Raw genomic sequence first — 72,089 nt, forward strand, 5'->3', positions numbered from 1 at the left:
AATATGCTGAAATCAAACTCTCAATCAATACTCTTCTTTTTTTGCCTACATTTAAATTATTGTCCATGAAAATATTTTTCATTGGTTTCAGTGTATATGATGAAACTGAGGTTTACCAATATTTACTGACAAAACTCTAATCCTTCCAAGCCTAATTAAAATATAATCTCCTAGTTTAGTGTTCAAGTAACAGACACAGTTTTGTCAATAAAATCTTCTCATGTTTATTTTGTTAGTATAAGTAAAATCAAGCTTTGAATGTCAAATAATCTATTTTATGTCATAAATCAACATGGAAAATATTATCATCAACTAAGAAATAATTATGTCCCACAAAAATTATGTCTTAACATTTCAAAATATTGCCCTTTTCAGTCTTCTCTAACTGGAATTTTCATACTGCCAGATTTCAAAGGCCAGTTTTAGTCCAGTTGTGCAATTTACATTTATACCTAAACACAGCTCTGATTTTAATTGTTATCAACTTCCAATACTGGGTAGGGTGTCTTAAATATTTTGTGTCCCAACAGACTATTCACTTTGCCAAGTGTGGACACAATTTCAAGAGTTACGCTTCTCCAAAGGAGGATATATACAATAAAACATAATGTATTCTGTGTTTGTGGATGGTAATATCATCACAGAATGCCGGGATGTTTCACAGCTGATAATTGTATCCCTATCACAGTCAGTACTGTGTTGCTTGACTCTAACTGTAGGAATAGGTTTTTAATGGAACTAAAATATCAAATCCATTCAACTTTATGTCCCAAGGCTCAGATATTACTAAAGATAAGACCTATATATCAGGCTCAGCACTATGCTAATAATGACACAGTCTTTTTGTCCATTTTAATTATTTAAACTATAACCATTCTTGTGGTGGGCATCACTCTGTTATAGAAAAGAACAAGAAGTCCTGTGGCACCTTATAGACTATTTTGGAGCATAGGCTTTCGGGGGTTTTTGCTCCAAAATATCTGCTAGTCTTTAAGGTGTCACAGGCCTTCTTGTTGTTTTTGAAGATACAGACTACCTCACTGATACTCTGTTATAGTACAGGAATAACTCATTGCTTCCATGATTAAAGTAGAGTTTTGGTGGTTTTTTTTTTTTAAATAAAAGTTTTTAGAATGCAATGCATCTGGGCCTGCATCTGTTCCTGCTCTGCCTGCAGCCACTCCTGGTCCACTTTACTTCGTAAGTGTTTGACAATGGCATACAACCTATATTTCACCCCTTTGTGCACAAGCTTCAGTGTTCCCTGTAAGCTGAGCACCTAGGCAGCCACTCAGGAGAGAATCAGGTACCGCTCAACTAATTAGCAGAGTGCTCACAGATGGAAGCCTTTGTTGCTACTGGTGGTACACATCCACACATGCCTTAGTGCTCACAACAAAATTTATTCTTCACATGGATGGAAAAAAATTAGAGGGAACATTGGTGGGAGGAGACTTCTGGGTGCTGGTCTCCCCTCCTTCCTCAGTGCAAACAGTGCGAGGCAGAGCAGGAAACATACTCTGCGGAACAATATTTCGCTGGCTGAGGAAAGGAGTAGATGTGACCCAAAACTCTAATTTCATGTGCTAGATTGTGTTGTTTGCATAGAGCTTTGTGCAGATGACAGACTGTTGGGACATTTCTAACTGAACACCCTGGACTCTACTACAGAATCATCCACTGCGCTGTATTTCCACTCAGCTACTATTTGCCTCCACTGGTTGATGGAAGTATTTGCTATGATTTTCACACAACAGCTGACTTTGCATATCTAGAAACCAGAGATTTGGTCAAGGCAGTAAATTTGTACAAACTATCTTCTTACACACTACACAGTGGAGCTGACCTCTGGCTTTTGATGGAGGCAAACTTCCAAATGACTTCTTTGGGAGCTTTCTTTCTGATGAAAGCATTTAAGTCAAGCCTAGAAAGGCAAATATTGAACATGAAAATGGATACAATACAAGAAAATAAGGATGCAAGAGAATGGGACAGAACAAATGCAGAATCTGTAAATAACCTGCTTTGAAGCCAAGCAGGCAAGACTGAACAGAAAAAAAAAGGAGAGAAAAAAGGGGGAGGAAAAAAAAAAGAATTGAGCAAGATATTGTTGTAAACTTGAGATCACAAGCAGAAAGCAGGAGAAATGGGGACATGTTAAGGTCTGATTCAGAATACACAATCATTTGCTTAACACTCACCACTTGTTAAGTGCCTTGAGAGCAAACTTAGGCAAGTATTTAAGTTCTTTGCCTCAACTTGGTAGTTGATAAAGACCCCCCCAGGTAGGAGGGCCCAGCTCTTGTAAAAATGTCATAAAGGTACTTCCAGAAGAGCCACAGCTTTCAGAATATAAATGTAGACTGATAATATTAAGTGTTAAAGGTGTCACAATCCAGTTATTGTTCTTCTTTCTATTAATTCAGTGACTTCAATTGCACAGCAGCTATGCAGTCTAAGAGAACTTTTATGAGATAAGAAAATGAAATAATTACTTTATATTAATATTTATCCTTCGTTATTTTCCTTTTTACCTTTAGTATGAATGGCAAATTATGTGTTAATATTCTGTTCAGTTGCTGGTGCTTTTATGTTGAAATTTACAGTGTAGAGTTAATATTTTAAGAATTAAAACATCAAAATATTAACATATTATTACACTAATATCACCTACTGTGCATATGAAGGGTGTAAACATGCAAAGAAGCTAATGGAATTACAGTTTTCAGATAATCTATTCTAAAATTGCTGACTTGGAAACTGTTTGTGAGATTAATAGCATTGAAAACATCTAGAGGTAATAGGATTACAATTTAATATTAACTAAGTACTTCTTGGGGGTTTGCTTTAGCAGCATCTCATTTCTGGGAGCTACTGGAGTAATTAGGCTGTAGTGGCATATAGTGGTGATGCATAAAAACTGCAGCTTTACCATGCTATAATTAGGCTTTTCAGTTTTCAGTGAGCTGTTATTTATTTTTAATGCCTGACAGATATAAAGCAGAGTGCAATCTGTGTGGTGCTCATCCACAGGGGCTGCTCAGGGATGGACTGTAATTCCCTAAAATACAACGCCTCCCTCAGCTCCATGTGGGAGGACCCACACTGACCCCTACTTGGGTCTGCACTGAAATGCCACAATTTGATCCACAGAGCCAGGTACATAAACTCGTGGGCTTGTTATGGATTTTGCATCTCTGACATCTGTGATTCTCTGATGCTAGGAAATGTTACAGAAGAGTGTGTGTGCTTGGGTAAAGTGTTCAACATATTTAGGTTAAATAATGTTTAACTCTTTTACCTGTCACTTGTTTCCCTAGTTTTTCCTGCCAGTGTTGCTAATTGAATATGTTCAAGTTACAAAGGATCCACTTCTTCCAAGATTATCCAGTGTTGGATCATATAAGGTGATTTAGTTCACTGTCTACTACACAACTGATGCAAGTTTTAGTTTGCCTGATGGATCTGTGGAAACATTATCTCTGGGCTGTACCTGACTGAGCTGAGTCTCAAGTATTACTCTGAACTAGTCCAGGGCAGTAATGAAGGCCAGACTGAGGGAATACTTGGAAGAGCTCTTATTGTTGATCGCTTCCTGGTAGAAATCTTGCTTGTTTGATGTGGGATGAGTGGGAACATCAGCAAAAGATGGGGTGTACTCGTACAAACCCCATTCAGTTAAAATCAGTGCAGTTCAGAAAGAGAAGCAAAGGCTGCTGGTGGCATGAAAAGACAACTAGACCATTCCGTGTGGCAGAGGGACTTGCTATGGGGAACACTGTTGGATAGTTAGAGATACGGTGACCACATTGCCCTACGGCAAATATGGGACACTGGCCTCTGGGGATCAGGGGCTGCTGTCTCTAGTCAAGGCTCCTCGGCGATGGGGGAGCTACTGCACCACAGTGAGGCACTTCCTGATGAGGGGGAGCAGAGGGTGGGGGCTCCTAGTTGGGAAAGGAAGGTGCTGAGAATAGGGGCTCCACAGCCTCCCGGGGGGGGGAGGGAAAATGGCAGCTGTCCCATGGAAGGGTTGTCATAAATGGGTGTAGGGTATTCAACTAATCTTGCAAAAAAGTTCAGGCTTTTAAATGGAAGTATGTTTGAGGAATTTGATTTAAATCGCAAGCATTCCAGAACACCAGGCAGCGAATGGATGAGCCATGGCTAGTAGCCACCCTCCTTTTTCACGAAGGTCCTGAACAAACAAGCACCACCCACAATAAGTGTCCAAAACACAAAACAAAAAAGGACAATATATATTAGTGTTGTATAGAGAAGATTCTATTTGCTAATGAGTGGGCGCAAGCACCCAGAGTGAGCTAATCTGAGGGAGTTTGCACAGTTCAACAGAAAATATGTACAAACGGTCAATACTGCTGCCACCTGATGCACACAAGTGGAATATTAATCAACAACTGAGTGGTTCTTTTGTTCATACCACAGATCTTGCCAGGAGGATGTGACAGCACTGTTAGCAAAAAGGAAATAGCTAGTCGAAATGGAAAACACTTAATTGTTACAGCATCGGCACAGAGCTCAGATTAGGTTGAATGAGGGGAAGCTGCTGCAGTCTGATAATATGTACTATAATAATTTACTATTTCTACTGAGGCAGTACTGGGGGTTCCCAAGCCCCTCATGCTACACATTGTGAAAAAGACTAGATACCATGGACATTTGCACGGCTTCAGAATTTATGCCATTTTTATATGGAATGTCACAAGTAAGTCTTCAAATCAGTGGGCAATATTTCTCTACTGATTTACAGTTTGATTTCTTACATCTATGCTTTTCATGATTTGTTTTAGAACACATCCTCTGAAATCTTAACCACAATGTATACAATAAATGTACATAATTAATATGATTTCATTTCACCCAATGCATGCAATCCTCAGGAGATTTATTCCTTTTGTTTGTTAACCCTACCAGTCTTTCCCTACGGTCCCTGGTGTGATGGAACTGTAAGACAATGGCTGCCCACAAAAGCCTTCCAGCCGGAAGCTTTTTTTAATCCTTTATCCAAAAAGGCCATGTGGGCTCATTTGTTTCCAAACTGCTTCTCAAGGATTATAATATGAGCATAATAATGGCCTACCAGATCAGAGCAAAGGTCCATCTAGCCCAATTTCCTGTCTTCCACCAGTGGCCAATGCCAGAAGCCCCAGAGGGAGTGAACAGAACACGTAATCAAAGTGATCCCTCTCCTGTCATCCATTTCCAGCCTCTGACAAACAGAGGCTAGGTACACAATTCCTACCCATCCTGGCTAATAGCCATTGATGTACCTATCCTCCAGGAACTTTTCTACTAATAATACAGTATTATTGTAGAGCCCTGCACAGATAAAAAAATTGCATCTGCATCCACATCTGAGCCATGAATATCCACATCCACATCTGTGGATGCAGACATCGCTGGATATAAAGCAGACATCTGCAGATTTGCAGGGCTCTAATTATGTGCCACCAGATGGGAGCATCTTGGGGACACTGAAGCTGCCCAGAAAGTAAAAAAGGAAATAGGTCGGGATAAAGGGGCTTGAGGACACGAAAGAAGTCCAAGTTACCCTGGCACTTCTCAGGTAGGAAAATAAAACTAGTTTCCTCCTGCAGTAGAAAGCAAGATATTGGCAGAGATTTCTCAATAATGGATTAGCAATTGAGCAAAGCAATATGGATGCTGAGCAGTGGAGTAAGGTGAGTTGGGACAGCCCTTTTTATGCCACCAATAGGTTGAAAGATGGTGCAGATATATCACAATGACTGAGCAGATGGTGAAATCTGAGGGCAGGTGGGAGTGAAGTAAGGATAATCTAGAAAGAGACACTTCTGGATATTCCATGATGTGCCCACAATACTTGCATCTCCTGCTTTGCAAAAATAAGGAGAACATCATTAAGTACCCAGCATTTTGTTGGGTGAAGTTATTAAATCATGGCAGGGACAAGGGAACCTAGAAGGTTTGGGAGAGAAGTACATTGGAATTGTAGAACACTATAATGAGAAGTTAGGGGGTATTGAATGGTGGAGTGAAAGAAGAGAAGTCAAGTAGTGATAAAGTAAAATGTCATGGATGAACAAAAGGAAAACACACCTTATGTGACAGAGATATAGTGAAGAAAGAACAATGGAGTTTCTAGACAGCCAATATAGAGGACATATTTGCCTCTCCAGGGATCTTCGTAAAGTACAGGTTGAACCTTTCTCATCCAGCACTCTTGGGACCTGACTGGTGCCAGACGAGAGAATTTGTTGGACCATGGGGTGTTTTGTCACAGAGCTTAGGCATGTTAATTAGTCTATCTGGGCCTCAGTTCTCCACAGCTACATCTACTCTAGAGGGTTTTGTTGATACGGAGCATCCACACTAAAAATGTACTCTGCCAACATAATGTTGACAGAACTTGGCACTTTTGCCGACAGCCTTCTGCCTCCCCCCCCATGTGAGGAAGTACCTATGGAGGGTACTTTCTTCTAAGTACCCTGCATGGATATATTTCTGTGTCCCTCATTTTGAGCCTTTGTCACACATAACATCCTCGCAGACAAATCTTGGTAAATTGAAAGGTATGGAGAGAAACCAATCAAGAAATTACAGAATACTAGAAGAGTGGGAATGCAATACCAGGAAAATCCACAAAAATGTACAGTAAAACATTTCAACCATGAATAACCCATTGACTAAAGGTAAAGTTAGGTTCATGTCCCTAAGGAAAAAGATAATAAAGATGGCAATTCTGGACTAAGGAAGAGATCTCTCATATCCAGGATAGCCATTGATTTCTCTAGTGAAGAAAAGAAGGATTGATGAATTATTAATCATCTTTAATGACTTGATTTTGGACCTCCAAACTGTTTTTCTACCATTGCAACTATTTTGTTTAGGGAAGTGACATTTCTTCTTCTTCTTCTTCTTCTTCTTCTTCTTCCTCCTCTTCTTTTTTTAAATCCTGTTACAATCCCTTAATTTAGCTGCAATTAAATTATTTCCTTTCCCATAAGCAATTTTAGACCACTGTGGCTATGTCTACAATACAGAGTCTGTGCTGGCATGTATACCCACCTCATGTAAGCACAGTGTGCACTGACGGAAGGCAGAGTTCCATCAGTGTAGGAGCACCACCTTCCTGTGCAACTTGAGCTACACTGACAATTTTTTTTGTCTTCATAAATCCCCCTACCCTGGGGATACTGTCAGCAAACCCTTGCTGCTGAGGTGTGTGTGTGTTTTTTTTTCCCACGTAAACATAGCTGCACCAGTGTGAGTTTTAGGTGTGCACCAGAGCCCAGACTTGGATGTTTCTAGGTGGATGGCAGTACTTTATATCAGTCCAGGCTGAAGCCCTCTAGTCTGGCACACCCTAATCCAGCAACATGTGCAATCCTGCATAGTTGTAGCTCGCTGGAAGTCCATTTATCATGAGTGTGGCCCAAGTTTCCCACAGTCCCATAAAGTTTGTTTCCAGCCACCAGTCCTGGCTCCCAGTGTTCTGTGCAGTTACTTAGCTATAATTCACCCCAAAATGTCTTCTAAAAGCCCAGTAAGCAGTGGAAGTTTTGGTAATGTGCTAGACAATAGTGACCTCCCATGGTTCAGCAAAGTTTCTCATTCAGCACCAGCCGAGTCCCAAGGGTGCCAGAGGTTCATCCTGTATAGTTAAAGCACCCTTCCCCCATTGATTTAGAAGGGAGCAGAATTAGACCAGCACAAAGATCTGTCAAAAATCTCACCCTAAACAGCCTAATTATAGTTTTACAAACCGTGGTCTGTATCCAAACATACAGTTTTAAAGCAGGATTGCTAGTAAAAATGTGAACTTTTGTTTCAATGTGTGCCTGGTGGATTTAAAATGTTCTACTGTACTCTCCTGGTAGAAGGGTTTGTTTTGCTTTAACAATATATGAAATTGTGCTTCCAACACTTTCTTTGTTTAGCAAAAAGCTCTCCTCGTGAAAACCCAGTAGACTACAAAACTAGTCAGGGACTTTTATCCAGGATGTCTGACCCATTGCCTGACAATAATTAGTTCAGGTTAATTACAGCAAATCTGTAGATTTGCAGCCTGATATAATCTCATCCCCTAAGCTGAACCCTCCAGAGATTTCTTTTATGAGCTCTGCATCCTAAGGGTGGACTTAAAGTAATGAATTTGCCTCTAATAAGATTCATAGATTTGCTCCCTAAGCAATGGTGTCAATTATGGAATCTAACACTGATGGCTTATTTTGCTGGAAAATGGAGAAAATGAGAGTTTTTAAATGAGATGCCATAGGATTTTAAACCTTTATTTAACTCTTTCCATTGCTAAAAATGACAAGATTTCATCTAATTGTGTTTTTATATCATTTTCTACCTAATTCTAGATAGGCCTGGCTAATTTCCTTCTGCTCTATAAAGGAAAAGGTTAATGTAATGACTCTGTGGTTTCATTTGGAAATGTTCCAGAAGAGTGTTTGAGTATTTGTCGTGCTAAATGGCAGGAAGTAATAAGCGGTTACATATTGGCAAAAATGTTCCATGCACCGAGAAGATTAATACTGGAGAAAGGCACTGGGGATGTCAAGTTGAGCTGGAAGCACAATAGAATATCTCCATACTTAATATTTGCCCTTTTGTGGATAATCCCTAATCATTAACAAAGCAGACATTCAGTCTTCTGGGGAGATGGTATGGGGAGAAGAGAAGGAACTCATCATGCAATTCTCTAGTAGCCTGCAACTAAGTAGTCACCTCCCACTGGAGACAGTGGCTCAGAAACTATGGTAATGTATGTCAATATATTACTCCATATAGACAGGTAACTATGAGAAATTCTGCCACTGTTTTAACTCTGTAATGAGTGTTTTGGCTTTTCCCTTCATTTTTCAGACAAGAAGTAGGAGTCACCAGATGAAATTAATACGCAGCTGTTTTACAACAAACAAAAGGAAAAGGAAATATTTCTTCACACACCACACAATCAATTTGTGGAGCTCCTTGCCAGGGGATATTGTGACGTCCAAGACTATAACAGTGTTCAGAAAGAACTAGGTTAGGTCCAACAATGGCTATTAGCCAGGATGGACAGGGATGGTGTCACCAATCTGTTTGTCAGAAGCTGGGAATAGGCAACACGGGGTGGATCACTTGATGATTATCTGTTCTGTTCATTCTGTCTGGGCCACCTGGCATTGGCCACTGTCAGAAGACAAGACACTTGACGAGATGGACCTTTGGTCTGAGCCAATACGGCCAACCTTATGCATCTGGTTATTGTGTTTCAGATTTCTGGAAAAAGGATCACAGTCTTAGGGATGTGCAATGTATTTAATAGTACCCTTTATCTTCATGAACCACAGCAGTGAATCTAGACTCCCTTGTGAAGCAACTCTAAGGCTGTGGCAACACTAGCCCATCCTTTCAGAGGGGCTATGGTAATGTGGCACTATGGTCATGTGGCATGAATACGCAGCACCTCATCAGCATAATGGTGGCCACATGTGCTTCAAAACTGCCGGTTCCAAAATGCATACCACTCGTGTAGCTGGGGGCCTTTTGAAACGACCCCCTGATTTCGAAAGCCCCTTATTCCCATCTGGTTTTGGGAATAAGGGGCTTTTGAAATCAGGAGTCCGTTTCGAAAGGTCCCAGGCTACATGGGCAGCGTGCGTTTTGAAACTGGCCGTTTCGACGTGTGCGCAGCGCCATTATACTAATGAGGCACTGTATATTCATGGCAATGCCTCATTAGCATATCCTGATGTGCCACATTACCACAGCCCTGCCCAAAGGGCAGGCTAGTGTGGCCACAGCCTCAGCCTTCACTGCCCAGAAGATCAGCTCAGTCAGGGTTGATCTTCTGGGGTTTGATTTTACACATCTGGTGGGGACAGGCAAAAGTTGAACTCTCAGGGCTCAACAGTTGACCCCTGTACTCCTTGATCTCATGAGGAATAAGAGGTCGATGGGAGAAACTTTCCCATTGGCCTCCCACAGTGAGGATGGCCAGGTAAATTGACTGTAGATAAGTCACTTTCAGCTATGTAATTGCCATAGCTGGAATCGCATATCTACAATTGACTTTAATGTCCAGTGTAGACCTGTCCTCAATTAAAACCGGAAATCACTTATGCATAGCTATTATCTGCATGGAACATTCCTCTTTAACGTTAATATCTCTGAATGGAATTCTTTCTACTCAGAAAAATATATCATGTGAGGAATACATCTGGAATGCAGGTGAACATTTTCTACTGAAAGGTGTCACAGATCCTGCCAAGCAACCCCCTTGGCCATTCACCAGAGCACTATAAAAGGGTTCAACCACTGGACCCCATGTTTTTTTTTAACACTCTGAATCCTGAACAAAATCCTGGCAATATCCCAGTTATAGGGACCTTGGGCGCACTCTTGGTGTGGATCCTTTATCTGATACCTCTCCTGAGACCTGCTAACAGTGTGACCACCTCAGGCTCCACATTAACTCACCCACACCATCTCCCAAAACTCTAGCCATGTGGGTGTCCTGGGCCCACAAGTTTACTTTTTCAATGGGCTTGTGGTGGATATAGCTCCTACTGCACGCATTTAGTTTGCTCAGGGTTCTAAAAATACCATTGATATTTACTTAAACAGAAGAAATACAGAGATAATACAGACTGTATAATATATAGTGGGCATCCTGAATGCAATACCCTTCATTCTAGCTCCCTGTTCCCTTTGGAGTCCTTGGGGGACCCTCTGAATTCAGGCACATGAGAGTCCTGCAACCTCAAACTGCTGTAGTAGCTTCTTGTTGCTTAAGCTGGTTAAATTGGCCATGCACTCCAAATAGAGCTGTTACTGCCTTTTTATAACTTTGCAGTCCCTCTGTTGCATGACTCCCACATCAATCTCCTCAGGTAGACCCTGACCAGATGACTTTATTGCCAGGTAAAATCTCATGACAAATTCTTTTATATGGGCGCCAGTATCTTGTCTGGGATGTTTGTATTTGAAGAGAGGACCACTCCAATTTAACCACTCTCTTTTATGAGCACCTGGCATTTTTGTCCCACAGGGAAGTAAAAAGACAAAAAATATGACAAGAGACTGACCCCAGTTGCAGTGCAACTAAGAAACAGACAGAGTTCAGAATCTCATAGGGTACATCTACACAAGGAACTAAGTTCAAAGTTAACTTTGAAGTTAGGCACACCTTCTAAGTAGCCAGCAGAGAGTCTACACACATTTTTCCCTTACTTCAAAGTTAACTTCCAAGACCTTACTCCACTCCTGGGAATGGAGTAGTGCCCTACTTCGAAGTTTAGCTTCGAAGTAGGGAGCATGTAGACGCTGAACTTCAGTCTCTTACTTCGAAGTAAGCAACTTCAAAGTTATTTTTGCAGTGTAGACACAGCCATACTGAATTAATGCATCGGGCAGACAAATTTCCCCACTCACTACAAAGGATGAAAATCTTTCACTGACTAATGTCTTTGACTCTGCAATCCCTCCTCACCCTAGTTCATTAAAATTAATACTTAAATTCCTAGGCTAGAACCCTTTAAATTATTTATGTCTTCCTTTCCCAAAAATTCTTCCTCTCATCCCTGGAAATCTGCCAATTTCTATGGAACTAAGGTTTACCTTTACTTCGCCTGTGTTTTACATGTAGAAATCATCCATGACAATATCACCTCTCAATTCAAGTAGTATAATTCCTTTTCTTATGGTCTTTCGAAGAGCCAACTCTTTGAACTCTAGGAGATCTTGAATGCTGCAGCCAAAATATTGTCACTCCAGGAGGCGGGAACACACCAGTCCATCCTCCATTATTTTCCTAACAAGAAAATGACACCTTAAAATTGCTCTTCTGGTTTTTAAAATGGCCTACTTTTTGAAAGTACCGTATGGATGGTCGTATCATGACTCCTAATCTTCAATAACACCACATTTCTTAAACCATTATGGAGCTATTATTGAACTTAAAACATAGCTATTTACTGATTTTGTCTCCCATAGGAAATAATTATTCTACATTTTCAACAATAAGAGCTCAAGCCGTGTATAGCATTTCTAGAGGGACACCTCCCTAATGAAAGATTTTATGATTCTAGCATCAGAAGCTGGGATTTCTGATGGCAGCCATCAGAAGAATACTGTTTTATGAATCCATAACAGCAACCAGTGCTGAGAAATTCCATATACTTTTTTGGTTATTAATTTAGATTTTTATTGCCAGGATCATAGTCTTGATACTGAATCCTGTGAAAGTACAATATCCAAAATAAAAATTGAACTCTCCCATCCACCAGATTCAGCACAGGCATTTGCAGAGCAAGCTTCCTCTCATAACCTTATTCACTTGAATCAACTGTAACCTGTATGGAGCCCTTTTGCAGGTGAGAGAGTGGTTAAAAATCCATGAACTTAGTTCCTGGCTGCACTTCTTTGCATACTAATGACAGTGCTAACTGTGGAGTATGGGTGACAAGAATATATGCTGGTTCAATATTGGACCACCAACTAGTTTCATATAAGTCAGACAGCTATCAAATGGTAATAATTGCCATTCTCACTATGGTTCTGGATTAGATTTGAAACCAGGATAAAAAGCTATATATCAATCGGTTCTCCAAATTCTCCCCTCTTAATTATAGTTATCTTACAAAACCTTGCTGCATCAGAAGGCCATTCATCTAATACACGCTCTTTTAAGTGCTACGTTTTAAACAATAGGGTCTTCTATCATGGAAATTGGTGTTTCTGAAAGAAAAAAAAAACTCCTGTGCAAACTGGAAAGTTAGTCTCAGCAAGGCCAAAGCGAAAACCCTTTTCAGAATTTTCTCAGGATGGTATGTGACAGGTGAATATTGTTCACAATTACTGAGAGCTCAGGCTACAATCTCTCCAGAACCATCTCCTTTCACAAAGTTATCATCAGTGGTTTGGATATCTGAAGAGAACATTGGACTCAGTAACATTAACTCTCTTAACTCAATGTCTAACATATATTGTCACATAGCAACTGCTCTCTGCAGAAAGGCGATTGAAAGATTCGGGTATACAGCATACCCTCTTTAAATCCTGTATTTTTAATCAGAATCCTCACCAGTTAGAATCTGTAACCTGTTAATTGCCTGAGCCTCATTTATATGATAAGTGGTTCATTTCCTTTATTGTGATTGAATCCCCTCCCCGTATTCCAGGAAAAGTGGAGCTGCAGAGAGTGGTTGATTGGATTTCATTGCTGTAGGCCATTTCTTAAACAGGTTACAGGTTGACAAACATAGAAGATGGATCAATAGCCATCCTTTGCCTCATTGACAAGCTAATCTTTTCAGTAAACATTTCATCAGTAACTGCCATTTGTACACATACCTGCCACATGAGGGCTGGAGAAAGCACTGCTATATAAGGTTGAGGCAACTAATAAATGAAAAGCCAATACAAATGGAGCAAATCACCACACTAGCATTTTTCTCTAATTATCCTTCTGGTGTCTGCAGAATATATATATACCCAGGCACATTTTAAACAATTCTTAATGTTAATTGGGGGGATTAGGCTCCAAGCCTGTGCAGAGGTCTATTTCTGTAACTTAATCAAAAAGGCCTAGCTTCTCTGCCTAAAAACTGGAACCATGTTACAAACAACTTTGAAAAATCACTGTTAAATTTCACAAATTTTGACAAATTTGGATGATGAAACAGTAGACTGTGAACTTCCCTTTTAAATGTACAGGACATCTCCCTGCTCTCCCTCACACTTTCCTTGGTATACCTGAGAAATAATCACAGTAATCAATTATTTTTTTTGTGAAGATGGCAGTGAAACCAGACCTACCTCCTGTGTGAGACACATGAGCTACATCTACACTAGCCCCTTCCTTTCGGAAAGGGCATAGTAATGAGGGAATTCGGAAGATGCTAAGGAGTTGCTGTCATGAATATGCAGTGACTCATTAGCATAATGGCAGCTGTGTGCAATCTGAAAGTGCTATGTTCGAATCGCACGCTGCCCATGTAGATGGGGGCCTTTTGAAAAGTCCCCCCAGACTTTGAAAGCCCCTTCTTCCTATTTGGTTTTCAGGAAGAAGGGGCTTTTGAAATCCAGAGAGGTCCTTTCGAAAGGCCATATTTATACGAGCGGCAAAAGTTCTAAAAGCGGCACTTTTGGATCACGCGTGGCTGCCATTATGTTAGTAAGGCAGTGCATATTCATGGCAGTGCCTCACTAGCATCTTCCAGAATTACTCATTACCATACCCCTTCCAAAAGAAAGGGGCTAGCATAGACGTAGTTCTGGCGGCTACATCTACAATACAGAGATCTTTCGAAGAAGCTCTTCCGGAAGAGCTTCTTTATAAAGAGTGCGTCCACGCACAAAAAAGCGGATCAAAAGACTGATCTGCTCTTTCGAAAGAGGAGCGTCCACACGGCCTCTGCTCTTTTGAAAGAACAGGCCAGGGATCGAAAAATCTGGTCCCATGAGGACTACTGTTTTTTTTTTTTTTTGGTAAAAGGTTGTGCAGAGTCTACACATGTTTTCATTCAAAAGAATCTTTTGAAAGGGGGCCCTCTACCTGCAATGGTAAAGGAAGAGCAATTTTGAAAGGAGCACCACATTCTTTTGCTTTACTTTTGAAAGAGCACTTTTTGTGTGTGGACGCCCCATGGGATCTTTAAAAAAAAACCCTTATTTCAAAAATATCTTTCAAAAGAACTTGATAGTGTAGATGCAGCCAGAGTGTTTAAAGAAGGATTAAGTTTTGACAGTCTCAGGTGTTCAAAAATCATGAGTCAGCCTTCAAAAAGCAATGACATTAAAATGAAATCTGATTTTTTAAAAGCCAAACTAACACATTTCAGATTATTGTTATTTCTGAGCCTTTAGATAACAGAGGTCATGTTTGCCAGCTTTTTGCCACAAGTTTATGGAATAGAAACTGTCTTTTATGTAATGAGACAGGTCAAATTTTTACATTATCAAAAGATTCCCGCAGCCAGGTCTTTAATAAAAACACCAATGAGTGTGAAACAAAGGATAAGATTTTTTCAGGTGGTAATGCTGGGTGGCAATCCAGCCTGACTGGAGAACATGAATAAACTTATTTTGGAGTCTGATGCAAGAGAGAATAGGGATATGGAATTGCATCTTTGGGAGCCCATGGAAGCTTGCTATGGCTAGTTTTATTGTTGATACTATAGTATAGGTTGAACTTCACTAGTCTGGCACGCTTGAGATCTGACCAGTGCTGAAAAAATTTGCCCAACCACGGGGAGTCAAGATTGTCGGGCAGCATTACCAACACTTCCACTGCTTACCGGGCTCTTAGAAGAACTTTAGGGGGTAAATTACAGCTAAACAACAGCATGGAACACTGAGACCCAGGATGGGCAGCTGTAAACAATCTTTATGGAACCACAGGAAACTTGGCCACACCTGTGGTAAGGGGTTGTCTGGCTAACAAAATCATACCCAGGATTATGGATGTTGCTGGATAAGAGAGTGCTGGACTAGAGAGGTTCAACTGGTAATATATTTGTGACCGTCCTCCTATTTCTTATGTTAGATAGGAATTACTAATGCAAACAGGCCCCCAAAGCATGACAGATAATCAATGTCTTTTGCAATGCATTCCCTCTAGATCCAAGATCCAAGATAAATGCTGGTTGCATATGCACTACAGAAATGCACCATTTCTTCTGGAGCTGGTGGGAATCTGCCATGAGAAGCTGCAATGAGTCAAAACCTTGCACCCGCGGGCCTCTGCTAATTCTTTAAGGCTATCTCCCAGCACAACTCCAGCAATAGTGCAGTATCACTAATGGAAGCAGTGGTGGCAGCACTACTCTACACTGGCCAACAGTGCTTATGCTGTTGAGACCCTCTCTGATCAGGCTTACGTCACAGGGTGGTAAAATCTCTTAGGCCAGGTCTACACTAGACATTGAAGTTGACTGTAGATACATCAATTCTAGCTGCACAATTGCTGTAGCTAGAACTGAGTTTCTACAATCAATTTATGTGGCTGTCTGCAGGGAGGTCAAGGGGAGAATTTGTCCCCTTGACCTCCTTTACTACTCGCAATATTGAGGAGTACAGGGCTTGACTGCTGACCCCAGATAGTTCAATTTCACGCACCTCCACTAGGCACGTGAAATTGAACCCCAGACCCAGAAGATCGACCCTGGATGGGTCAATCTTCCACTTACAGAAGACATACTCCTAGGGTCTGTTTTCACTGCAGTTAGACAACTGTGGCTAGCTCCTGCCAAGCAACATGGGTTGTGAGGCTGTTTAACTGCAATGTAGATGTTTTGGCTCAGCCTGCAGCCAGAGCTCTGGGACCTTCCCACCACACAGGGTCCTAAAGCCCAGGCTCCAACCTGAGTCCTGACATCTCAACAGCAATTAAATAGCTCTGTAGCTTGAGCCCCAGGAATCTAGGCTGGCATGGACCAACTGCATGTTTTTAATTGCAGTGTAGATGGACTCTTGCAGTCTAAGCTGAGCTAGAGGAGAGCTTTCACCATCACTAGCAGCAGGGTGGAACTTCACCAATGCGATGGACAATTTTTCTGAAAACCTCAGTTGTAGAAATAGCCGGGAGGGGCCAGTTTTTCAGCAACTGAAAAATTGCATTAGTGCACCCAGTAGTGTATGCCCTGGCATAGAATGAGCTCAGGCTTTTCCACCACCACTTAAGCTAGCTCTGCTGCAGACCCCTGAAGTCAGAAAAATCCTGTGCAAAATTTTGTGGGCCTAACAAATAGATGGTCCTTTTCTCACTTTTACTTTCCTCTTCTTAACATGAGGCATAAGCGTGTCCTCGCTGATTGCACACTTACACTTCTTTGTTACAACCTCACTATAGAAAATTTCCAGCAGGTCTTCACTACCCAGAAGATAGACCTGCTTAGAGTCAATCTTCCAGGGTTTGATTTTGTGCACATAGTGGGGGCATTGTAATCTTGTCAGGAGTAAGGGAGATTGGTGGGACAGTTTCTTCCATCGACCTCCCTCAGTGAGGATGGCCAGATAAGTTGATTCCAGCTATGCAATTGCCGTAGCTGGAACTGAGTAGCTACAATTGACTTTAAAGTCTAGTGTAGACCTCCCCTCAGACATATAGCAGACCTGTCATTGGGTGATTGCCCTCACTCTGGCCAAAATTGGCTAAAGCAGGCTGGAGAGAGCCGGTACAGAAACCAGGCCAACAAGAGGGCAGATTGCTGGGGGAACCCTGTATTTAAGCAGCTGCTCAGCAGAACAGAGGCATTTGGGGCCTGAGAAGGTGCAGAACCAGTTCCCAGCAAAAAAGCAAGCACCTTTGACAGAGTGGTGCTGGGCAGACTAAGGGGAGCTAGGGAGAGGCTCTAGCCTGTCATTTGCCAGGTTGCAGGCCTTGACAGGAGGACCAGGAGAGTGCTAGGGTCACAGGGAAAGTGGCCCAGGGAATAGGAGGCAGTAGGGGAAAGGAGGAGGGCAGGACAAGGCTGCTGTCAGAAATAGTGGCTGTGTTGTGTAGATGCTAGGATATGTAGCTACTCTTAGGCCACGTCTACACTAGCAAGTTCTTTCAGAAGACACACAAAATGCATTATTCAATCCAAAATCAAAAGAATGTGGCTCTTCTTTTGAAACCCTCTTCTGCTCCCGGATCAGGAAGAGCACCTCCTTTCAAAAGCTTCGGTTGAAAAAAAATCATGTGTAGACGCTCCACAGGTGCTGTGTGGTCACACTCTGTCAAAACAGCAGATAGATCTATCGAGCTACATTTTTGTGTGTGGATCCGTGCTTTTGAAAGATCTTCCAGAAGATCTCTTCTGGAAGTTCATCTCTTAAAAGATCCCTGTAGCGTAGACACGGTCTTAGAGAAAACTGATGTAATCTTACCTCTGTTTGTCTTGGAAACAATAATATGGAAAACATGGGATGCTGTAGCAGTTGGAGAAGCTCCTAAACCTTCCCTGGTTTTCCCATAGGGATTTTGAATGATTTATAAAAATGTAAAAGCACAAAACACACACCCAGTTGTATTTTCTGTAACCTGAATATCTTAAAAAGGAGCAGGTAGGAAGTCAGACCCAGCAAAAGATTTAGACACACACTGAGCATCTCGGGGGGAGGGGGAAATCACATGAATGACATTGTGAGCCCCAAAGCCTGAGTAAGGTGTCTTGGCCTTCCTCTATGATGAGCTGGGAGAGAGAGGTGTCCTAAACATGGTACACAAGGACAGCTTTCTAGGGGCAGCTCCCTATGTAGGCTAGTGAACAGGAAATGATGAACGGAGGGGTGTGTGCTAAATTCCTCATGGAAACAGGCATCTAAACCTAGCTGCAGGGAGGTGCCTGGCCCTGCTTGTGATCTACGAACCAGTGGAAGAGACAGTCAGACCCCTAGATTGGGGAGGGGGAGCCTGATTTTGTAGTTGCACTCAGAGATCACCTAACCCCACCAAAGAGCTGGGGGGAGGGAAGGGAGGGCCTCCCTTATGATCTCTAGCCCCGTGAATACGGTACTTATCCAGGATATAGGACCTATCCCATCAAATCCCCCCACAGAGGGAGAAGAGGGATTTACCATCTCTCAGGAGAGCAACCCAACCACCAGGTTACAGCCTCATTCCAGCTTTATCACAGCCCCAGTCATATTTAACCATCCAGTTACTTATCTAAAGTGAAACAACTTCAGTAGGAGAGCTAGAAGAAGCACAATATCAGAGATGCCAGGTCTCAGTTCGGATCCTTCCCCCTACATCCCCCCCCGGCCCCACAGGCAAGTACCTAACCACAAGGTAAGAGGTTATCAGGGAGGTTGTCTCTGCAAGCTGTTGTGTGACCTCACCAGAGGGGCCTGATCTAGTAGGCAGTCTCTGAGTGCTCCTTCCAGACTGAGCCCTGACATGCAATTTAAGCAGCCAAATACCTGTTTTCCCCAGTTTGTGAATCCCTGTGGGGCTTAGGTGGGCACCTGGAAGCTTAGACCAAGGCAGTAGTGCGCATGCTTGGAAGGTTCCAAGTGAGTTTAGGCACCTATAGAATCCAGCAGTGGCTGAGAGGGAGTGCTGATAGATCACAATGGTGCCTTAGCCGATAGGTACCTTCCTGGACAGCACTCGAAGAGCTCAGTTCATATATCTCTGTCAGGAGAAGGATTTAATAAGAAACCTTTTCATCTTAAAAGGTCATCAATTAGGTATTAAGTAGTTCATGTAGGTATGAGAACTTCATTTTATGACCTTTCCAATTAACAGAAGCTTTGTTTGCTTATAACTTTCATTGAGAATAATTGGGTGAGCAGATTAGGATAGTGCATTCACGGGAAGAAATAGTTACCATAACTGTAGGTTAATTACTAGTAAATGTTGCTCATGCAGCCTGAGTTATGTTGATTAATGGTCTCGCTGAACAGCTGAAAAGTCGCTACAGCTGTTGGAAAGATCATTAGCAGTTTAACTCTTTAGCCATTGTGATGGGTGTAGGGAAAACAATTAGCAAGATTTCTAATGTGTCTCAATGGCAAAAGAGGTCAGAGCAGGAGTGATGCTGTCACCCTTAGCCTTTAGCATGCAGCCTAGTTCACTAGTACAGCTATAGCTTGCCAATCATCTGTATCCCACTTTGAAATAGAATTTCCAGACACATAGCGCTATTTCAAAATAATGTGATTGGAACCCATTATAGCTTACTTCAAAATAGCACTATTCTGTCTTAATAGCACCTTAACCTTTCCACCTACCAACTCAGCCCAGCAGAGGAGTCTCTCTTATCCTGGGGTCTTTCCTTCTACCCTACTTCCTCCACAAACTTAGTGTGGTGACCTTGAAGGCTTCTTTTGTTGCCTCCACCTAAAGGATTTTTTCCAGCACACCAATGAACAACAGTCTGACTCTCTCGACAACCCCACCAACAACAAAAGAAGAAGAACTCTATGGCTACGTCTACACGTGCCCCAAACTTCGAAATGGCCACTCAAATGGCCATTTCGAAGTTTACTAATGAAGCGCTGAAATGCATATTCAGCGCTTCATTAGCATGCGGGTGGCCGCGGAGATTAGAAATTGACGCGGCTAGCCGCCACGCGTCTCGTCCAGACGGGGCTCCTTTTCGAAAGGACCCCGCCTACTTCGAAGTCCCCTTATTCCCATCAGCTCATGGGAATAAGGGGACTTCGAAGTAGGCGGGGTCCTTTCGAAAAGGAGCCCCGTCTGGATGAGACGCGCGGCGGCAAGCTGCGTCAATTTCGAAGCGCTGCAGCCGCCCGCATGCTAATGAAGCGCTGAATATGCATCTCAGCGCTTCATTAGTAAACTTCAAAATGGCCATTTGCGTGGCCATTTCGAAGTTTGGGGCACGTGTAGACACAGCCTACGTGGACTCCCCCTGAGGGTCGTAGTGAAAGTCTGGATTTCTACGTACAATGCTTCCGCAACCATGCTCAGGCTGACATTATACACAAACAATGCCAAATGAGACACAATCTCATCTACGCTGAACGCCATGCTGTCCACAGTCTCAAAAATAACCCAGACATCATAATCAAATCAGCTGACAAAGGGGGTGCTGTTGTCATCATGAATAAGTCAGACTATGAACAGGAGGCAGCCAGACAACTCTCCAACACCACATTTTACAAACCTCTCTCCTCTGATCCCACTTTGGAATTCCAAAGGATATTACAACTACTTAAGGGACTCCCTGCTGCTACTCAGGACCTTGTTCACTCAGACACACCATATGAGCCCCATCCTGGATTATTCTATTTACTTCCTAAAATCCACAAACCTGGAAACCCTGGACGCCCTATCATTTCGAGTATTGGCACCCTTACCACCAGAATATCCAGTTACGTGGACTCCCTCCTCAAACCCTATGCCACCAACACTCCCAGCTATCTCCAAGATACCAACAACTTCCTGAGGGAATCACAAAACACCGGAAAAGTTCCTGATAACGCCATCCTTGCCACAATGGAAGTAGAGGCTCTGTACACTAATATTCCACATAAAGACGGATTACAAGCAATCAGGAATACCATCCCTGATGTCACCACAGCCAGTCTGGTGTCTGACCTCTGTTACTTTGTTCTCACATACAATTATTTATACCTGCAGATTAGTGGAACTGCTATGGGCACCCGCAGGGCCCCACAATATGCTAATATGTTTATGGCTGACCTGGAACAACGATTCCTCAGCTCTCGTCCCCTATTACCCCTCCTCTACTTAAGATACATTGATGACATCTTTATGATTTGGACCTATGGTATAGAGACTCTAGAAGAATTCCACAGAGACTTTAATAATCTACACCCCACCATCAACTTATGCCTCGATTACAACACGCAAGAGACACATTTCCTGGACGCTACAGTACTAATCAAGGATGGCCTGATCAGGACCACACTGTACCAGAAACCCACTGATCGCTATACTTATCTACACCCTTCTACCCTCCATCCTGCACACGTGACTAGATCCATTGTTTACAGTCACGCTCTTAGATACAATTGCATTTGCTCTGATCCAACTGACAGAGACCAAAAACTACAACATCTTTACCAAATATTCATAAACCTGACTTATCCACCAGGAGAAGTAAAAAAACAAATCGACAGGGCCAGACGAATACCCAGAGACCAGCTACTCCAAGATCGGCCCAAAAAAGCCACGAACAGAACACCACTGGTCATCACCTACAGCCCCCAACTCAAACCACTGCAACGAATTATTAAAGACCTACAGCCTACCCTTAATCAGGATGCCACACTCCAGAAGGCCCTAGGTGACATGCCTGTTCTCTCCTACAGACAACCTCCCAACCTTATGAGGATCCTCACTAACAGCCAGAGTCTATACCCCAGGAATACCAGTCCTGGAACCTTTCCTTGCAACAAAGCCCACTGGCAGCTTTGTCCACATATCTTCTCTGGAAATACCATCACTAGACCTACCTAGGTTATTCACAGAATCACGGGCACTTTCTCATGCTCCTCAACTAACATCATATATGCCATCATGTGCCAACAATGCCCAGATGCTTTGTATATTGGACAGACTTCTAACTCCTTTAGACAAAGGGTTAATGGGCACAAAACAGACATCAAAACACTCCAGATCCACAAACCAGTCAGTCAACATTTTAATGGAATGGACCATTCTGTTAATGACTTAAGAGTATGCGTGTTACTGAAAAATTTTTTTTGCACCACTATTCAAAGGGAAACAGCCGAGCTGTCTTTTATATTCAAATTCAGCACATTAACACATGGTTTGAACCTGGATGGGAATTTTCTGAGTCACTATAGGGGCTCGTTTGCATACTTGGCTTAATCTAATTCTTGACCTTCCCTCCCTACTCCGCTCCACCATCTGATTTGCTCACCTTGATCACTTTCTTCTGATTTGTCCTCCTCGATTACTGTTTTTGGTTCTCTGTGCCTTAAATATTGAGTCTGTTCTGGTCTGGCTATGGTCTGAAGAAGTGGGTCTGTCCCACGAAAGCTCATTACCTAATAAATTATTTTGCTAGTCTTTAAAGTGCTACTTGACTGCTTTTTTGTTTTGATAGTATATAGACTAGCACGACTCCCTCTCTGTTACTCTTTTGAAATAGCAGTTTCAAAGTCAGCCTTATTCCTCCTTCACTGAGGGTTACCAGCTTTGAAGTAAGAAACCCTATTTCGATTTTATTTCAAAATAACATCTGTAGTCGAGAGGCTAATACGTTATTTTGAAATAATGGCTGTTATTTAGAAATAACTTTGTAGAGTAGCCGTAGCCTAAGTGACCGGATTTTCAGAAGCAGTTGACTGCCTGCAGCTCACATTAATATCGGTCATCAGCATCTTTAAAAATTCATCTAGATGCCCAAATGTGGCTTTAGGTACTTTGACTTCAATGGGAGTCAGGTTAAGCCAACACTAAGGACCTCTGAGAAATCTCATCCTACATCATCCAGATCACGTGCTGGAATGGATTACGGTTAAACTGGTTCAGACAGAACGAGAATCTCTCTGAACCCACCTTCAAAACTTGATCTGAACTTTGTTAGACATCAACGTTCAACGAACATTTTCTCCATTCCCCCTCCTCCCAACTTCTTAAAATCTTTTTACTCTAAGTTTCAATTAAAAGCATAAATGGAGAAATAATGCAAGACACACTGTTCTCTGCCCGAGCTGAAGCAGAGAGTACCTGTTGTCTCACAAGAAATTCTGTTCTCAGGAGACTTTTGCTCAACTTGGTAGCCCAAAGAAATTCACATAAACTTCTACTTATCATTCAAACTTTTAAGTAGCTTATTTGAACTGAAGGCCTGATATTTGCAAAATTCACTCAGCTACATTGTTTCCTTCAGACAAGCCACAAAATAAGATTATTACTGAGCAGGGTCTACACAGATCATATCAAAAAATCCTTCCACAACCAATTAAAAAAGCATTGATGTAGGGTAGGTAGGATACGAGAAATTTCATTCTGGAATAGAATGAATGAGAATCATTTCCTCTCTCCCCTGCAGCAAAGCCACGTCCATAGTAGCAAAACAGACAAAAAGTTGCTGGGGAAACCTTGATGAAGCTACCCAATGAATTGACATGGACAAGCAAGAACAAAGGACACACTGCACTTTCTTCAAAAGGTGATGGGGCTACCAACCCAGCGTGTGCACCTTTGAGGGCCCACGAGCACCATACAGCCCAATTTCCTCCTGGAATCAGTAGTAACTACACACCGCCATTTCAATGAGTTATTAAAGGCAGACCTGTAACCACACTAACTACAATCAAATATAGAGTCAGTGTTACTAAAAATATTGAGGAAAAAAGTGTGAAGTTGAATGTTGTAATACAGGATTTACTCAATCAAATGTATCACAAAAGCTTCTTTGCTATTACTTTCTTTTCCTGAGCTGTTGCTTAAAATGACATAGTCACATTTTTAAGCTTACGCAAATTAGGCCTAAGCACTAGACCCAATATTCTGACCCTACATACACATAAATGCTTCTATAAAAGTGAGAGCAGTACAAAATATAAATCTCTTTCATGTTCCAAACCCTACTGCATCACACTATTTAATTAAACCAGGGCTACGTCTACACGTGAAGCCTACATCGAAGTAGCCTATTTCGATGTGTCGACATCGAAATAGGCTATTTCGATGAATAACGTCTACACGTCCTCCAGGGCTGGCAACGTCGATGTTCAACATCGACGTTGCGCAGCACCACATCGAAATAGGCACTGCGAGGGAACGTCTACACGCCACAGTAGCACACATCGAAATAAGGGTGCCAGGCACAGCTGCAGACAGGGTCACAGGGCGGACTCAACAGCCAGCCGCTCCCTTAAAGGGCCCCTCCCAGACACACTTGCACTAAACAGCACAAGATCCACAGAGCCAACAACGAGTTGCAGACCCTGTGCATGCAGCATGAATCCCCCGCTGCAGCAGCAGCAGCCAGAAGCCCTGGGCTAAAGGCTGCTGCACACGGTGACCATAGAGCCCCGCATGGGCTGGAGAGACAGCATCTCTCAACCCCCCAGCTGATGGCTGCCATGGAGGACCCCACAATTTCGACGTTGCGGGACGCGGATCGTCTACACGGTCCCTACTTCGACGTTGAACGTCGAAGTAGGGCGCTATTCCAATCCCCTGATGAGGTTAGCGACTTCGACGTCTCGCCGCCTAACGTCGAAGTTAACTTCGAAATAGCGCCCGACGCGTGTAGCCGCGACGGGTGCTATTTCGAAGTTAGTGCCGCTACTTCGAAGTAGCATGCACGTGTAGACACAGCCCAGGTTTTTTAAAATCACACCTTGAGTTAAATCCATGCAATGATGAATATAAACCTCTTTCTTTTCTCTGATGTTTCAATTGATTATATATGTTCAATAATGCTGTTATGGCATTAAGAATATTAAAATGACGTTTCCTCACACAAAAATGTTCTACTTTTGTAGAAATTACACTATGTTCAGTAAGATCCCAAACCAACAAATGACGCTAAATAGTCTGGTAGCAAGTACAATACAGCACACTTCTTTGGGAGCAAAACAAAAAGGAAGAGCAATACTGCCATCCACAGTTGAAATGTAATCTGACTTCATGTAAAATGTCTTTTGGCATTTATTCACTGGTATTGTCAATCCCAAGCATTCCTAAATTATGAGTCAGGGCTCCCAACTCATAAGATTTTTAAAAAATGAATAGAGGCGGGATTTGTTTTATTTACTTTCTGGGTTTTGAACCTGTATGGTGCATTTCAAAGCTTTTTGTCTGCTCTCAGAGAACTAGAAACTTATGTGTTTGGAAAAAAAAAAAAAGCAAGCTGAGGTTCTCATGTAAAATTGCATGTTTTTGGCAGGTAGGGCTTTGGGGGAAAACACAGAATATTGTAAGAATCTTGCAGTAAGGTTGTGAAAGTTGGAAACCTGCCTCATACAATATATGAAAATGATATTACAGATTGAACTTCCCTGGTCAGGCAACATCAGGACCTGAGTGGTCCCATACTAGGGATTTTGGACTGTTTGGCCAAATACAAGCCACTGTGCTATGCAGGAGACCTGTGATATGCAGGAGATCAGATTAAATGCTCTCATTGTGTCTTCTTATCATAAAGTCTGCTAATTTATGAAAAATTGAGGGTAGCGTGGGGAGCAGCTTGTGTTATTTTACTGTCTATACAGCTTGCTTCCTACAGTGAACGCTGATTGGGTACAATGACCCACAGAAAGCTGCTCAAAACTCCAGTGTGGCTGGCCAGAGGCAGGAGATTAGCACTCCAAGTTTGAGATGGATGTGGCAGTGACATCACAAAGGCCTTTTTCAGGACCCCGGCCTACTGGTCAAAGATGTTGGAAAGGTGTTGACATCACTAAGACATCCTGATGTCAACCAGGCAGAATAGGTGGACAGGAGAGGGCAGCTTTGGAGACCCCCATGGCTTTATGTCAGCAAGTCTCCCTCTTAAAGTCTCTGAGGCATGAGGGAGAATTCTGGTTCACCTACATGACCACAAGGAGGCTCTTCTTTGGAGTTTTCTTCTTTCCATTTGTTGATTTTGCTGCAAAACAGATGTCCCGTTTTAGGCAATGGCTGCACTAGCGAGTTTTGTCGACTAAACTCACGGCACAGCCACACACAAAATGAATTTTGTCAACAGTCTGTCAACAAAACTTGGCACTTCCGCTGACAACCTTCTGCCTCTCCCAGATGAGAAAGAAGGCCTTCATCGACAGGCTTGTTGACAAGAAGGCTGTGTGGACGCTCGGGAGGGGGTCCTCTGTAGACAGACAGAGCTTCCAGGACACTGGTCAGTCTTGTCTGCTGTGCTTCCCATTGGCTGTTTTGTCAAGAGAGAGGCTGGGCAATCCAGCCATTCTGTTAACGGAGTGGATCACTCTTTCTGTCCACTTTAGCGTATGGCCGCACTCTGTCAGACATTTTGTCAGAAAATCTCTTCTGTTGACAGATGCTTCTAGTGTAGCCATAGCTTTAGAAGGTAAGGGCCTCTTCTGAGCGGTTTGGAACTTGTTCAGTGTCAACCACCTGGTTCTGGCTGAATGTTAAGTATGGAAAACACCAAACTGAAGTAGCAGAATTTTATTTCCCACTTAGGACTTTGTCCCTTAGCATCACTGCGGACACTGGTGTTTTTTTAAACTCTGCCCTCCTACCACCACCATAAGCTAGAGAGGAGGAAAGTGGGGAAGAAGGGTACCTTCCAGGTCTCAATGTGGGAAGCTGTCACTAACAGAACGGGCTGGAATAATGCACTGAAAATGATCCCCTCTGGTAGTGTCCTAGGCCATCTTTGGGGAAGAAGTCTTGGGCCCTGCTACTCAGAGACTCAGTGCTGATTGGGTGAGAACAGAATTATTGAGAAGGTGAAGATTCAAATCCTCTCATTGGCTGTTAAGATCAAGCAAATAAGTCACAACCAATCACATATTTGATTGCTCTGGCCACTTGTCTCCATTCTCAGAGTTGTTTCTGAGCAGTTCTCGATTCTCTAATGGTCTAGTTCTTCTTGTAAAATACGTACTGAATAATTATGTTTTAACACAACCATATTGTCAGGGCTGATCCCCATTCTGACACTCCAAGTGAGAAAGTGGGGCCATGAAATAAACTTGAAAAATACCTTACCTCTATAGTCTCTGCTTAAAAATGTTTCCAAAAGTCACAGATTCCCTGAGCCTGGGGGTGGTAGCACCACCTCCACCAAGTGAGGAACCCACTTACAACCCAGGAAGACACATTTGGATATCTTCCTGTGGGGTAACCCCATGTTCACTCTTAACAGAGACTTGGAAACCAAGAGAAGAATTAAGCTCTAATCTGATGTTTTATCCTTTTCGTCTCGGTGTGAAAATACACTGATGTTTCCTTGGGACACAGAAATCAAAATTACTTTAAGAAATGCAATTTATTAACGAAACAAAAGATAAACTATACCAGGAAGGTGATACAGCATACCTGGTTGGTCGATATAACAAAACAGCTAAAAACCATAAAGGTTAGAGCATGGAGAATTACTTCCCCGGGATTCAACTTAGACGTTACAAGTGTACAGGAGAAAAATACATCAACCAGCCTAGAAAGTCACACACCAAATCCAAATAAAGATAACTTGATCACATTTAACTAAACATTTCCTTTCACTTCCATATCTATGCACTAATTATGATGTGGCTGGGATATTTACTGGATTAAGTCTGCTTATGATCAATCATCTTGGTCTTTTTCGCTCTGCGTCAGCCACAGACGGACTCCTAACCCTGCAATTGTTTCTATTCTAAAAGAATCCCTCTTTCTCCTCATTGGCTCACATGGCTGCGCCCCACAGGGGAACCCACTCTCTCTGGGTTTAACCCTTTCCAGGCATTCATTCATTAAACATTTGCACATGCTTCCTGGAACAAAAGAGTCAAGCTGCACCTATAGAATGAGTTACTGTCCCTTAGGAAGTAATGACTCTGAAAAGGAGTTAGGGGCCTTAGTGGATAAGCCACATGAGCTCCCAGTGGGAAGCTGTGGAAAAAGGTTAAAGCTGTCCTTGGATGGAGTAGTGAGTATGGAAAGGGAGGTGATCCAGCATTGGTGAGACTGACACTGGCATACTGAAGCCAGTTCTTACATCACATCTTGACAATTATGTTACAAATCTGGATAGAGCACAGAAAATATTCATATTAGAGTGATGGATTCGATGCCACATAGTGAGACATTGGAAAAAAACCTGTACCTGGTTAGTTTATGCAAAAGATTGAGAGATGAGTTGCTTGACTTTACAGAGAGAAAAAATGCTGAGCAGAAGAGGGCTCTTTCATGTAGCAGAGAAAGGCATAACAAGACCCCTTGGCTGGAAGCAGAAATCAGATAAATTCTCATTAGAATATGATCCAGATTTGTAAGAGGGACATCCATAACTGGAACAAACTACCAAAAATCTGGTAAAATCCAAATCTCTTGATGTCTTCTAATGAAAACAAGATGCCTTTCTGGAAGAGGTTTGAATCAAAAACCAAAACAAAATACCTCAGCTCTTCAGACAAACTAGAGTCCTAGCATATTCAGATGGTCTATTTAGATACTCTAATGTTGCTAGTTGGACATAGAGTCAACTGATTTAGGAAAGCCTCTGATGTTTTGCTGTGTGGTCTTGTTCATCCCCAGAATGAGCAGTAATTGAATGATATGATCCAGATGAAGTCGCTCAAACATCCAAAGGAGCTGGCCAGGGGTGGGATATCAGCTCCACAAGGTAAAAGCAAGCATGGCAGTAACATCGTAAGAGCTTTTGGTAGAAGCTCAGCCTATTGGGAAAAGGTGGCATGGAGGTGATAACCTCAAATGAGACCCTGACATCAGCCAGGCATGACAGAGATGCAGGCCGGGGCAATCTCAGAGACCCCTGTGGCTTTTCTGCAGGAAGTCTCCTCGATGTCACTCCCTGAGAACTGGAAGGTCTGGTACTGGGGAATTATTCTTATAAAATAAGCGGATGACAAACACTTTGGAGCAAAGGATTGGAAATTAAAAAGCCCTTAACAAATTAGATAACTGGTTTCCTTCAGACAAACTCCAGGCTGGGTTCCTCTCTATAGACTGGATTGAACTGAAACTCCAGAGCCATTCCAGGCGGATCCACAGTCAACACAACAGATAGCAGCTAGGGTAAAATTTTCCAACAGTTGTGCATGTGGTACACGCACACCTAACTTGAATAGATATGAGCAAGCACTTGAAGAAGAAAACCAAAAATTGGAAGTGACTAAGCAGCAAAGCTGGCTACGGAATCCCTGAAAGGCTGCCTGTGGAAGTGAAACTGTAAAAGCAAAACCTTCTCCTGCCCCAGCCATCCTACACTTCTCCATCCTCTCTCTTTCTCTCTGTCTTTCCACATAGGGAAGGCAGTGGATTAGGAAGTTACATGCTGCAGGAAGAGCAAGGGAATTGGGCAGGGGAAGAGTATACCCTGAAATAATGGATGTCTATGGGACTTAAGTTCCTAAGGTTGTGTCTACACCATGAGCTAAAAATCAGATTTATTAAAATTGATGTTTTAACACTGGATTTTATCCATTCAATTGTGAGCTTCCTCACCTTCCCACATGCTCCCCACAAAATCAACTTTGCTGCCACACACAAGTAGCTTAAATAGAGTGCTCCAGCAATGTATTGTGGGAACCTATCCCACAGTTCCCCCTGTAGCATTCTGGGTATTTTCACTGGTGAAGCACGGGGAAAAAAAAGCCCCACAATTACATGTGTGTATCTGATGACCTCTTCCCACATTTCATTCTCCTTTCCCCTGCTGTGTTAAGCAAGCGTGCCTTTTTCCAGATGGGATCTGGCTTGCTTTTATAAGACATGTGCTTTTTGTAATGCGGGGGAGGGGTAGTAAAGCGCTTACAAATTATTAGAAAAAAGATTTTGGGTTTTCCCATCCAACAGGTTTTTGAAAATGGGATGCAAAAGCACTGGATCTTTGCGGGTTTGGATTGGGATTTAGACCTCCTGGCAAAGACAACCCTCACAACAAGAGTTTGTTTAAGTAGACTCGGGCGCTACACTGCAACTGCAATGAATCATTGAAACAGTTATGACTCAGGGCGGCTAAAGTCCTGAGACTATAGCCAGCTGTGAAAATTGTGATCCCTCAGGGAGATCCACCAGCAGCCCCTATTAACAGCATGCCTAGGCATTGATTATGTTTGGACCTGAATCTGGATTTAGGCCTCCTGGAAAAGAAGACCCTTAGAAGAAAAATGTGTTTCAGTAGGTACAGGTGCTACGCTGACACTGCAATAAATCATTGAAACAGTTATGGAGTGGGGCAACTAAAAGACCCTGGCTACAGCCAGCCCCAAAAATCATGTCTGCCAAGGGAAACTTCCCCAGGGCAGCTGAAAGACCCCAGACTACAGCCAGCCCTGAAAATCATGACCACCACTGAGAAAGACATCCCCTGGGTGGCTGAGACCCTAGACTATAGACAGCACCCAAAAATCGTGACCCTCACCACTTGCAAGCTGCCTGGCACCTTGCACAGCACATCCTTTTGTTGATCTGGGGTCAAGCCACATGACGTGGCTGGGCACAGGAAAGTTCCAGACTCTGTGGTGCCTCCAATGGGAGGGGATGTGGGATCAGGACAAAACATAAGCCTCTGAAGAGAATTTATTAGGTTTTTATTTATTATTTTGCTAGTCTTGAAAATGCTACTTGACTGCTTTTTGTTTTCATAGTATATAGACTAGCACGGCTTCCTCTCTGTTACTCTGAAAAGAAGTTTCTCAACCAAGCACGACCACCACCACCAGAGTGGCTGCCACATGATGCGTGCAAGGGACAATTCCAGAATGCGTGGCGCCTCTCAAAGAGGGAAGGGAGGGCATGTGGGGGTAGGACAACATGCAAGTGGCTGGAAAGAGTTTCTTAACCTATCAGACAAGCATGACCCCCACCCACAGCCTAGCTGCCACAGGGTGCGTGCATGGGGGGCAGCAGCTGGCAGCTCAGAATCAAAAAAAGAGGCAGCTAGCAGGGGTATACACAGAACCAGACCCCACAGCTATGCTACTAACAAAAAAAAAAAAAAAAAAAGGGTTTTCAGCCTCTCTTGACCCTACAGCCACAGGCCTCCAGGTGCTGAATTGAAATGGTCTTCCTCTTACCTAATTCCTCTGCACCTGAGAGCAGTGGAGATGGAAGAGGCCACAGTGGAGAATTCCGGGGCATTGTGGGATAGATGTGGGACATGTCTGGTGGCTAATGATTTTGATTTAAAGACAGTGCTTCCCCACTAGCCCTCATTTGGAATTTTAAATTCAAAACAGAACACTACACCTATCAGGTTATGATGTTATTAATATTATGTCAGTTTTAGTGCTCCACAAATTGAGCTAATGGAATTTACAGTGAGGACAAGCAGTTGGGAAAGTCAGGCTAGTTGACTTAAAACTGCTATTATCCTGTAGTGTAGACAGAGCCTAAGTCTTTTTGCTGGCTCTGAACATTTTGCCTAGGTTCATATTGTTTGGCCAACTAATAGGATCAGGGTTGAACATGATATCCCAAGTGAAGGTGGATGATTGATTTATATAATTGTATTTTTAAAGTTATTTTCTATCCCAGTGTTCATACATTAACACTTGTATAGATTCTGTGCATTGAAGAAAGGCTTTCTTTAAGTTTTCCACACTGACAGCCAGCATCTTCTTCCTTAGTTAAGGTATAACTCAGCAAGTTTCGCAAGGTTTACATGGTTGGCCCCAGGTGCATTCATTGCATCTGCTATGAGGCTGCTGCCTATTCACTTTTCATTAAACCTATTTTTTTTAAAATCATAAAGAAAATGAGGCAAATAAGATGACAATTTACATGCAGTGTGTAAAAAAAAAACCTATATCCTTACTAGTACAGAACTTTGGAACGCTTTACTACTAATCCTTTGGTATGCTGAAAATAGACCCTTTATTCCTGTTTTCTGCCTCCTGGACATTATTGCCGTGTCTACACATGCCCCAAACTTCAAAATGGCCATGCAAATGGCCATTTCAAAGTTTACTAATGAAACGCTGAAATGCATATTCAGCGCTTCATTAGCATGCGGGTGGCAGAGGCGCTTTGAAATTGACGCGCCTTGCCACCGCTCGGCGCGTCCAGATGGGGCTCCTTTTCGAAAGGACGCCACCTTCTTCGAAGTCCCCTTATTCCCATGAGCTCATGGGAATAAGGGGACTTCGAAGTAGGCGGGGCCCTTTCGAAAAGGAGCCCCGTCTGGACGCGCCGCGCGGCGGCAAGGCGCGTCAATTTCGAAGCGCCGCTGCCGCCCGCATGCTAATGAAGCGCTGAATATGCATTTCAGCGCTTCATTAGTAAACTTCGAAATGGCCATTTGCACGGCCATTTCGAAGTTTGGGGCACGTGTAGACGTAGACTATCTGATACACTTTATCTTTCACTGAATACTGATTTTCCTTGATTTCATTTTCTAAGAAGCCATCAGAGGTTTTCTGAATGTTCACAGACTGGCAGTTTGCTCTTCATCTACTCTTTCCCTGACAACCTCAAAAAATCCTAGCATAGAAAAGATTGTTCCTCTGCTGTAGGCTATATAATCCAGCACAAATTCATGTAAGGATTTTGTAATTTTATACTTAAATGATCATTTTACTTGATGTGTCCCACTTTGAAGTAAGGCTCACTGCTTTGCACAGCACCTTTTCTAGGAGTAAGTACCATTCACACTCATCTCTGGGTACTTCTGAAAGGCCCCAGGTGATGAGAGCGATCTTTGTCTGACTCACTGTTCAGGTGGCCAGCTCTTACTTAACAAGGGCACTGGAAAAGACAATGATGGTCAAAAGTGCAACAACCTGGATCCTCTGGTAGCAGGTTATAGAGGAGGTTCTGTATAGCGCATGATGATCAAAGGTGCTGGTGGAGAACATTGAGCAGCTCAGCCCCACATCAAGTTAGCTCATCTCCTTAGAGCTGCATTTCTTCCAAAGTATACCCTCTCTTAGAGCAGACAGTGGAAGGTGAGGCTTACACAGGAAAGCAGCATGGGAATAGTAATTACCTTTTTCCCTTCAGCAGGATGGCTGTCTCATATACAGTCAGAGACTATAAGCAGGAGCATCACGGCTTTGACATCTGGGATTCACATGCATGCGCACACACAGAGACATCATGTAATCTAACACTTCAGGGCCAGTAGAAGTTAAGCACCTGACTAGAGTGTTTGCAGGAGCTATGTCTTACAATAGAAGTGCTAAGTTAACATAAGGTGCCAGATAAGAAACTACAATTGTAGCTGTAAGTTTGTTGTTTTTTTTTAAAAAAACAAATGCCATACCACAAATTCTTACAATAAAAAGACATTTATTGTAACAGGTTTATAAATATTTGCATGTTATGGTCAGACGGTTAATCAAGTCCCCTAGAACATCAACAGTGCTTTATTATAAATTACAAAGCAATGTTTTAGAGCATGCAGTGTCTATAAAAGAGTCCAACTGGTCAAAATAATTTGTTCAGTTTTATCTTTCTGCAAATGCCAATACATTGACAAAGTTTACTTTTAAGAACTTTTGCCCAGATATTTGAAAACCAAACCTTAATGAGCCTAATCCTACACTCTCACCAAACAAAATACTCACTGACTTCAAACAAGAACTAGAATGGAGTGAAGAATTGGGCTCAAGACAGAATGAAAAGCATGCTTAATATCAAATACTGTAGTTACATGTCATGTGACTATCGATTTAGAATAAAATTTCATTTTTAGCCAAAACATTGTACAAAATTAAAATTTAATGCTGATGTTATAAGATACATTCTTTACAATTAATGTAAGATTGAATAGACTAAAATATATGATAACTCCTGCCAGTTTGTCACCTAAGAAAGGTTGACACAAACCAAACCTCAGAATTCACTAACCAGAAATATGGAATGCAACTAGACATTTGTCTTAATCTGACGAGAACTGATGATACTTAATATATCAGAACAAAAGACTCCATCCATAAACTGGAACTATCTTGATGGTGTAACCCTGGCCCTCTTGAAAACAATATGAATTTTGTCCTTTTCCTTCTGTTAAGATGATACAGCTTTGAAAAGAATTCATGGTAGCTGTATTTTTTTACATTACTAGTTTAACATCAGCTGCAAAACCAGAATAAAAATCACTGCTGTATATAATTCCACTCAGCACATGGTGTAGTTTCCTATTCAGTTGCTCAGAGAAATTCATTCTCATTGTTAATATAAAATTTGATATAACTAGATTTTACTATGGCATCTACATTTCACCTCCAATCCTACTCATTTTATAAACACCTTTATTCTCAGTCCTGTTTTTGCCTTCACCATGGAAAAAAAAATTGAAAATAAGATAAAAAGGGTGAAGGAACCTGTGATGCAGAATAGTTTGTTTTACTGTGCTCTCCAGAGCATGCTCCCAGTTACTTTTCATTCTAAAACCATCCTGAAGTCTGATTTCTACAAAACAAGCCCAAAGCAAAATTACTTTATTTACATGTTCATTTTGACAAGGAAATTGCTTTCACTTTTTATCTTTCTTCCCTTCATATAGAAAAGCATTAAAATGAAAAGAGTCACAAATATATTTATTCTTTCCCACAGAATCAAAGACTTAATGGCTTATTCATTTAATGTTTTCATGCTAAGAAACTGACATACCTGATATTATTGAACCCAAGTGATGTAAAGGGCAAAGAGTCAATGAAACTGCCTTAGGATTCACTCATGCACACAGTGATTAATGAGCATACTTTTTATCGTGAGTTGCCAATGAAGTCACATAAGGGTCTCAGCATTTTTGAGAACTCCAGCTAACTGAGGAGTGTAAATATGGATTTGGGTGAGTAATTTTAGATTTCAAGTTGAAAAAAGTTGGCTACTATTAATAGCTAACTGCTGTTGGAGAATTCGTCTATGAAGGTTCACAGCATAGTGCATTACTGGTAGTCTTGCAGTAAGGTATTTAGAATCCTAAAATCAAAGACATTCCTAACCAGGTATTTGAAATTTTAAGCTAAGCAGATTTTAGACTTAAACTCAGCAGTGGTACAAGTGGCACAGGGTAGACTTAACGCAGCCATGCACAGACGTATATGGTCCTTGTTACTGACCCGCCACCCCGCCCTCATCTTCACAATCACATTAGGACTTCTGACAACCATGGCAGACCCCTCATTTGTCCCTTAAAGTTCCTGTGCTTCCAGGTGGTGCCTTGTGCACCTCAGAGTCTCACAGAGGTGCTTTTGTTGCCCTGGGGCTTCCCAAAGGCAAGGGTTTCCCTTTACCATGCCATTTTCATCACAGGCCAGTCTTGAGTGAGGGTGGAGTATGACCCTCTCCATCAGACTCAGGATACCACAGTTTGGCCTGAGTTGGGTACCTCTCCAGGGGAAGGGTGGAGGGAGTCCAGTCCTACCCACTACCCTGGTCTCTGGCCCAGGGACCCTAGCAAGGAAGGAAGCTAGCAGGGCTTTTGCCCCGCCCCACAGCACCATCCTTTCCCTGGGCCTCTACGCCCACCACAGCCCTCTAGTACCTGGTGTCCCCTGGCTTCACTTTGTCTGTCCTGCTCAGCCCTTTAGCATCCCTCTCTCTAGACACCACTCCCCCTACTACTGCCTGGGGAAAGCCTTTTATAGGAAACCTGGAGGCCTTGATTGGTAGCAGGTGCGTGATTGCAGGAGTCAGTGGCTGGCTGACTCCCAAGGAGCCCCAGCTGTTTATCCAGCTTGCAGGTCTGCACCCTCCGGAAACTTTGGAGGGGAACAAAAGCATGCACGTCTGCCATTATGCTAATGAGGTGCTGCATATTCATGGCAATGTGGCCACTGCCATAGAGAAAGTCCTATGATCTTGACAACTTTTTTCCCTGAAGGCTTGTTCTGCTTTGCTCTTGGCCAAGTAGTCCTACATTTCCACTATTAGCGACTCATAACACTAATCATCAATGGCTATTTGCAGCCCTCTTCTCTCCTTAACCCGCTTCCATTCTACCTTTAATTTTATATTCTTTGGGGCCAGGAGTTGTGGTTTTCTAATGCCAGTAAAGTATTGTAAAATTATGGTATAGCACAGTTATAATTATAGATCCAAACTCAAACTCAAACATTAATGAAAAAACCCAAGAATATACAGTTTCACTCTTTTGTTGACTTGCTCTGTTCTTCCCTAGTAAGGAAGTTCCCTACAAAGAACTTGATAATCCTTGGATGAAAAAATCCTACAGAAGTGCAAACTGCTACTAATGTCCAAACAAAAGAAAAGCAAACCAAAAAGTACTCATATTAACGTCAGGTAAAAGTTGGACCTTTAACCTACAAAAGCAGAATCTGAAAAGGGGGAAGAAATAGCTCAGTAGCTACCATATTAGCCTTGTAAACCCAGGGTTGTAAGATCAGTTCTTGAGTGGCCCTGTCAAGGGGCTGGGTCAAGTCATATCAGGTTAGATTAGATTTAAAAAAAAAATCTATGAGGGGATGGTGATAGGCCCTGCTGTGAGGGCAGGGGACTGTACTTGAGGTCCCTTCCATATACAGTAGACCCTTGAATTGTGAAAGGGTTGCATGCCCCACATAACTCAAATTTCATGCAAGTCAGGGGAGATGGGAACCTGGCCTGGCCGGAGCCAGAAAACTGACCAGTCCACCAGTTTCTTGACTCCCAGAGAGTGGGAACCTGGTTCCTGCCTCTCTGCCACTACAGATACCTGGGAAACTGACCAGCCATGTGCTGGTCAGCTTCCTGGCTCCTGCAAGCTCAGGGGACATGGACTGGTCAGTTTCCTGGCTCCTAGAGTGGCAGTGCTCCTCCCTGGCTTCCCCCAGTGGTGGCAGCTGTCTGCCTGCCTGGCTTCCCTTAGGTGAGGGAGCCTGACAGGCAGACAGCCAGACAGCCACAGAGCAGCTTTGAGTTGTACTTAACTCATGTTAATGCAAGTTAAGCACAACTTGAAGTCATATGTTTGGAGGGTTTACTGTGCCTCAATGCTGGTGGCCATCAAGGAGAGACAAAGATAGGTTTGCATTACACACCAGGGCTACGTCTACACGTGCAGCCAACATCGAAATAGTCTATTTCGATGAATAACGTCTACACGTCCTCCAGGGCCAGCAACGTCGATGTTCAACTTCGACGTTGCTCAGCCCAACATCGAAATAGGCACAGCGAGGGAACGTCTACACGCCAAAGTAGCACACATCGAAATAAGGGAGCCAGGCACAGCTGCAGACAGGGTCACGGGGCGGACTCAACAGCAAGTCGCTCCCTTAAAGGGCCCCTCCCAGACACACTTTCATTAAACAGTGCAAGATACACAGAGCCAACAACTAGTTGCAGACCCTGTATATGCAGCACGGACCCCCAGCTGCAGCAGCAGCAGCCAGAAGCCCTGGGCTAAGGGCTGCTGCCCACGGTGACCACAGAGCCCCGCAAGGGCTGGAGAGAGAGTATCTCTCAACCCCCCAGCTGATGGCCGCCATGGAGGACCCCGCTATTTCGATGTTGCGGGACGCGGATCGTCTACACGTCCCTACTTCGATGTTGAACGTCGAAGTAGGGCGCTATTCCCATCCCCTCATGGGGTTAGCGACTTCGACGTCTCGCCGCCTAACGTCGATTTCAACTTCGAAATAGCGCCCAACACGTGTAGACGTGACGGGCGCTATTTCGAAGTTACTGCCGCTACTTCGAAGTAGCGTGCACATGTAGACGCAGCTCAGGAGTCTACAGCTGTTAGAACAGCCCCTTGGGGGCTATTGCAAGTGGCTATAAATTAGTGCAGGCCTAAGGCTGCTTTAACTTACACTGAATGAAGCTCACTGCTGTAATTCAAGTAGAGCAAGGGACACACATCATGCTTTGACTATGGCACAGAGCTATCAACCCAGATTTATACCATCAAAGGATTACACTATGCCAGAGGAATCTCAGCTCTCAGCTTTGGTTTCACATTGGTTGTGTCCATACTGGCAAATTCTTTTGAAAGATTTTTCGAAAGAAGAGGGCTCTTTTCAAAGAGCCTGCAGAGCATCTACATACAAAAAGTATTCTCGTGAAAACAAACTGAAACAATGCGGCACTCCTTTTGAAATCGCTCTTCCTTTCCCATTTCAGGAAGAGTGCCCCCTTTTGAAAGCTTCTTTCAAAAGAAAATGTGTGTAGACGCTCCACAGACCCTTTTTTTTCAAGAGAGCAGTCCTCATGGGTCCAGATTTTCCAATCCCTGGCCTGTTCTTTCAAAAGAGCGGGGGCTGCGTGGAGGCTCTCTTTCAAAAGGGCAGATCACTCTTTTGATCCACTTTTTTGTGTGTGGACATGCTCTTTCGAAATAAGTTCTTTCAGAAGAGATCTTCTGGAAAGGCTTCTTTTGAAAAATTTCTGCAGTGTAGACGTAACCGTTAAGGCTGATTTGTTCCATGAGTTGCACAAATCAGACATTAGTAGGGATAAGAAACTGTCCCAACTATACTTAATCACATATTTACTTAGCTGGTATGAGACAGAGAGGGTTCACTTGCTGGAATACACTTGGACTGCATCTACACTATCCGCTAAAATTTACTTTATTAAAATTGATTTTTTAATGCTGAGTTTTATAAAAAACAATTTGAGGATCCTCACCTTCCCACAGGTTCCTCACAAATTTTACTTATTGCTGCCACACACAAGTTTCCAAACATCGACTGTCGTACCAGGGTATTGTGGGAGCGTATCCCACAGTTCCCCAAGCCCCTTAGCATTCTGGGTATTTTCACTGGTGCAGCATGGGAAAAAATGCCCTGCAAGTGGCTGTGGGTATCCGATAACATCTTCCTACATTTCATTTCCCTCATTCCGCTGCTGTGTTAAGCAAATGTCCCCTTTCCCAGGCAGAATCTTGAAAGGGTTAGAGAAAAGATTTTGGGCTTCCCAATCAACAGGGACACACAGCATGCAAAACCACTGGAGCACATGCAGAATCGGAGGGATGGAGGATAGAAATTTATGTGGCTATACTGAAGCTTTGCAAGCTGCCATGAATATGAGGCAGCTCATAGCTTTTCTGCTCTAAGAGTAACCTGGAGAATAAACTGTGAATTAGGGTAGATCTAAACAACAGCTGTAAGATTAAGGCTTGGATATGGATTTAGAGCCCCTGGAAAAGAAGAGCCTCAGAGCAAGAATTTTCTCTCAAAGGCCAGCCACTCTGGTGACAATGTTCTTTCTTCCCTGGAGAGAGTATTTTCAATGTTTTTCATAAGAAGGTCTTCCCCCTCCAGATCGCTGATCTGGAATGGATTAATCCATAACTCTGAAAGGCAATGCTGTGTCACTGAAGGCCTGAGCCAAAGCCCACTGAAATCAATGGGATTCTTTTCACTGACTTCAGTGGCCTTTGGATCAAGCCCACACCAAGGTACTGCTCTGTCAAGCTCACTTCTTGCTGCTCCACTCTAGGAATGAATGTCTAAGTACACGCAGGCATTACACTGAAGGTTCTGCCCTCTCAACGTCCAACGGCACTTCCTGTGCCTACCACGGTAATAACAGGTAACAGGGAATCAGGTTCAATTCCAGAGGGAGAGCTGGCTACCACATCCAAGGAAGGCACCAGGTGTTCAGATTACCCACTCCCGAGCTCCAGTTGGTTGCAAGGCCCCCGCATAGCTTCCAGCCCCCAAATATCTTAGCTGTTGAGAGAGACTATCCCCAGACAGCTGCAAGGCCCCCGAGTACCTTATCTGCCACGGCAGACTTTTCCCCAGTCGGCTGCAAGGCCCCCCAAATAGCTGCCAGCCCCCAAATACCTTAGCCACTGAAGGCGACTTCCCCTGAGGGGCTCAAGGACCCTCACCATGTGCATGCTGCCTGACAGTATGTTCAGCATGTCTTTTATTAGTTTGGGGTCAAGCCACATGATGTGTCTGGTTGCAGAAAAGCTCCAGATTGCATGGTGCCTCTGGAGGAGGGAAGGGAGCTGGGGGGCAGGACAAAATGTAAACAGCTGAAAAGAAGTTTCTTGGCCTCTCATACAAGCACGCCCCCCACCCACAGCCTAGCTGCCACATGGTGTGTGTGTGGAGCGGGGTGGGATCAGCGGATGCTGCCAGGCAGCACAGGGAAAAAAAAAAAGACAGCTAACAGAGCTACAAGACACAGAACCACAGAACTCACAGCCACGTTACTAGCAAAGTGAGAAAAAGGTTTTTCAGCCTCTCATTTTAGCATGACGCCACAGCCACGGGCTTCCAGATGCTGAACTGAAACAGTCTTCCTGTTGCCTAATTCCTGCGCACCTGAGAGCAGTGGAGAAGAAAGAGGCCAGAGTGGAGAACTGTGGGGCATTGTGGGACACATACGTGACATCACTAGAGGCTAATGAATTGGATTTAAACACATGGTGCTTCCACACTAGCCTTCATCTAAAATTTTAGATTCAAACTGAACGCTACACCACTCAGGTTACTATGATATTGTATCAATTTTAGTGCTCCATAAATCGAGCTAATGGAATTGGTCGTGAAGATAGGCACTTGGCACAATCAAGATAAATGACTTAAATTTGATTTTGTCTCATAGTGTAGACGCAGCCTAAGATCAAGCCACTATTTATGAAGCACTTCAAAGAGTTAACTCCTTTTCTAATTCATATGCCTTTTTTTTTAACCTAAAGCTGCAATTTGAAATATGGCTAAAACACAGATAAAATGCTTGCTAGGGAGGTAAACATTCAAACCAAAAATTTACATACTTTAAGCACATAGTTTTGAGGAATGCAAACCTTTAAACAAATTCACCTGTAAATTTTATACTGTGAGTAATAATGAGCATATACAAAATTCCAGTTTTTCTCTTGTTGCCTCACCCTGTAGTAACAGAATAGCCTGCAAGTAAACACAGCTGAAGAGTTCTCAAAAATGTTGAGCCCTGTGCTGTCATAGCACAACAGCATTATACTGTAGTATACATTAGGGACTGAACCTCCACTCCCACTTGCGTAAATGAAGATTTGTGTATCAGCTTCTTCTCTGCTTAAGGTAATCATAATTTCCCTACTGTAGACAGTATAACATACAGCAATAACCCAAAATATTTTAGAATAAGTTGTGATCTATTCTTCATTTGATACATTTCTGCAACTCCCATTCCCAATCACCCAACTATTTTCTTTCTAATTTTTGTAATAGTGCTTAAGGATAGAAACATCAAATCTATTTTCCTGCTTGATTTGACTTGTTCCTCCTTGTATAAATATGATTTTACCCATGGTTCTGAGCTGAAATTATGGCTCTTATTTAGTCCTATATTTTCCCATTACTACCATAGATCGTGTTTGCATTGCTCTGGGAACAAAGAACTACTCCTTTTCATCTTTAACATGAATGGGATTTACAGGCACATACCAATCAGTAGACAGACATTTTAGGGTTACTGCAAAACAACTGTTTAAAAGACACACCCAAGTAACATTTTTTCATAAAAAAGAAAAACTTACTTTGCCTACTGAGAAGATGTGTTACGGTTTGCAGGGTTTCTACATTTTACACATTTTAGGAGTTCTTCTGTATTATGAAGAACTTATACCACTATTAATTTTCTTTTCCTTGTTTAAACAGCTTCATCTCTCATTAATGAAAAAGCTTACTCAGCGCCCTACTGAAGAAACTACAGCTAAGAATTATTTTTATAGTACAATAATTAGCTTTTTACAATGGACAGTTTAATTTTGTTGATAATGAAATTTGAAGCATGTTATGGTTTTGGAAAGCACCAGAAACATTTAAGCCTATGAGTTGCTTCTTCCAAACTCAAAGTATCTGGGGAGGGGAACAGCCCTTTATTGGAGAGCAGTCCTTACTAAAAAGCAGTGCTGTGGCATACCCTGACTTCAAGTTCAGAAACTGCATTTACAGGTGTACTATCTACACCACAAGTATTTAACAGGTAGTATTTCCCCAACTTTTACATCCTAAATGGAAAGAAATTATGTAATAATTTGATTCTATATGGCCATCACTAAACTCCCTCAACATACACCCACAATTTAAAAAAAAGCATTTTCCATTAAACTAGCAGTTACATTGGAAGTGGTTTAGTAACAAAGAGGAAGCCGTGCTAGGCTATACACTATCAAAACAAAAAGCAGTCAAGTAGCACTTTAAAGACTAGCAAAATAGTTTATTAGGTGAGCTTTTGTGGGACAGACCCCAATGGGTGTGTCCCACGAAAGCTCACCTAATAAACTATTTTGCTAGTCTTTAAAGTGCTACTTGACTGTTTTTTGTTTTGGAAGTGGTTTGTTTCTTGTCCCTTGATTATTCTGAATTACTTGGCACATCTTTATTGGTCAAAGGAGAGGTTAGTTCCTTGCCAAAAAGATGAAATTGGCAACAAAGCCGCGAGACGGTAATGTGATATGAATCCCAACAGAAAATGCATCCATCCCAAGGAACTCTAATTCTCGCTATTTTCCATACCTACCCAGCTGTGATCACGGGGTTCCCATCAATAAATAAAACGTAAGTGCAACAATAAGAAGCAAGCAGAACGGAGAAGAAAAGGTCTGATAGGCAGCAGATGGCATAAAAATGTCTTCATACTTGTAAATACTGACTACATGCTCTGATACAGGTGGTGAGTCTATGTCATGTCGTGTTATAGAACCTTTAACAGACAAAGAACAAAAGAAAAGAATTGGTGAGCACAACGTGAACTAAATCACTTCTGATTTCCTCTCTTTCCCACTAGATTACTTCACTTCCTCTTATTGCTAGTTACTATAACAATAAAAATGTCATAAATTTAAAAAGTTTCACAAGTTTCTGGTCAAACAGGAAATTTTCACAAAAACATAGCATGAAAGCAACCATTAACATAGAGTCAGAAGGTAAAGCTTCGAATAAATCATAAAAAACCTGAACAATATGTGTCAGAAGAATCACGAGCTAGTCATTTTGAAGCATCTACAATCAAATTTAACTCTTGGAAGTAGAAATCACCAAAGAGAGTAGCTGAGCTAGGGTTACCATATTTGAGCTTTCAAAAGAGAGGACATCCCTGATGGGGAGTGCATTTATATCAATATCTACCAACTCATGTTTTATTAATGAGCTACAGTAAATATAGTACATTCATACAATATGAGTTCATAGATACTGACACAGACACACTACCTCTGAGAGGTGTCCTCTTTTTTGGAAGTTCATATATGGTAACCCTTCTGCTAACAGCTTGTATATGACTCATCTTGACAATGCCCCCTTAATTGACATATGTACACACTGCTATTGTAAACAGACATTGGAACGTCATTTGCAAACTATTTTAATTCCTTTTATAGCAATGCAATACATTTTAGAATATAGTCAGGGCTGCATACTGTCAACTTACCCTGAATTGCTGGACCCCAAGCAAACAAGTAGTACCAGCTCAAGTGAAGATCTACAATACTTTCATCTCTAGGAACATACACAGGACGTTTAAATCTACAAGTTACACGGTTGTTTTCAAAAATCCCTTCTTCATCTCTGGCTGGATTTCTCTGGATCTCTTTAGCCCACTGACCAACATTATAAAAGTGCTGAATTCGGACCCTTCCATTGTCATCATGAACGCAAGCCATAACATCATCTCCGCCCTATATGGTAAGAAAGAAACAAGTCTAAGTTCTATCTTTCAAAAGTTTTGAAAGTTAGGGGGAAAAAAAACCTTCAACAACAAGCAATAAGTTTTACTCACCATAAAAGTATTCACTTTACAAGTGAAAATTATGTAACAGTTGACCATAACAACAGCTCTAGTTCTCCCTCTCATTGCACAAATCCTAGGTAATTTCTCCCAGAGACTGTGCAGCAAAAATCAATGGTAATATTTATTGTCTCTCTCTATTTATGGGTATGCAAGCCACTTTCTGATTTTTCTCAAGAATTACTTTCCCCAAGACATGCACTAAATTCTAGTAGGATGGCAACTCCATGATTATAATTGATGTAACAAGAAAGACAAAGAAACATTTTTTTTGGTTTAGAATACATAAACTTAACAGATATTGTACTACCAAAACCAGGTAAGAACAAAACTTTTAGGGTCAAAAGTCTACTACATTAATGCTATATATTTAATCCTCAGCAAACAAATCTAAAAAAAATCTGACAGGATAATTACATAGCTGCAAAGAATCCACTTTAACTCAAAAGTAGTGTTCCTTTAACCTTCCCAGATGATCTATCACCTAAGTGCAAAGTAGGAATTCAATTAAACAAATGGAATACATAAAAGCTTAGTTATCCAGCACCCAGATAACTGGTACATTTGGTTAACCAGCATGCTGGGGCTGGCTGCCTGGCCACGGCCAGCAGAGCATGCCAAATTGGAGTGGGGCCACATACCCATTGCCTAGCTTAGGGAGGCGGGGTAGGGACAGAGCAGGGCTGGATATCGGTCCCAGATTGACTGTCTGGCACATTTTATTATCCAGCATCCCCAGTTCCCTTGGGACGCTGGATAATAAAGCTTTTACTTTACTATACAACACTAATGGGACTAACCAATGACAAATTTGCTCCTACACATATCGCAGGCAGTGACACAGAAACACAGTTAGAGAAACAAGCAAATGGATGAAAAATAAGATATGACAGTTACCCGGCAGGTTATTCACAGAAGTACTATATTCGTAAAAAACAATGAGCAGTCCTGTGGCACCTTATAGACTGACAGATTTTTTGAAGCCTGAGCTTTTTTGGGCAAAGACCCACTTTGTCAGATGACCATGAAAGCTTATCTTCCAAAAAAATCTGTTAGTCTATAAAGTGCCACAGGACTTCTTGTTGTTTTTGCGGCTACAGACTAACGCGGAAACCCCCCGATACTATATTCCTCAAACAATTATTCAAAAACATTATTGATTCAGCAAAGACACTCCAATCATTCAGGGCATAATTTTACTTCCAAAAGTACAGACCTCCAGAAGCGCTAGCTTCAGAAATAAATCTTAAAGTCGCATAGACTGTTGGCTAGTAACGACTGGGTTGCTACCAGTGGTGCAGATGTTAGGACTTCTTAACAACATACAATGCATTCACAGTACTACTGCAGTGGTGGGTAAACTGTGGCCTGAGGTCCACATGTGGCCCATTGGGATTCTGTGCATAGCCCATGAGACTTTTTATTTACCATTGCGTGCTGGTTGCACATACCAAATGTAAGAGCTGTGTGCACCCTGTGCCCAATCAAAGAGCTGCTATAGTTCAGGCTGCCCTTCCCCCTTGAAATTTCTAGGCATGCAAGCACCATTAGCAAACCTAACCTGTCCCAAGAGACCATCTTGGTTATGACAATGTTTTGGCCCACTCACTAGTTTAGGTTCCTCATTACTGTACTAGCAACGTTTCACACTGAAGGAGGAAATAATGCCTACTGACTTTTTGCTTAAGACTGTTCTTTAATGCATGTTGCAAAAGATTCATAACTGTCTTGGCTCAGCTAATCCTTGCAGCTAGGGTTGCCAGATGTCCTCCACAAAAATACCAGACACAAGGGGGGGTGTTGAATGGAGTCAACTGGGGTGGGGTAGCGGGGCTAGCTGTGGGGGCATTGAGTCTCATGCACCTGCACTGGCTGGCAGCTGGAGCCCCATAAGTGCTGGCGGCTGACAGCCCAGTGCGCACGGGGACTGGGAGCTCAGCGTGTGCTGTGGGGGAGGGTGAGCTGGGGACGGTGGGGAATGAACTGGGCAGAGGGGGGATTGAATGGGGGTGAACTGGGGCAGGGGTGGGTTGAGCTGGCAGGGGGAATAGAGCCCCTGTGCACACCAGCACTGACTGATGGCCAGAGCCCTAGGCAAGGGGGTGAGCTGGGGCTGTGGGGGGAGGGGTTGAGAGTAGCCAGACAGAATCCCGCTGCTCTACCACATCTTGCCCCCCTTCGGTGCTTCAGAGCAAAAAGGACCAAAGGAAACAGCCCAGTCTTGGAATGCCTGAGAGCACAGACGCGCTAATCTCAAGCACCGTCTTTGAGGCCTCAGAGCACAGATGTACTGCCTCATCATGACCCTGAACGGGCCAAAACCAGACAACAAAAGACAAATAGGCTAGCAGACAACCAAGGCCTCAGGCTGCCCTTGACCAGTACCGGTGATTGATATGCCTACACATCGTCCCAGGAGAGGAATCCCATGCCCATAAGAAACGAATGTCTAAATTATCTCCACCTCGCAGGTATGAATTAAGGCCTTGAAGCTCACTGTGAGAACTAGCATCACGAGACGGTCTAACACAACTGGCATCTTTAAGATAAGGAAGAGTGTACGTGACCCAAGGGGTATAAAGAAGGGTCCGGCAGACCACTCTAATTGAGCTCCAATTACCTATACCTGCCGGTCAGGAACGTCTTTGCCTCCCGAGGTCCCAGGGGACACCCTCCTCATACTCTTCTTCCCAAGGGACTGAGTGACAGACGCTGGCCACGCCAAAGTCGGGTAATGCAGGGTTGAGAATAAGACCTGCTATGTGTTTTGCTTTTGCACACATTTAATAATAGATCTATGAATTAAAGTACTTTGTTATATGCTAGCTGCTTGAAACTAAAGAAGTGAAACTATAAACCTTGTAACCATAACAGTTAAGCTTTTCCTTATCAAATAAATAGTAACTGTTAAAGTTTCAGCCTGACTCCTCCTGTTACTGTGCTAAACCGAACACAAACAAAGAACCCCAGCCAGTTTTCAGCGGTATTAGCGTGGTCACTGGTGAGGCATACTGAGAGCTGAGCACTGTGTCATGCCACCTCCATGGGGCAGACTCTTGGGGCACCTGTCAGCCTCCCTGGCTGCCCGCTGTGAAGGGACTGTGTGTCCTAGCAGCTAAAGACTCGGGTGATAATCCTTGGGGCATCCATCAGCGACCCCTGGCTGCCCACTGCAAAGTGACTGTCTGTCCTAGCAGTTAAAGACTACTTGGATGAAGTGAGGGCACATGTGGTATCTCACCCCCGATCATCGCCTAACATTGAGCCAGGCAGGGGATTGAATGGGGGATGCACCGGGGTGGGGTGGTTGAGTGGGTGGCGGTTTGGAGCCCTACACAGCGCGCTCAGGGCTGGGAGCCAGAGCCCCAGGCACAGGTTGAAGCTGGAGCCCCAAATGTGGGGAGGTGAGCTGGGGCCATGGCCAGGGGCAGGGGTGAACAGCGGGTGCACCGGAGCGGGGTGCTTGAGCAGGACATGGCTGGAGCCATGTGTGTGCTGAGCCAGCTGTGTGGGGGGTTGTGAGCTGGGGCCGCACAGGGATTGGGGGTGTGGGGCAGGGTCCATGGGGGTTGGGACCAGGTGGGGGGGTTGGGGCATGGGCATGCAGGTGTGTTGGGACATGGGGTTGGAGCTGGATCCGCACAGGTTGGAAGGGAGCCTCAGGTGTGCGGCTGGAGCGCCCCGCTTGGGGAGGAGAGCTGGGGTACGCCGGCGGGGTGAGCTGGAGCATGGGCATGTGGGGGTGTTGGGACACAGGGGTTGGAGCCGGGTCCGCACAGGTTGGAAGGGAGCCTCAGGCATGTGGCTGGAGTGCCCCACTTGGGGAGGAGAGCTGGGGTACGCCGGGGGGGGTGAGCTGGAACCACAAGGGCAGGGGAACTGGGGGGGTCCAATGGGGGTGAACCAGCATGGCTGTCAAGTGGTGCCGCTATGGGAAGGCAAGGGGAAGGGGCTTTTAGCCCACCTAGCTGCCTGCAGCTGCAGGAAGCTAGGCAGGCTGAGAGTCCCACAGCTTCACATTGTGAGAAACTTGCGTTAAAGCGAGTTTCATGCAAAGCAGAGCTGTGTAAAGTGGGGGATTACTGTAAAATTAAAATAATGGACATTTACATGTCCGGTGTTCTTTGATTTTTTTTAACTGGACAGAGAGCCCAAATACTGGATTGCCTGGTTCAATGCTGGACACCTGGCAAACCTAATTGTTGCACAAACTGCTTTTGGGGAATAAAATAAATACAGGCAATCAAGGATATGGAATAAGGAGTGACACATTAATTTAACTGCCACTAACTTGCACATTCTAATGGAACTGCTAACAAGTGGAAAAACTAGGTGAGACATTAACTGGAAAAGCTCCAGGTTCTCCAGGTGCCCTATTGAACTTAAAGGAGGAGGATTCCAGATTAGGATGACATGGCAAGACCAGCTAGGCAATGGAAATAATTAACAGTTGTTTTTTTACTAGTTGGGTAGAGTAGTTCTAAACAACTGATCAGCTTGGTTATGTTTTGTTTTTTTACTGTAGAAGATGCTGTTTTTTTAAAACACTCTCAGTCCTTAGAAAGAGATTGAGAATTTCTTGCACAAACTTATAACATATAAATTAAACCTTTAAGCACAAATTAAGTCTGAGGTGAAAGTTTATGTAAACACTGACTGAAAAACTGGAAGGTAGAATCAAAGCCCTTATATAACCTCAACTGTAGCAGTCACTGCATTTCATACAATAGTACAATCCAGTACAAACTGTTCCTAGTCTAATACACAAAAGCTTGTATTCTTGTTAGCATGAACAATTATATTTAATTATTCTTACCATTTTCTTGTCTGAGGAAAATCCTACTGCCACCCAGCCATCAGTGTCAGCACTCATCTCGAACTCTACATCAGCTCCTATTCTACGATAACTGAGAAAATAGTCACACGTCTCTGCATTACAGCCAGGTTTGCCATATCTAAATGAAAGAGGAAAACAGAACATGTCTCTTTTTTCACCTTTCAGCACATGAACAGCTTTTTTTTTCTTTTTTGTTACAACTTACCTGTGTTTCCACATCAAAAACTTGAAGAGAGCACGATTTGTTCTTTTTAATGGTGGTGGTCACAAATAAATTTTCAGATACAAGTAGAAAATATCATTTCTATATCATTATGTATTTCATATATAAAATACTATAAGTTACACACAGTGTTAACCACAGTTATCTCTTTACAGTAGGCCTGGGTAATGTTGGCTCATTCTGGTAAGCACTTATTCAAAGGTGTAGTACATTGACCTCATTGGAACTAGTTCTGTAACTGATGATGTAACTGATAGTCTCTGATCATGGTGAATATCTGCCTACAACAAACACTGAGTGAAATGTACATGGGACACTTACTAGTGTCTCCAGTGAAATCATGTAGCATTTGCAAATGGAAGAATATCTACATTTTTATTCCACACCAACCTAAAGCATCCCTTGGTTTTTCCACAATCATCCACTCTAATTTTTGCAAATGGATCCACAGGAGGCGCAGTAGGGAAAGGGTAACCTGTATAATTAGAAACAGAGAGGTAACCGTGTTAGTCTGTACTTCAACAAACAAAGCAGCAGAAATATAGCACTTTAAAGACTAACAAAATGATTTACTTGGTGATGAGCTTTCATGGGACAGATCTGAAGAAGTGGGTCTGTCCCACAAAAGCTCATCACCGAATAAATCATTTTGTTAGTCTTTAAAGTGCTACATATCTGCTGCTTTGTTTTGCTGTATAATTAGAATAAACCACCATTAAATAATGACAGTGGAGTAATACATCCAACTAATGACACAGTTACAATTTATCTATATTAGAATTGTATGTAAGAGTCCCCAGCCAGGATGATTCTGCTAGGCAATGTACATGAACTCAGCAAGAGAGTCACAGCCCTGAGACGCTCACAATCTAACAAGCAAAGAGTAGCTAAGTATTACTGGGCTGGATTACCTTGTTTGCTAAATGCATTTTGAGGGATGGTAGTGTATAGTGGAGCCAGAAGCCACTGCTCCTGAGTCTCCGCTGACAAGTCTTTCCACAAGCCAGGGGTCTGCTATCAGCTCCTTCCTAGCCCATCTTCCACTGCACTTGAGCTTTGTAAACACTGGGGAACTGAGCCCATTACCTCCCTTTTAAAGATAGAGCACTGAAGCTGTCACACATGGCCAATAAGGGTTAAGTAATTTCACAGGCTATATAGCCAATATTCAGCTTTTAGAGATAGGTTAGAAAAGTATGTAAATGGCAATTAGGGCCATTGTGTATTAGGTAAGCTAGAAATTTGAAACGTAAACATGTATTGTTAGAGAATAAGGGATAATAATAAATGTTTGCGCTTATTCACAGCTTGTTAGATTTTAACCATGTAAACAAACGATTCCTGTCTTTTACTATAGCTACTGATTCAGAAATCAAAAGGAACCACTTAATATTAAGAAGAAATGTGGCGATGTAATTTTCTATATTTTTTAAAAGTTTAAGCGGAACTGATTAATGGATATATTACCTTATGTTAATCCATTTAGTTTGTTACTCGTAATCTTTGGAAAACAAAAGGCCTACTGTTTATTCAAAACTGTGTGCTGCCCAAGAACTGCATACAGGACTCTTGAAAACTCAACATTTTATCTCAGATTTGCTTGAGCTTTACAGTAAACTCACTCATAACTGGCAGTCCTGGGACCAGGAGGTTGCCAGATATTTAAATATTCTGGAGATGAGAGAGGTATACCTAGCAATGCATAACACTGAAGAAAAACAAGATTAGATATTAAGAAACAAAAATGCATACAGAGTGCTTTATTTACCAACAACAGTGGCATTGTACACTGTAAACTTATACTGTATATGCTGTATTTACTTTCACTTTACTCTACTTATGGAAAATGTAACTAAAATTTACTCATAGTTAAAATGCTGGTTATTTGAGAGTTCAGATGATAGAATGCCAGATATGAAAGAGGTTACTGTATATTGGGGGACATTTGAGTCATAAGACTTATCTCAAGAGCATGTGGATCATCCTGAGTATGAAAGATTGGACTGAAACTGTGGATTAATTCTACAAACTCTTTGCAGCTATAAAGCTTACTATCTCTATTAAATTGATCTTAGATCTGTACTTACATTTTTATATATACTGATCTTTTAACCAATACTCCCTCTCTTTTCTAATACAGCTTAATTTATTTAATAAGAATTAGCTGTAAGCAGGTATTTGGGTAGGAGTTGGAATATTCATTAATTGGGAGACAACGTGTCCAGACCTTTGGGATGGGTAGAGCTTTCATATTTGATTCAGTTTTCTGTGACAGAGGCCAAACGTTGGGTTGCTTTAAGGCAGGGGTGTGCAAAGCGGGGACATGAAATTTTGTAAGGGGTGTGCAGCATGGTCAGCAGCTGGGTCTCAGGCTCATCCATCTCATTAAAAATACTGAAATATGTTACTGTTCTTATGTGTGCATATTCACATTCATATACTGATTAATGAAGTGTTTACATTCTACAGACTTATTTCCTTACATGTGCTGATAGATTTTTTTTTATATGAACATAACCAAAATTTCCGTCAGTTTGGATTACATTAGAGAGATGGGGGAGGGAGGCTACTAACTGCAGGCAAAAAAAGTGGGGCCGAACGTAAAAAAGTTTGCTCACCCCTGCTTTAAGGAAACTGTGTTTTGGCCTCTATGTAACCAATAAGGTATTACAGAAGCTGTTTTGTGATGGCTTGTGATGCCTCATTCTTTGCTTAAATCAGACAAACTGCAATCTCCAAGTAGCCCCACTGTGACTGCGCTCCCCGAGACTGACTCTTCAAAAACATCTGAAGACACTCAACTCCTATTAACTTCCAATGAGCATTAGTTACCTAACTCTCAGATATTTTTACAAAACCTCCACTAGGAGAGAGTAAATGATTTGCCTAAGGTCACATAGGACCTCTGAGGCAGAACCGAGCACTGAGCCCATATTTCAATTATGGGCAGAGACTCAGGAATGTTAAAAGTATACAGCTGTTAAACCAGTATAGTTTCAGTTCACCAACCCAGGTGTGTACAGGACTACATTTTGTAAGGGGCCTATTTGATTAATTCTGCATTAACGACTAAAATGAATTGTGTATTGAATCAAAGGTAAAAAGATGGTATTAAAGATTTAAAAAACACTGCTAAAATTTGAACACAACCAGACAACAAAAAAGTTAGGGCTGCCAAATCAATTCACGGCTTCATCTGGCACCAGTACTCTTTGTGGAATGAGGCTGAGTGAACACTGTTTTGAAATCCTACATTTTGAATTTCCTGACGTTTCTGGGTTCAGGTTCTCAGCCTTTATGTTGGTATTTGAATTTGATATTCTCTTCTTCAGCTGACAGAGAAAAAAAGAAAGAATTAGCTGGGGCACTAAAAAGTGTTGCAGCTGCATTTTCATTTCCTCTGGAGCTTTAAGTTGCACTGCTCAACAGTAACACAGCCATGACTGTAATAGTTAGAGTTGTGCACTATTACATCACATTATAGTGCTGCAGGCAGCAATGTAACTGAAAACTTTTACTGCAGGCAAACAAAAGAAAGATTTCACTGCCTGATACCTAGGCCATGTCTACACTAGCCCCAAACTTCGAAATGGCCATTTCGAAGTTTACTAATAAAGCGCTGAAATGCATATTCAGCGCTTCGTTAGCATGCGGGCGGCCGCAGCGCTTGGAAATTGACACGGCTCTCCGCTGCGCGGCTCATCCAGACGGGGCTCCTTTTCGAAAGGACCCCGCCTACTTCGAAGTCCCCTTATTGATGGGAATAAGTATGTAGACAAATGTGTAATACTTAACACAAGGCATATTTTTTAAAATTAAAAAAGGACTTCTTCACTCCACGTGAAATTATACACAAGCACAGCTACTCCCTTCCCTGCTCAGGCGTACACCCAAGAAAATCAGATGAGCCTTTCACTGTGCCCCAAAGATCAAAAGGCTTTGTCTACACTAGGCAGGTAAATCTATTACAGATACACAGTTCTAGCTACAGCTATCTCCTTACCTGGCCATCTACACTGAGGGAAGTCAACGGGAGAGTTTTTTCCCAATAATGAGAAGTTATCAGAGGTTGACTGTTGATCCCAGAAAGTTCAACTTCACACATCTCTACCAGATGTGCGAAATTGAACTCCAGAAGACTGATCCTGACTGGGGTAGTGTAGACATACAGTGCCCTCAGATTCTATCCAATGAGCAAAGGAAGTGAATTCCCAAACTAATGGTCCTTCAAACAGAATATCCTTCCCCAACGTCCATCGGTTTAAATCTTAGGGCTCATTACAAGCACCACCTCACTGGCTGACCTCAGCTAATATATGGAACCTGTGGAATTCTGCAGGATGAAGCCCGCAGGGCAAACAGGAAATTGCCACATATCACCTATTGGAATTTTTTCAGAAAGGAAAGAAAGAATGACTCAAGGACAGCAATGTGTAAGCCAGCTATGGTCTGCAAACAGCTCTGTAAAGGTCTTGTTGCCAAATGAAGGGAACACTTCTGACTGATCTAATAATCATCAAGAGTACAAGGCATTTTTCATTTCTAAGAGGAGATCAGTGTGACTAGTACAGCCTTCATATCAACCTGTGGCATAAAGCCACACTGAAAGGAAGGGAAGAGAGAAATGAGAAGCGTGTGCAGTTTCCAAAACGTCTTGCCACAGTTTCTATCAATAATCTTTCCACAGAAAGTAACACTAGGAACAGGGCAATAACTGGTAAGACTACTATGGTAAACAAAACCATAACAACTGTTTGCCTGATGGATACAGGCAATCAGCACTCCTTTAAGGAGTCTAGCTGTATCAACTGATAATGGTTGTAATACTCCTTACTTAATTTTACAAACCAAGTAAGAAGACCAGCTTGCAGGCTGCATCTAGAAAATCTGTGAAGGACATGATCCAGGACTGTGTCAAAGAAGATGACATCTTTATCTCCTCCAGAAATAGTTTTGCAGCCACAAAAGCAGCCCATTTTTGGTCTAAATCAGTCTGTCTTGCCAGCACAGCACATGGACAACTTCTCATGGTGAGGAAGAACTAGCTTTCTATCCAATGAGAGGCAATGACACATGATCAACATATCAAACAGCCAGGAAAACTCTGACAACTGGATTTCACAGGGGCAAAAACATCATTCCTCACCATCAATGTGATTCTTGGCATGATTTTTGCCAGTGATGTTAGTCTTCTATATACTTCATCTGTCGCTGGTCATCTTTATAATAAGATAACCTGTGAAACTCATATGCAAAGACCAAATGCTTGTCTTAATAGAGCACAGGTGGCGGCAGGGCACCTACAGCCCATGGGCCAAAACCAGCCCTGTGGTTAATTTTATCTAGCCTATGGCAAGCCTTCACACCATGGGCTAAACTCCACCCCACCAGGGGGGTGGAGCCACAAGTGCCAGCTCACACTGCTGTGGGGAGAAGCTAGTGCTGCCAAGCCTGTAGAAGTTCAGTTGGCTCCATGCAGCTCCCAGAAACAGAAATCATTTTCCCGCCGCCCCTAGTCAGAAGGCAATCAGGGGAGATTTTTTTTGTTTCTCTCATCCCCAGCATTAACTCCACCGCTCGCAATGGCCAATGAGAGCTACTAGGGCAGTGCCTGTGGGCATATGCAGCACACACCTGGCAGAACTGCCTGGTCACATGAGCTACGTCTACACGGGGATGCTACATCAAAATAGCTTATTTCGATGTAGCGAAATCGAAATAAGCTATTTCAATGAATAGCGTCTACACATCCTCCAGGGCTGGTGCCGTCGACGTTCAACGTCGACGTTGGGCAGCACTACATTGAAGTAGGCGCTGCAGAGGAGCGTCTACACGCCAAAGCGGCCCACATCAAAATAAGGGTGCCAGGAACAGCTGCAGACAGGGTCACAGGGCGGACTAGCACTTCCGGGGCAACAGCAAGCCGCTCCCTTAAAAGGCCCCTCCCAGACATACTTGCACTAAACAGCACAAGATCCACAGAGCCGACAACTGGTTGCAGACCTTGTGCATGCAGCATGGATCCCCAGCTGCAGCAGTAGCAGCCAGAAGCCCAGGGCTAAGGGCTGCTGCACACGGTGACCATAGAGCCCTGCAGGGGCTGGAGAGAGCGTCTCTCAACCCCTCAGCTGATGGCCGCCATGGCGGACCCCGCTATTTCGATGTTGCGGGATGCAGATCGTCTACACGTGCCCTACTTCGACGTTCAACGTCAAAGTAGGGCGCTATTCCCATCTCCTGTTGGGGATAGCGACTTCGACGTCTCACCGCCTTACGTCGATTTCAACTTCGAAATAGCACTTGCCACGTGTAGACGTGGCGGGCGCTATTTCGAAGTTGGCGCGGCTACTTCGAAGTAGCCGGCTAGTGTAGACGCGGCTATGGTGACCACTGCAGAGCATACCTTAGCCCTGCTGAGCGTGCAAAGAGGACCACTTGAGGTAAATACTGCCAGGCTGGAGCCTGCGGCACCCTGAACCTCCTGTCCCAGCTCAGTACTCTCTCCTGCACCATGTCTCCCTCTCAGAGCCTGGACACCCACCTCCCTCCCCAGCCCTGAGCCTGGTCCCACACATCAAACCTCTTGGCCACAGCTCAGAGCCCCCACCACACCAAAATCCCTCATTCCCAGCTCTACATAAAGGCCACACCTCCTCCTGCAACCCCAACCACCAGGAGCCCCTGTCCACACCCTGAACCCCTCAGTTCTGGCCCCATCCACGACTTCTGCATTCCCCCCCGTGAGGCCTCCGATTTTTCTTCCTGTGTGTCAGTGCCCCCCAATAGAAAAAAGGCGTCACACCCCTGGCACAGATCGCCGAGGACACAAGTTAGACGTTAGACTCCGTTACAGAACCATCGGTATAAACGGGCTACAGGAATGAGGATATTCTGCTAAGAGAAATGTGGAACATAACTAGGTCTTCCAGTTTCCGCGTGATATCCAGTGCCCCAGGTCTCCTACCCCTCAGTCGCCTGCGCGAGCCTTTTCCAACGTGCGAGTGCTGGTAACAGACTTGGCATTTTCAGCCTGAAAGGCGGGCAACACCTGGGCACAGCACCAACCCGGGAACACAACCTGGGACCTCTGGAGCGTAGTGCATGAACTGCTACTGCTTGAGCTAAAAGCCGGTGGCGGTCACTCACCCCTTCTCTGCCTAAGTGCAATTACATGGCCCGGTGGCCACCCCTGTAGGCGTGCGGGTCACGCCTGCGCTAGGAGAGACAAGGCTGTAGCCCCACCAAAGAGCAGCCCCGGCACTGGGCTTCTCCGGCGCGCGGCCCGAGCCCCAGCGCTGGGGGACACCCGAGGGGGTATTGTGACCTGAACCCCGGGCCCGGCCGAAGAGCATGTGGGACCCGCAAACAGGCCTGACGCCCAAACGCCGCTTCCACCCCCGGAGCGGCACGTGGTCTCCCTCCCTCCGGCCCCGAGCGAGCGCCGCCGCCGCGCCAGGCCCCGCCTCCCACGCACACGGGCCGGGCCGGCGCCGAGCCCCTGGCCAACGTGCTGAAAGGGCGCGGCGGAGACCCAGCCCCGGCCCCACGCGCGCCGCACCCAGGTCCCTCCCTCCCTCTGCGCCGTGCCCCCGGCTCGTGCAGCCGGACCCATCGCCCCTCCCCCGGCCCAGTGAAGCCAGGCTCCCCCGTGCACCGTCGCGCATCTAACGCCTGCTCCCCCTCCGCCCGGAGCCTGCTACGCTCCCCTCCCCCGCGCGTTCACCGCCCTCGTCCCCCAGCGCCTCTTCCCTCCCCTGCCCCCCCGTGCATACGGCCCCACCCCCTCGCCGCACGCTCCCTCTACCCCGCCCGCTGGGCATTCAGCTCTGCTACCCCCCCCCAGCTCCATTAGTGCCCCCCAGTGCATCCTGATTCCCCCCTGCCCCGGGGGCGCGGCTCCATCCCCCACGCTGCATGCTCCGCCCCCCAGGCACCTCCCCGCCCCCCACCCCCTTGCCGGGGTGCAGCCCCCCCGCCCCTCACCCTCCTCGGAGAGGTAGCGCAGGTCGTAGAACTCGCCGGCGAAGGTGCCATAGGAGGAGTCGTGCGGCTGCGGCTCGTCCCGGGCCCCGCGCTCCCCGTCCCCGCCGCCCCCTCCCCGCGCCCCGCCGCTCTCCTCGGCCGGGCTGGCGGCGCAGGCGGCGGCGGCGAGCAGCAGCAGCAGCGGCGGAGACATGGCGGCAGAGTCGGGCGTGCGGCGCCCCCCTGCGCCTCCTGCTGCCGGCGGCGCCCAGCGAGAGGAGGGGCAGCGGGCTCCCGGGGGTGCGCGCCCCCCAGCTGCGTGCGGGGGGCGCCTCGGGCTCCCCTCGGTCTGTGCAGGGGGCGCGTTCGGGGGGACTGAGGCCAACGCCCCCAGGAGAGGAGCTGAGCCGGAAACGCGGGGGGGGGGGCGTGAACCACCCGGTTCAGGGGTCGGAGGAGCCCCGCGTTCACACCGCAGCCTAAAGACCCCGGATCCCAAGTGAGGGCAGGGGTGGGGGTGGAGACGCAGGTAGCCTGGGGAGGAGAAAGGCCCATTTCCCTCTAACCTGCAGCGCACCCTCCCGTACATCACAGGGGTGCCTTGAAGCGACTCAGGTGGCAAGATCGTACCTGGACAGGGTGTGTGGGGGGGGGGTCGCTAGCTTCTCCTCTTCTTCCTCAGTGATAACTATGTCATCCGGGAACCTCAAGTTGTTAATTCTCATGCTGTGCACAGATATCCCTTCTACCTCTTCCTTGTTCTCATCCGTCGCTTTCTCTAGATATGTGATGAAGATACTCTGTGATATCAGATCTCTTTGTCTCACACCTCTATTTGTTTTAAACCAACTTCCCAACTCTCCGCCCATTCTCACCCCTGCCTCTGCTTGTCACTGATATCCTTCAACAAGGGTATCAGTCTCCCATCTGCTTCATATGACTCCAGCACTGCCTAAGTCACTTTCTGATGTATACTGTCAAATGCCTTCTGAAAATCAATGAAGCAAGTGAAGATGTTCTTGTTCTTTCACGAAGCTTCCTCTGCTGTATGGTACTTGTATCTTTCCTGAATCCTGCTCGCTCGTCCACTAGATGTTCTATCTGTGATCTCAGTCTCTCCATCATCATCAGCACCTTGCCTAAATGACTCATTAGGACAATGATTTGTAGTCTTCCACTCCAATGGACTTCCTTTCTTGTGTATTGTCACTAGCATGGATCTTGTCCATTCCTTAGGTGCCTACCTTTCTTCCCATGCTATGTTACATAGTCGGTGTATTTCCTGAATCATACTTTCTCTACCATATTTAATCATCTCTCTCATGATCTGGGTCGCTCAATGAAATTAATGGGCAGCAGGTTTACATAAGGAAGTAAGTCTTCTTACAACTCACAACTTGTGTACTCATTGCCAGGGGATATTGTGAAAGCCAAAAATATAAGTGAGTTCAACAGAGAATGAGATAAGTTCATACAGGGTATGTCCATCAATGGCCATTAACTATGCTATTTATGCTGTACTGCTCAGCATCATGTACATCTCCTTTGCAATGTCCACAAAAAAAGTTCTTTATTATGGTGGCTGGTCAGAACAGCTCTCTGCAACTACAAGATCCAGTGTTTCAACTTGGCTCCAAGGGACCGCTTGAAGCAGGTTGTTGGGTTTCTGCAGCAACTAAGAACCAGGAGCAAACAGGCAAACTGTATCCTCACGCTAATTTTTTAATGGGGTAAAGGGTGTCTAGTCAACTTGACACCAGAGCAATGGAGCACATGCTAGTAAACAGACATGTCAATAACAGCCGCCTTCAAAACTCTCTAAGACTATGTCTACACAGCAGAGTTATTTTGAAATAAGATATTCTAAAATAGATATTCTGGAAGAGCTTATTTCAAAATAATGCTGCTACACACAAAATGCATTTTGAAATATCACTCAGTTATTTCAAAATAGAGTGTCTACACACAACAGAGCCTATTGCAAGATAGAGCCATTGGGCACACTGGCCGTGTCTACACTAGCCAAAAACTTCGAAATGGCCATGCAAATGGCCATTTTGAAGTTTACTAATGAAGCACTGAAATACATATTCAGCGCCTCATTAGCATGCGGGCGGCTGCCACACTTTGAAATTGACGCGGCTTGCCACCACACAGCTCATCCAGACGGGGCTCCTTTTCGAAAGGACCCCGGCTACTTTGAAGTCCCCTCATTCCTACGAGCAGATAGGAATAAGGGGACTTCGAAGTAGGCAGGGTGCTTTCGAAAAGGAGCCCCGTCTGGACGAGCCGTGTGGCGGTGAGCCACATCAATTTCGAAGTGTGGCAGCCGCCTGCATGCTAATGAGACGCTGAATATGTATTTCAGCGCTTCATTAGTAAACTTTGAAATGGCCATTTGCATGGCCATTTCGAAGTTTTTGGCTAGTGTAGATGTGGCCACTATGGCTTATTTCAAAATAGGCTCTATTCCTTGTCTACATAGCTCCTATTTCAAAATAGGCACTATTCCTTGTAAGGTGAGGTTTACCTATTTTTTAAAAATGACAACCACTGTTTTGAAATAGCGCTTGGGTTGCATAGATGCTAGCAAAATTATTTTTTAAATAACTGATGTTATTTCGAAATAACTGCTGTTTGGACATACACTCAGACAGCAGTTGGAGGACTGCTAAGGTAATGCAGAGCAGCTGCACATGCACCTGAACAATAAACAGAACTAGTGGTTGTAACACTGTGAAATTTCAGATGTAAACCATTGAAAACATGAAATTGACCAACTTTGAAGCCCTATGGCTGTAAAATGGATCAAAATGGACTATGGAGTTGGAGGAGGCCTAACAATGCCTCAATATACACAAAGTGCCAAGGGCCAGTCTGAGTGCATGCGATACAGGAGATTCCAGATCTTGGAGTACACACATACACTTAGATCATGTCTATACTACAGACTGTGGCTGAAGCAAGTCACATCAGCATAGAGCTGCCACAGTTAGTATATTGCTTCTCTGGGTGCATACCTGACTGCTTGAGTCTCTATTGTACACGCACACCTTGTATGTGGTGGTGTCAACCCAAAGTGCAATGGAGCACAGGCAGGTTCGCCACACACCACCCTCCAGTGCAATGATTTTTGAGGCATTTTCGTCATGTGTTGTGAGACATACGGCGGGTGTGCCAAGGGAGCCGAGGAAGCAGCACTTTCACATGGCATTAGTGCTAACCCTTCCTGTACCCCAATCTTCTGCACCCCCCAAGCGATCTCTTCATCAATGTTTGTATTTCTGTGGCTGGTCCGTAGCTGTGTTTATACAACCTCTTCTCTCCACAGGACCAGGAGATCAAATGTCTCCTGTCTTATCTAGACTGGCGGGCATTTAGAGCCTGTACGCAACGTAGGCAGTTGGGCAGCTGTGTGCAACAAGGGAGAACTGCTATGTGTGCTCACCAGCTTGGGCAATGAGGAAAAGGCATTTCAAAAACACTCATATGGGTTTTTAATGGGGGGAAAGTGGGTGTGTGGCTTCCAGTCTCTGTAAATGCTGGGAAGTGGAGTTCGCAAGTATGACCAGAGTGGTTACTGTTGGGCATGGTGAGACAGTTGCTGGAGGCCTGTGAGGGCCAACATAGGGAGGCCGAGTTTACATTTGCACTGTTGTCAACCACAAATCATTGTCCATGGCTCATGGACACATGGGAAGGTGTGTGTTACTGTGTCGCTATGCCTTGCTACAGGCATAACTTATGCAGTTTGGCATAGAAGTGAGGCATTTGCCATCCTGAAGGTACAAATCCACCTTTGCCTTTTCCTTGGACATGTCAAAAAGCGTTAAACAGACCTCATCAGTCAAACGCCTCAAAGTATTCCACAGATCTCATAAACGCATGTCTACCCAGCACAGGTTACTTCTACCCCCACCCAGTATAATTACACCCGTCCCTGAACACACTCCCTTTACTTGGTGTTCAGGCCAATAATAAACACTCAGACTGCTCTCCTCCTCTTCCAGCTCACTACAGACAATAGCATTTGTAAGAAAACTCCTTGGTTTGGCTAATTATACAACATAACTAACTGCACTGACATGATGCATCCCAGATCCTGAAGGTACAAATGCAACTCTTCTTCACAAACATTGGAGGGTGCAAATCATAGCTCTCGTCAGAGCATGACGCCTGTGTCACCTACCTCAAAGCAATCAACACCTCTTCATAGCACAAACACGCCTTGACCAAGCAGGCCCCACCGCGCCCCCATTAGGCAAAGGAACACCCACCTAATACCCTCACTAAACCTGGAGTGCATGTAAACAATCCCCACTGGCTAGGATCAGCTTTAATGTGTGTAGAGGGACAGAAGACAGATGTAATGCTGTGGGTGAGAGTGGGAAGGGGAAAGAGGTGAAGGACTACGTTTTAGTGACTGGCAGGGGGCGGAATAACTGAAAGTGTATTAATGGGGCTTATTGGATGACCTTCATTCCACATTTCCCGGTTTTCAGAACTTTGAGGTTTGCTCAACTACATGCTGTGCCACCAAGCAACTTCAGCCGTGAATTCACATAGTTACAGAGTACACAAGCTGTCAAACTTTCATATCTGTATCAAAATTTTTACACCTGACCTGGAAAACCATGGATCAGACCCCTCCTTGGGCTGCCTCCTGGACCATCAGCACTAAGTGTTGGGGCATAGGTTCTGCCCCTGAGCAAGAACTGTGGGGCACAGGTGGGAATTTTTGTTCTAACACCTACCCTCCTGTTGACCAGTCAGCATTGAGATGCACCTGGAAATCCTGCCCTCTGTGTCACCTGAGACCCCACCCTGCTGGGCATGCACCAGGTGTGTGTATATGTATTAGGCCTTAGTGGGTATGTGAGCCAACCAGCAGGTCCCTCCTAGCCCCAAGCCCAACCAGAGAAAACTAAAAATTTGTATCCGTTCCTTTAGCTACTGGCTGTTTACTAGCACAGCCCCAGAAACCCATACACCCTTAAAATATCAAAGACAATGTCAGAAAGCATGGAAATCCAGAGAGCAAACATAGACTTCTTCACCCCCTGTTGGAGACTAATGGAATTTATTTTAGCTCCAACAGTGTTTGGGTGCCTGCAGAAAAAATACCACATCAGTGGCTGTTCTGAGGAGGACAGGAAAGTTGAGGGAACCACCCTGAATCAGCCACTACTGGAGATTCTAGGACCCAGGAGGCATGAACATGCTGTCTGTGGAGCGTGGTACCTTCCTGTTTCCACTCCCTGAGGCCAGAGAGTCTCCCTGGGACAATTTAAGCCATAGAGCAGTGTCAGGGATAACTAGAGAATACAATATGAAGCGGGGTGTAGGCACTGATGATGGCTGCATAGCTCTGAAACTGGCACTTACTGATGTTTTTTCTGCAAGTTTCTCAACAGCTGGATGAACACTTTCTGGAGACCCCAAAGGAAATAGACAAAGTGTTAATCAGAAACAAGCAGACAAGATGCAGGAACTCAAAGTGGCATCAGACACTACCAGAACAGCTGCAAATCATGCAGGCATACCTCTACTCCTATGCTGAGCAATACCCACCCAACACACCTTTGAAGATCCATGGGTCCTACACATGCCTGTCATAGCACATCATCTACTTCATCCAATAACAGTTTGGGTGAAACCAGACAATCACTATGCTCTCAAATGAACTCACACCAAAAAATGATAGGAGACAAAAATACACTATCACCTGTGGGCAAACACTTCTCACAAAGTCAACACTCCCTTTGACCTTTTGGTCTTTGCCTTGGAAGGAAACCCACACAATACCTACAGACGGCAAGCCTTGGAACTTTAATGCATAACGCTGTGAGCAACCCACTGGCCTGCTAACCCTTAACTGCCCACTTCACTTTGGCTGTGGCCACACTGGGACAAAACTTCGAAATGGCCATGCTAATGGCCAAATCAAAGAATACTAATGAGGCACTGAAATGAATATTCAGCACCTCATTAGCATGCAGACAGCCACAGCACTTCGAAAGTGCCTCTTTCGAATGCATGTGGCTCAGCTACATGGGGGGGTCCTTTTCGAAAGGACCCTGCAAACATCGAAATCCCCTGAGGATTTTGAAATGTGCGGGGTCCTTTTGAAAAGGACCCCCATGTAGCCGAGCTGTGTGTGTTTGAAAACAGAACTTTCGAAGTGCTGCAGCCAGCAGCATGCAAATGAGGCACTGAATATTCATTTCAGCACCTCATTAGTATTCTTCGATTTGGCCATTAGCGTGGCCATTTTGAAGCTTTGCCCAAGTGTGGCCAGAACCTTTATGCAGCCACCTGTAACATTTGTGAGTTTTAAGAACTCTGTTGTCTACGATTGTATTTTGGGCCTGCTGCAGGATCATTATAGAGGAAAAAACCTCTCAAACTCTTAAGTAATACAGACATGAGATTCAGTAAAAACATTAGCGAATCCTTTGCTAATTGTCACAAGGAGTAACATCTCTCCTCCCTGTACTGAAATATTTTTTGTCCTTGCTGTGAGAGGAAGCATATCTATGAATCTAGAAGTGTGTAGAGTAGGACTCTGCCTATTAATAATAACCCAGTGTAGGAAAAGTTAGTATAACTTAAAGTAAACTAAAATAAAGCGGTGTATATGTGCAAACCATCCGCCAGTTAGGGTACATCTACACTTATGGAAAGATCGATGCTCTGGCAGTCAATCATGCGGGATTCAATTTAGCCCACCTACTCGGGCCACACTAAATCGACTGCCAATGCACCACCATTGACCCCAGTACTCCTGGAAGTGGCAAGGAGTAAAGGAAGTCAATGGTAGAGTTTCTCCCATTAACTTCCTGCAGTGGGGACAGTGTCAAAAATCGATTTTAGATACGTCGACTCCTATGCAATTCTTGCAGCTGGATTTACATATGTAAAATCAAATTTTACCTCCTAGTGTGGACGTGGCCTCAGAGCTGGCAGCAATAAGGGCGGGCTCAGTATATAGGAAATCCTTTTCAACAGTACAGCACAAAACTGGGTGAAGTCCCTATCCAGTGACCTGGACAATTACACATCACTTGTGAGAGCTTCTATGGAGCAATAGTTACCCTCTCACAAGCACAGAGTCAAACTGTAGCTAAAAAAAATAATAAAAGGAGGAAAATAACACAGAATTAATTTGGGACAACACTGCAAACAGAGTTCATAAATATAAACCAAGAGCAAAAGATCCACCTCCGAGTAGGTTGAGCAGAGTTTTTTCTCCTCACTTTCTTAAGTCCAGCAACCCAGAAATCCCTTTAATGTGCGCCTCCCTTCTCTGTACCCCACTCACAGTTGCTTTGCATGGTTAGTGCAAACCCAGAGTTCAAAGGTATATCTGCAGAGTTCACCTCACATGCTGGGTGGGAGGGGATAAAGAGGCACCTTACTCTGCCGCTTGGATACTTGCTCACTGCACCTCTCCACCAGCCACCGTGCTTGCCACTCTGCTGCGCCTCCCCGCCAGCTGCCCTGTGGACTGCTCACAGCTCCTCTCTGCCAGGCTTCGCTCCAGCCCTCTCAGCCTTCTGCTCTACAGGCCAATCACCTTCAGTGACCACCAGTAATACAACTCTAAGCTGCTAGCAGGGGAACTTCACTACTGGTGTACACAAGGCAGTTTCTTGCATCCAAGACACGGTCCCAAAGCAGAACTCAAACTTAGATCTTGGTATAACTGACTTCAGCTCTGCAGCATGTAACAAACACCTCAAATACATTTAAATTAGCTCCTTTATAATACAGAGAAGAAAAGAAAGGTCAAACCTTAAACAGTGCCCATACATGAGCAGGAGTAAAAGTGCATTTTATCACGGTCCAGCCTGCAAACTATGATATATGTTTGGGAGTAAGACAATGTTGCAAGTTTGTACTAGGCCAAAAAATATTATATTATGTTAAATTATACCCTGCCCTCACCCATACTAGTCCCAACCCTCTCTCAGCTTATGGGGCTTTGGGACTATGTACCCTGCTTAGCATGTGCTTTTTCCTTAAGGATGAGTCCCTCCATCAGGGTATGCCAGGTACAGTTCTGCTGCCCTCAGTTCATACAACAAGGATAACAGCCCTTTATTACTCCTGCCCTGAATAAGAAGGAGACCAGGGATTCAACACCAGCCAGATGTGACCATTTGAGCATGCAGTCCCATCAGGCTGAATACCTAGGAAGAGTGGGCGTGGCCATGCAGATACTGTCAGCTTCTGAAGTTCTCTTCCACAGCTCATCTCTAGGGCCGTGTCTACACTGGCACAAAACTTCGAAATGGCCATGCAAATGGCCAAATCAAAGATTACTAATGAGGCGCTGAAATGCATATTCAGTGTCTCATTAGCATGCCGCCAGCCACAGCTCTTTGAAATTGCTGCTTTTCACTCCCAGAAAGCTTGTCCAGATGGGGAAGGACCCCACCAACTTTGAAATCCCCTTAATCCTATGAGCTGAGAGGAATAAGAGGATTTTGAAATGTGTGGGGGTCCTTTCAGAAAGGACCCCCATGTAGCCACACCGAGCTGCGCATGTTTGAAAGTGGTGCTTTCAAAGTGCCGTGTCCGAAAGCATGCAAATGCTAATGAGGTGCTGAATATTCAATTCAGTACCTTATTAGTATTCTTCGATTTGGCCATTAGCCTGGCCATTTCAAAGTTTTGGCCAAGTGTGGCCACAGCCTAAATGTCAGATGGGAGCTCATTCAGTCTCTGATTAGGCATACACACAAGCTACATCTATGCTAGCATTCCTCGTTTGAAAGAGGCATGCAAATGAGGGAAATCAAAATGCAAACAAGGCGCAGATTAACATATCAGGCAACTCATTTGCATATTCTCCTTTTGAAAGAAGAAAAGCTGTGTAGACATGGCTCTTTCAAAAATAAACCCCATTTTTGAAGGAACCCTTATTCCTATAGTTTTTTTTTAGGAGTAAGGGTTCTTTCAAAAACAGTCTATTTTTGAAAGAGCCCCGTCTACACTGCTTTTATTGTTTTGAAAGAAGCTCTTTTGACTGGAGAATATGCAAATGAAGTGCCAGATATGTAAATATGTGTCTCATTTGCATTTTTATTTCCCTCCTTTGCATGTCTTTTTCGAAAGAGGGATGCTAGTGTAGCTATAGCCATGGTATTCTAATAACTGAAACTGGTAGTCTTTACTCAGTCACTGAAATCAGTGGGAGCTTTGTTTATGTAAGCACTATAGGATCTGCCCTAAGCAGATCAAAACTATGCAGCTTTTTAATGCCATCCTGCATCAGGCAGCTTCCGACTGTTCTCCAGAGACTGCATTTTTAGTTCTGTTGGTACATTAACCGACGGGATAAAAGACCAGCAACACTGTTATGGCTGCCTTGGGCTGCCAGGCTAAAAATAACTCAATGCATACTCAGGCTTGGGCTGGAGCCAGAGCTTTGGGATCCTCCAGCCTTTCGGGGTCCTAGAATTCAAGCATCAGCCCAAGCCTGAACAAGGAGCTGAATGAGCCCGAATGATTTTTTTAGCCCCAAAAGTCTGTGCCCGATATACTGGAGTAAGCTGACCTTGGCCAGCCACTCACTTTTCATGCCTGTGGAGCCACCTTCTGTCTCTCTCAGCTACCCCAGCAGGAAATGAAATGCTGGAAGGTTTGACTGTACCCTAACGTCAGAGCTTCCAGATGGTAGGTAGCTCAATAATGCATTACAAAGCCAGACATTTTGCATTTTTACAAAGTCCTTGTTACAAAGGGGCTATTCACATAGTCTAATAAGAAGCCAAAACACGGGAGTCTTTTATCAGAATCTGTAACAGAGAGCATTGAAATGAGGATTTACTGTGCAAGAATGGCTCAGAGACCTGAAAATTCCACCTGCATTAGCAAGCAGTTGATTGAGGTACGAAAGTTACAGAGAGTAAATAGAGCTGGCAGAATTAAATTAATTCTATGGGTGAACGGCATTTCTGAGACCTCGTAAATAATGTTTATAAAATATTTTTCTGTAAAAAGAATAATGATGGCATGTCCACAGTTTCACAGACAAGGTGAGAAACATTCATTATAACCACGGGTCTAAGTAATACTAAAGCAAGGTAGCAGTAAAGAATAGGGTTGGGGGAAGAGAGAGAGACACACACAAAGAATTGATGTTCTTTCATAAAGGAAAAACCCTTTTTTGGTACTTCTCTGTGCTATTTTGTGCACATCTCAGCCCATGTATGACCCAAAGCTCAGCAGGAATACTGACACTGGACCAGATGGTCCCTGTCTACGTTAAACGGTATAGGAAGGAAGGAAAACTCAGCAAGGGATTCCTAATTTCAGTGGGACCAACAGCCATCCTGGGCATGGTGGGAGGGGAGCCCAGCTCCCTGCCCACCCAGGGTGGAAGGGACAGGGCTTAGGGAAGTCTGAACACCGTCTACACGAGAGTGAAGTCATCCCTGCCCTCTCCCCAATGCTCCCTAATTGCGGCATGCTGACCAGAGGCACAGCACTGCTGCAGTGCTTCAAAGGAGCCTGGAGCTTCACCTGCTGCTGCAGCTGCTCCATTTCACCCCTCATCACTGGGCCTGCCTCACCAAGATCATGCCAACATGTCTCACCAAGGGGATGAGGTTTGCCTCTTGCAGAAAAATTATTCCCCGACTTAGCGGATCCATGGAACACCACACCTATGTAAACGTACTCTGAACCTTTGGGTCAGATGTTGCCTTCTATGCCCTGATGGCTCCCAGTTAGGAAATTCCAACGAAGCGATGCTGCCAGGGTGCCAGGGTTGCCCTAGTCATGTGGATCTCATCTGTAAATTAATTCAGGGTGCATTTGTATACAATGGGGGGTTACATGAGGGACACCATTTCAGATTCTGGTGGGCAGGGCAAATTTAGCTGTGATTCCAGGGGCATCAGAAAACTCTGCATTTTTGCAGATAATTTAGAAATTTATCTAATTCCTATAGAAAAAATATACACACAAACACCAATGAAAGCTATTTTGATGTATATGTGTAAGTTTAGAACAAGCAGGGGATAACACAGCAAGAGATTCTCAATCCCAAGATTTGAGATTCTACTTCTGGAGCCTTAACACAGCCAGAACAAGTACAAGTTTGATACTTTGAGTTTTTTTGGACATACGCTGTGTTACTGCCATTATATTCTGTTTTAGGCGATTGTTTTCACTCCACTAAAGCCATATTTATTCAATTTCAACATACGTGATTAAGTGTTTTTTCCCTCTTTTAGTAAGAAAGGGTGCTTATTTTTCTAATTATTCTGGCATATGTATTTATGAATCATAATCATGTATGTGACTCACTAATATTTGATTCCATCATTACTATTAGTACCAGATTTGGAGATACATTTTTTCATATGAAGTTTAAGTTATTTTCACATATACTTAAAATACAACTTAAAAAAAATAATATATAACTGCATTAGCACAGTGTCTAAAATAGTGTTTATTTTTTTAAAAGACTGGCACTGGTGAATGAATACAAGCTAAGCATATCTTCTAGAAAGATACTAATATTTGACTATATTATTTCATATAATGAATGACATAGTACAAGATGGTAATAAAAGTAACAGAGATAATTACTCTGGCAGGAAAAGGGCAGTTATTTTAGAATTAACCATTCAAAGAGTTAAATTTAAGCATTAGAGAGTATTAAAATACACAGACCTGTCAAAAAACTAAAATAATGGCACTGTATTTCTTAACTACCTTAACAAAAGTGTTACAATAAATATTTGTACATTGTGGATTTTGACAGAAAGTTTCAAGCAGTAACATCACCACCACAGAGACGGAGAAAGTGTGTGTGTGTTTTGAGGAATTATGTGCACCTGAGCAAGTCTCTACTATATCTTTAAGCTAAATGTTCAGGAGTCTGAACACTTTGGCTGTGTCTACCCCAGAGTGATCTGTCAACAGAAGTTGGTGTCGGAAAAGATTTGTGGTCACACCCAAAAGTGGACCGCTCCGTAGACAAAGAACCTGCCCCACAACAACTTGAGACCATTGCTCCTCGTTCTGTCATCTGGCACCACTTAAAACAGCCTCTCTCCATCCTTTTTGTAATATCCCTTCAGGCAGTGGAAGGCTGCTATCAAATCCCCCGTCACTCTTCTATTCTGTAGACTATGAATGAAAGTTGAAGGAGGAAGGTGTCCCCTCTGCCCTCTCTACATGATGCCCCTGGGTTTAACTTCCAAGAGAAAGTAAGGGGTGAAGATTATGTTAAGTATCTGGACCACTAGTAGTTCTTCCAGATGACCATCTTCCATCTGCACAGCTGCAGGCCCACATGGCAAAAGTTCTGCACCATCTAAGAAAGTGGGGCTAATGTTCTGAAAGCACTGGCTGGAGTCTGCATTCTGCAGGAATGAGAGATGACCTGGGTGCAGAAGACCCTTCACATGAGTCAGAGGGGACATTCTGCAGCTGCATGTATTTAACAGTAGTGTAAGTGATCATAAATTTTAAAACATGTCTTACTAGTGTAACCCCGGAGGCACTGCAGCCCTCACTTGTAAGGATGATGGACCCAGGCTGTCGGCAGGAGGGAATGAACCTGTGAACTTAGGGGCTAAAGCCCTGCTCTTTGCCACATGAGGTAAAAGTCAACGGGCTCTCAGCTAAGGCTGGAGAGCAGAAACTTCACTGTCCCTTGTCAGTGATCTCAGTGCCTCTGGAGTAACACTAGATTGCTATGAGTTCGATGTTCAAAGAGGCTACTACCCTTGCAAATTACTTTAAGTATGTCACAACTGTGTCTTTTTTCATCAGACAAAAAAGATGGTTGGACGGTCACCTGGGGACAGCTCAGGGCTCCTTCGAGACTTTCACACTTCCCACAACTCATGGAAAACTGACCACAAAGGGGATGCTCTAGCAGCTCTGGCTAAGGCAAGCATTGGTCTTGAGACACTTTCAGGAATATCATGGGCGAGTAACTCACTGATCGGAGCAGGACTGGAACTTGGGCTAATGAGCTGGAGTAGGATGAGAACCCAGGTGCCCCCTCAAGGGTCTCCTGATCACTATGCTATTGAGTCACACATTCTCCTTCTCTGGTCCCACAGATATTATGTTATTTTACAAAATGGAAACAGCTTTAGCAGGAGAGAATGCGAGACTCATCCCTGAGTGCCCGATGGCCTAGTGCAGAGATCAGCAGTCAAAATAGCAAGAAGAGCTATTTTTTTTAATTCAGGAAAAAGCTCAGTCATTCAAGAGCCACAATCAAAACAAAGAGTAGTCAAGTAGCACTTTAAAGACTAGCAAAATTGTTTATTAGGTGAGCTTTCGTGGGAAAGACCCACTTCTTCAGACCATAGCCAGACCAGAACAGACTCAATATTTAAGGCACAGAGAACCAAAAACAGTAAGCAAGGAGGACAAATCAGAAAAAAAATGATCAAGGTGAGCAAATCAGAGAGTGGAGGGGTAGGGGGGAAGGTCAAGAATTAGATTGAGCCAAGTATGCAGACGAGCCCCTATAGTGACTCAGAAAGTTCCCATCACGATTTAAACCATGTGTGAATGTGCCGAATTTGAATATAAAAGCCAGCTCGTCCGCTTCTCTTTCCAAAACGGTGCGATAATTCCTCTTCAGTAACACACATAACTTTAGGTCATTGACAGAATGCCCCATTCCATTAAAATGTTGACTAACTGGTTTGTGGATCTGAAGTGTTTTGATGTCTGTTTTGTGCCCATTGACCCTTTGTCTAAGGGAGTTAGAAGTCTGTCCAATATACAAAGCATCTGGGCATTGTTGGCATGTGATGGCATATATGATGTTAGTAGAGGAGCATGAGAAAGTGCCCGTGACTCTGTGAGTAACCTGGTTAGGTCCAGCGATGGTATTTCCAGACAAGATATGTGGACAAAGCTGGCAGTGGGCTTTGTTGCAGGGAAAGGTTCCAGGACTGGTGTTCCTGGGGTATAGACTGTGGCTGTTAGTGAGGATCCTCATGAGGTTGGGAGGTTGTCTGTAGGAGAGAACAGGCATGTCACCCAGGGCCTTCTGGAGTGTAGCATCCTGATTAAGAATAGGTTGTAGGTCTTTAATAATTCACTGCAGTGGTCTGAGTTGCCCTGTCGATTTGTTTTTTTACTTCTCCTGGTGGGTAATTCAGGTTTATGAATATTTGGTAAAGTTCTTGTAGTTTTTGGTCTCTGTCAGTTGGATCAGAGCAAATGCGATTGTACCTAAGAGCTTGACTGTAAACAATGGATGTAGTCACGTGTGCAGGATGGAAACTAGAAGGGTGTAGATAAGTATAGCGATCAGTAGGTTTTCGGTACAGTGTGGTACTGATCAGGCCATCCTTTATAAGTACTGTAGTGTCCAGGAAATGTATCTCTTGCATGTTGTAATCGAGGCATAAGTTGATGGTGGGGTGTAGATTGTTACAGTCTCTGTGGAATTCTTCTAGAGACTCTGTACCATGGGTCCAAATCATAAAGATGTCATCAATGTATCTTAAGTAGAGGAGAGGTAATAGGGGACGAGAGCTGAGGAATTGTTGTTCCAGGTCAGCCATAAATATATTAGCATATTGTGGGGCCATGCGGGTGCCCATAGCAGTTCCACTAATCTGGAGGTATAAATTGTCCCCAAAACGGAAATGATTGTGTGTCTCGTCCCCTATTACCACTCCTCTACTTAAGATACATTGATGACATCTTTATGATTTGGACCCATGGTACAGAGGCTCTAGAAGAATCCCACAGAGACGTCAACAATCTACACCCCACCATCAACTTATGCCTTGATTACAACATGCAAGAGATACATTTCCTGGACACTACAGTACTAATCAAGGATGGCCTGATCAGTACCACACTGTACCGAAAACCTACTGATCGCTATACTTATCTACACCCTTCTAGTTTCCATCCTGCACATGTGACTAGATCCACTGTTTACAGTCAAGCTCTTAGGTACAATCACAGTTACTCTGATCCAACTGACAGAGACCAAAAACTACAAGAACTTTACCAAATATTCATAAACCTGAATTACCCACCAGGAGAAGTAAAAAAACAAATCGACAGGGCCAGACGAATACCCAGAGACCAGCTACTCCAAGATCGGCCCAAAAAAGCCACGAACAGAACACCACTGGTCATCACCTACAGCCCCCAACTCAGACCACTGCAATGAATTATTAAAGACCTACAACCTATTCTTAATCAGGATGCTACACTCCAGAAGGCCCTGGGTGACATGCCTGTTCTCTCCTACAGACAACCTCCCAACCTCATGAGGATCCTCACTA

General features: G+C 43.9%; 1 protein-coding gene across 1 annotated transcript; it reads right to left on the minus strand.

The window, feature by feature from the left end:
* Positions 1 to 42,515: 42,515 nt before the first annotated feature.
* On the minus strand, positions 42,516 to 57,007 carry FRRS1L (ferric chelate reductase 1 like). Its single transcript, XM_074985475.1, has 5 exons — positions 56,815 to 57,007; positions 49,222 to 49,306; positions 48,588 to 48,726; positions 43,415 to 43,661; positions 42,516 to 42,688 (listed from the first exon to the last, which is right to left on the minus strand). Exons 1-5 carry the CDS (start codon positions 57,005 to 57,007, stop codon positions 42,516 to 42,518), a joined length of 837 nt encoding a protein of 278 aa, XP_074841576.1.
* Positions 57,008 to 72,089: the final 15,082 nt, after the last annotated feature.

The sequence above is a fragment of the Carettochelys insculpta genome, chromosome 2, assembly GCF_033958435.1.
Source record: "Carettochelys insculpta isolate YL-2023 chromosome 2, ASM3395843v1, whole genome shotgun sequence".
Taxonomy (NCBI): domain Eukaryota; kingdom Metazoa; phylum Chordata; order Testudines; family Carettochelyidae; genus Carettochelys; species Carettochelys insculpta.

Excerpts from the sequence above, each read along its gene's own strand:
- FRRS1L (XM_074985475.1), bottom strand. The coding sequence starts at position 57,007 with ATGTCTCCGCCGCTGCTGCTGCTGCTCGCCGCCGCCGCCTGCGCCGCC. Across the intron at positions 49,307-56,814 it reads GCGCTACCTCTCCGAGGAGG|GTTACCCTTTCCCTACTGCG; the intron begins GTGAGGGGCGGG and ends CTAATTATACAG. Across the intron at positions 48,727-49,221 it reads AAAACCAAGGGATGCTTTAG|ATATGGCAAACCTGGCTGTA; the intron begins GTTGGTGTGGAA and ends TCTTTCATTTAG.